General features: G+C 36.9%; 2 protein-coding genes across 2 annotated transcripts in view; one reads left to right on the top strand and one right to left on the bottom strand.

The window, feature by feature from the left end:
- Nucleotides 1–3922: 3922 nt before the first annotated feature.
- Nucleotides 3923–31857, top strand: onecut3b (one cut homeobox 3b; the record flags this gene model as incomplete). The annotated part of the gene is made up of 2 exons (XM_081374618.1): nt 3923–4958; nt 31565–31857. 2 exons carry the CDS (start codon nt 3923–3925, stop codon nt 31855–31857), a joined length of 1329 nt encoding a protein of 442 aa, XP_081230744.1.
- Nucleotides 31858–48694: 16837 nt separating this feature from the next.
- lingo3b (leucine rich repeat and Ig domain containing 3b) overlaps nt 48695–64665 on the bottom strand; it is a 59021-nt gene continuing 43050 nt past the window's right edge. Inside the window, exons 2-4 of the mRNA XM_081374102.1 lie at nt 55169–55673; nt 51769–52184; nt 48695–49779 (exon numbers count right to left, since the gene is read on the bottom strand). Of these exons, the coding sequence (XP_081230228.1) occupies nt 48852–49779; nt 51769–52184; nt 55169–55645 (1821 nt within the window). The 5' untranslated portion in view covers nt 55646–55673 and the 3' untranslated portion in view covers nt 48695–48851. The remainder of the gene's footprint in view (nt 49780–51768; nt 52185–55168; nt 55674–64665) is intronic.

Genomic DNA, 64665 nt, shown 5'->3' with positions numbered 1-64665 from the left:
CTTTTAAGATCATTGACAAACACTTTCTAAACAAAAATAAAAAAAATATTAACTATATATATATATATATAATTAGGCTTTGTGTTGCATTATAATAAATAAACAACATGTTTTACCAATTTCAGATGTTCAGATGTATATATACTGTATATAACATCTGAAATTGGGAAAACATGTTGTTTATTAATTATAATGCAACACAAAGCCTAATTTGATCAGTTTTTTTGATATAATAATAGAAAAAAAATAATTCCGTGATGTAGCCAACTTAAAAACATTTCAATCAAATTAACAAGTTATTGGTAAAATATCTGATACTTTTCTTTTAGCAGATATGACACGTCATAGGTGTAAAAAAAACATATAACGATTGCAAAAGTCGTTCTTTCTCGGACTTTCTTTGGTTGTGTGTGTCTATAATCAATATCATCAATAACCGGAATAAACTGTTTTATATCATATAAAAATAGCAAAAGTTCCCATAAAAAAAATAAAAAATAAAATCGAAAAATTGCAAAAGATTCGGGTCTAACTTGTTTAATTGAAACATTTCATTATATTTAATAAATTAGCCATGGCTTATAAAATAATAATAATAATAATAATAATAATAAAAAGACTGAATGAAATGAGAAAATATATTGTTTGTTAAATTTAGAAACACAACTATTAAAGAAAACAAAACTGGGGTATTAAAGACCATAAAAAAACACGTAAAATGTAATAGTCGAAACGTGATTTCCTTTATAAAGTTCAAATTACAAAATAAGAAAAGCAACTAAAACTGGCTCACAAACAGGTAAAAATGTCACAGTGTATGTTAATTACTAAACTATTATACTATTATGATTATAATAACTGACCACAAACAGGCCTTAATGCAGATGATTTGCACATTATGTTCATATGATATATTTGTATTAAATACATCTCCAGTATGACTGAGTAAGTAGGTTATAAGAAGTAAACAACTGATAAACTTTAAGCAGAACAAAATCACAAATGCATTTTATAACTTCCATCTCTTTCAGTGAAGTTTTACGCAAAACTTTGCTCGTGCACAACGCCAGATTCCTGTTTTGGCGAACACACACATATAAGCTTACATTTTCACTTTCCATCCTGATATAGTAAATAAACACATAAGTTGTACAGTGCATAACATAAGGCTGTTTGTGGCGCGGGAGAGTTAAAGGCTCGTGCACATCCATCACGCGCGGGCCAGGAGCCGATACTGGCGCTCAGGAGCCCGCGCTCCTACAGTAACCGATCCTCTGGCTCCACAACACTCATTTATTTCCGATAGAAGCGCTCGTCAATACAGGACATTAAAGCGAGAAGACACAGAGCTCATTTGTGTAAGGTTGAGTAAGACAGCTCTAAAGTGAGGCCATTACTTCTGCAGGCCTGGCTCTGATCTGAGCCCTGACCAGGAGGAGAACAACACATGCACAGCTATCATGCTATATTCATAACTATAATACTGCTACACATGCAGGTAAGATACAAATATGCGTCATTCGGTTACGTATAAATCAACCAGCCAAAAATATAAATCAATCATTTAATTTAATAGGAATCAAATGATGTTACACAAGTGAAAAAAAGTCAGATCAGGCACAAATAACTTTTATAACATGCTAAATTAATTTAGAGAATTATAGAGCTGTAAAATATTCAATTAGATTAGCAGCTTTACTAAATAAAATAATAAAACTAATATATAGAGTAACGCAACCAAATTAAATAAATAAAAATAACAACACTTTATGTTACAGTGTCCTTGTTATACATGTAACATGTGTAATAACTATAATTTATGCATAATTACACGCAACAAACCCTAATTCTAATATTAACCCTATAGTACGCACTGTAGTTACTTAATATTACACAGTACATAAATCTATAATTACTGTGTAACAAACACACTTTAAAACAAAGTGTTATAAAAAAAAAACTAATAAATATACGCCCATTAATTTTAATGGTTTTGTGCTGCAACCCGGCAAACTGAATTTCTGTCTGACGAGTTTAGGTTAAAAAATATGGTAACACTTTTTTTTTTTTTTTTTTTTTTTTACAATATCATTGTTACATATGTTGCATGCAGTTACTTTGGTAATAGCTATAAATTATGCATAACTACATGCAAATAACCCCAAACCAAACCCGAGTGCTAACCCTAAGTAGGCCTACATGTAATATTACTCAGCACTTGAATTTAGAATTACAGTATAACAAATACACAATTAAAATAAACACAAATATGATTATGTTATTTTAAGCTAAATATACCTGTGTTTCCCCGTGTTCGCGCTCCTCCTCGCGTCGCGTTCCTTCTTCTCTGCAGCAAAACTTTCTGACCTGTGCTCCCCCTCAGCCCGGGTCAAAACACATAATTAATCAGTGTCAGTCGATATATCGATCAGATTTATCAATGACCACCCGAAAGAAACCACAAGCTTTCCGTGCCAACGCAGGAGAGAAGACTGTTCCCGACATCAGCGACACACACGCTCATCTCACACACGCGGAACATGCGCTGGTTTGCATGGGGAATCATGGCAGACAATTAGTGCATCAAAGCAATTGCACATTTAAAAAAAACTATTTTTGTAAGAAGAGCAGGTTATACAGGCCTATATGTACAATTATAAACATGGATGGCATGCAATATATTTGATGTTGCGTAAATATGATGTTACAATATTATTAAAAAGGCGATAATAATAATCGTTTGTTTGGATATTAATGTGGTCATGGATATGCATTTTCCATATTAATTAAAAAAAAAGAACAGCATATATATTAATTATATATATATATGTATATATATATATATATATATATATATATATATATATATATATATATATATATATATATATATATAATATTAATATAAAGGGTAGTATATAGATCTATACTAAATAAAGGTAACACTTTATTTTATAGTGTCCTTGTTACATGTACTTACCATAGTAATAACAGTAAATTATGCATAATAAATCTCAACCAAACTCTAATCCTACCCTAACCCTATAGTAAGTACATGTTGTTAATTAATATTACTCAGTATTTAAATATATAATTACACTGTAACACTGACACCTTAAAATAAAGTGTAACCCATTATTTTAAGGTGACGTACTTACATGTTAATAAACAATTTACTTAATATAGTAAAATATGCATAATTACAAGTAATTAACCCTAAACCTAACCATAACTAACTACATGTAGTTAATTAATATTACTCAGTACTTACTTGTGTAACTATACGTCACCTTAAAATAAAGGGTTACACTTTATTTTAAGGTGTCTTTGTTACAGTGTAATTATACATTTAAGTACTGAGTAATATATACATGTACTTACTATAGGGTTAGGGTTTGTTTAGTTGCATGTCATTTTGCATAATTAATAGTTATTACTATAGTAACTACATGTAACATATGTAACAATGACACTGTAAAATAAAGTGTTACCAAATAAAGTGTAACCTAAATAAATAATGTGCTATATATTTGGTCAGATATGTGTATTAGGAGAGCTAATTTAGCTGAGAAAGTGAACTCATACACACCAGTGATAGTAGAACAGAGGAGACTTCAGCACCGAGGCCAGCGCACGTCATCACACACACACACACACACACACACACACACACACACACACACACAGATGCGCGCTCTCGTTCAAAGACAGACGCGCGTCCCGCCTCTCAGTAGAAGCGCTGTTGCGCAGGGAACGAGCCACACGCGCACGGAACGCTCCGCGAATAAACCCGGACAAAAGCTTCCGCGCACCATGTCGGACTGACTGACTCTTTCTAATCGATGGATTGGTTTTGAAATCGTTGCGGGGGAAAATACGGTATTTTTGTGTGCAGGTCTTCCCTTCCCTTTCCTTTTCAACGATGGAACTCACGATGGAGAACATTGGAAACATGCACGGCGTTGCATCGCACTCGCAAGCGGGGGATTTGATGAATTCCGCGCACGGAAGACCCTCGTCGGCTTCCCATAGGAACCTGGTGTCCCACGGGCGCTCGGCGATGGTGTCCAGCATGGCGTCGATCCTGGAGGGCGCGGGCGAATACCGGAGCGACCCCGCGCTCTCCGGACACCTGCACCCGGCCATGACCATGTGCGAGTCCGGCATGAGTTTATCCAACACTTACACCACTCTCACACCTCTTCAACATCTCCCTCCTATATCCACGGTCTCAGAGAAGTTCCATCACGCGCACCCGCACACGCACCCGCATCACCACGCCGCGCACCAGCGCCTCGCCACCGGGAACGTCAGCGGGAGTTTCACGCTCATGCGCGATGATCGCGGGCTCGCTTCAATGGGGAACTTATACGGGCATTATCCTAAAGATATGTCCGGGATGGGTCAACCGCTATCCCCGCTTTCCAACGGCCTCGGATCTCTCCACAACTCCCAACAAGCGCTTTCCGCCTACGGACCGGGCGCGCACCTTCCCAATGATAAGATGCTCTCGCCGGGCGGCTTCGAGACGCACGCGGCGATGCTCTCGCGAAGTGAGGAACACTTGAGGAGTTTAGGTGGGCACGGGCACGGTATGATCTCGAATCTGAACGGCATGCACCCTCACAGCCACATGCACTCGCAGGGGAACGGATCCATGCTGTCCGACAGAGAGCGGCACGGCGGCGGGGGCGCGCAGAGCGCGGGCGCGGGACAGGTGGAGGAGATCAACACTAAAGAAGTGGCGCAGAGGATCACAGCAGAGCTCAAGAGATACAGCATTCCTCAAGCTATTTTCGCACAGAGGATCTTGTGTCGTTCCCAGGGAACGCTGTCGGATCTCCTGCGTAACCCGAAGCCCTGGAGTAAACTCAAGTCCGGGCGCGAGACTTTCAGGAGGATGTGGAAATGGTTACAGGAGCCCGAGTTTCAGAGGATGTCCGCGTTGAGGCTTGCAGGTAAGACAGCTTTACATCGGCAGGATTTAGGGAATTTACTCTGGGAGATAATCATGAAAGTGCGTGTCTATACCACGAATATTATTTCTCGTGCCATTTATATGCCAACAATGAAAACCTAGGGTAAACCTAGGGTTGGATTAAGGGTGTGGAAACCTATTTTTGGCGTATAAATGGCACGATTAATAAAACTCGTGGTATACAGGCGCACTTTGATGAGATAAAATGCGTTTTACACTCTTAAAAATAAGCCGCCATATTTGCTTCCGCAAAGAATCTTTGTTTTTCTGAATGCGAAGATAATCTAAAGAAGTGAATCAATCAAAACTAACTTTATCTGGACAATAACTTTATTCTAGAGCTGCTGTACAGCCAGAACAATCTCTGTTACTGTAATCTCCTGTTATCACTGTAAAGCTGCTTTGAAACATCTATATTGTTAAAGCGCTGTATAAATGAAGATGACTTTACTTAAAGAACCCTTTTCCACTTTATTCTACATAACCGTAGATGTAGATGAACCTTTATTTTTAAGAGTGTTTGACACAACTGAGTGCTAAAGTGGTTAAAAACTCGGACTTATTGAATTATATCCTCATGAGACCCTAAATAGAACAACATCTCAAGAGTTTCTGATCAAAATATGACTTTTTGTTACAGAACAGGGCTTTGATTTCACACATGAACACTGTAGAGGCACCAGCATGTTTATCAGACACAATAAGCGAAATTATATATCAATACTCCGATGAAATAGAAATCGTTATGAAAATATTACTCCCATTACATTTACCCATTTATGGCCATTTTATACCCAAATTTTACCTTAAGTAAAATTGTAAATCAATTAATTACTTTTTATCTGTAGTTGAGAATCATCTTCAACCAATCATCTTGGTTAAAAAAAAAAACCCTGAAACTTAAAATTTGATTGATTAAAAAAATCCCTTTTTTTTGCCTATACATGTAATTTCATGCCTTTTTATTAAACATCTGAGTCCTGGTGTCCACTACAGCATAACATATTAATACAATGTCTAATATATTAGTTTCATATATGCTTTGAACAATATGACTTTTTTTTCTGGGTCTCAGGAGGATATTGCAGTTTTGTATCATAATATATTATGCAAGCAAATACTTCTCTAAAACAGCGTTACAGTTTTGTAATTGTATTAATAGTTCAATTCTGAACCTTTTGTTTTCGAAATGGAAACCAAAACCATCTGATTTAGCACAATAACTGATAACTCTATAAAGCATTCTGAGACACAATGGCGAAATGAATGTGCTTGTTGTGACATATATATAATTTTAATAATGTCTTTTCGGCAAAGGGTTCCTTGAATTATATCTATAGTTACATTTATGAGCGACCTGTCTTTGTGTTGGAGTTTAAAGCACCTGCAGTTTCCAAATGGAGCCTAAAAGGCAATTTTACTGCAAAACAGGGTTGTAATAATTGTAATAAGCCAAAAACTCGTTTATGTTTCGCGATTTCGAGCGTTGTTCTGAGGTGACGCGCGTTGTTCAGAGAGTGTGGATGCGATCTGGACTGGATGACCATCAAACATTACAGAACGATTTGCTGTCAGAGGCTGATAAGGGGATGGAGTGACGACAGATGGAGATCTGAGCTCGTAAACGCTCGCGCGTGTGTGTGCGTGTGTGTGTGTGTGTGTGTGTGTGTGTGTGTCTGTGTCTGTGTGTGTGTGTTTCTGCGCGTCCTCTCGCGCGCAGGCACATCTGATCGCAGAAATATCGCGAGCGTGACCTCCAGCGGATCGATAGCGCAGTTTCCCAGCGTGCCTTTGAAACGGATCAGCGATCAATGAGAGAGAGAGAGAGAGAGACTGACCACGCTTTGTTTTAACGCCCTGAGTGCGCGTGTCCGTGGGTGCGTCTGGTCCTGATCTATCTATCTATCTATCTATCTATCTATCTATCTATCTATCTATCTATCTATCTATCTATCTATCTATCTATCTATCTATCTATCTATCTATCTATCTATCTATCTATCTATCTATTTATCTATCTATCTATCTATCTATCTATCTATCTATCTATCTATCTATCTATCTATCTATCTATCTATCTATCTATCCCATTTGACTACTTTTACAGCATATTTTGACTAATATTTCTAAATGGTGATCTCTGCAAAATCAGAATCAAAATAGTTAAAAATGAAAACCGTTACTGACACAGAGTTCAGATATTGCAGTGAAACTCAGTCTGAACTGAACACACATTTGAGTAAAACTGAGTGAAAAAGTGCACACAAAAAAACACACACGATCTTTCCTCACTTGCAATAACACTCTGGTATTAAAGAGCCTAATAAAGGCATTACAGCTGTGGAATACTCACCGCATCTATTCATCATATTGAGATCCCAGATTTATTAGTGTCCTAATCAATAGGTATTCTCCTCTCGGGTTTTGGGGGTTGTGTGTGTGTGTGTGTGTGTTCGGGCCCATGAGACGCGTGTGGTTAGAGAGGCCAGCATTAGTGACCTGAGCCAGGACACATGTCCAATCTGTGTGCGTTTCAATGTCTAATGGATCACTTGACATCTGTGATTAATTACACCTCAGCACAACTAAGACATGCTCTCTCTCTCTCTCTCTCTCTCTCTCTCTCTCTCTCTCTCTCTCTCTCTCTCTCTCTCTCTCACACACACAATCTCTCTCTCTCTCTCTCTCACACGCTCTCACTCTCTCTCTCTCTCGCACACACACACACACACACACACACACACACACACACACACACACACACACACACACACACACACACTCTCTCTCTCCTCTCTCTCTCTCTCTCTTTCTTCTCTTTCTCTCTCTCTCTCACACACAAACACACACACACACACACACTCAATTAAATCTAAATATACTGTGTGTGTTTTACATGCACTGAAATGGAAACGGAGAGTGATTTAACTACGGCTAATACTCAGATAAATCAAATATAGCATATAATATATGAATATTAATAACTGATCCTAAAAAAGCACAGATGAGATGCACTGTAAAAAAACAAAACCACAAAACCTCTCTTTAATATCTCGATAATAGGAAAATCCCCCAGTAATCACATTTCTCTCATCAAATGATCTGAGCCGCTCGTTCATTGTATATCTCCATTATGACTATTACTCATCTGAGTCCATTTGTTGTTTAACCGAGGGTTGAATATGATTCGAGAGCGAGTTACTCACTCTGTATTATTATCAGTGTGTTGACAGACGTGAGGGATCGTCAGCCATTTTGATGCTTCATGGGTTTCCATTTGCCCATTTTATTCCAAAACAACACCGAATTTGACCCATTATCCTCTGCCTGTCATACACAGTCCAAAACAGACCAATGCTGATTAGCTATTTGCACTGAATTAACATTTAATGCACAAAGATCTCGCAGAAAGCCCTCAGACGAGGTATTCTGCTTATATCGAATGGCCTTCTCTATGAAAGCTTTTCATCCATGAATAAACAAAACCATAAACGGCTCGGATCGGTTAAGCATTTCATGTTCTGGTTCTGCAAACACTTTACAAGTGCAAAGATATTGATGCACTGACTGAAGGCTTCGGTAAATCCATCTTGCGCTGTGAAAACATCAATTTAGTATAAGCCTCTAATAAGGCTTTTTCACGAACACCGAGGGGGAGTTTTGGCCAAATAAGAGGCTGTTTAATAAGACATCTGAAGTGTGAGGACAGTTGTGTTAAGCTCTGTGCTTAAAGAGAGTGAATCAGAGAGCCGGGTGAAGGACACTCCAGCGTAATCCCCACAATCCACAGCGGAAAAACACACAGAGACATCAGAATCAAGCAGGAAAGTATTGAACAGGACCGCATTACACCAATGAAAGCTTCAGATCAGGTGTAAATGACATTATAACACCAGCATGCACTGTAAACACCAATAAGTTGGCAAAACTCAAATAATTTGAGGTAATCAGTCACATAAAAGTTTTTAAGGTAAGAAATTTAACGTTTAAGTAAGGAGAACTTGCAGATTTTTATTGCTCTTAACTTGAAATATTTGAGTAAGCTTATTCACACACAACTTAAAAATATCATGTAATCTCAACTTAAATATTTTTAGTAGTGGAAACTTGGCTGCTAATTAAAAAAATGCTACCTTGCTATAATTGGTGACCCAATGCTCTGATAGCATTAGCATATGGGATGATTATAGTCTCAAAAAGATTAACACGTGTAAGCACACTTATTAATGAACTTGATACATGTTGCAGAAATGTTTTATCCATGCCTTTCAACTTGCGTGTGCAAAATTCAAAATTGAATGAATGTGAAGCAATTTGTACAAATAGAGACATTTTTGTGAATACAAATGTTTTCCTTTGTATTAGTGTATCATAGTTTGCGCATGCAACACAGAAGATGTGCATGTGTGGATCAGGTGACACGCGTGCATTCATTGACGTCTCCTCTGAGTCGATCTCATTTGATTCATTTGGATTTTGAGACTTTCTTTTCGCGGTTTTTAAGCATTTCACAACCCACACACAAACAACTACAAATGAATAGGCCTGGTGCTAATTATTAATGTGTGCACAACTACCCATCTATTTGACAAATTCACAAATGTGCGTCACTACATTTAAACTAATACAATACAACTTGTGTGTGCAAAATCCAAAATCACATGAATGTGCAGCATTTTGTACAAATAGAGACATAGCTGTTAATACAAAACCTCGATCTTGTATTAATGTAGGCCAGAATTTGTGCATGCAACAAGTAAGATGTGCATTTGTGGATCAGGTGACACGCGTGCATTCATTGACTCGTTTCTGAGTCGATCCTATTTGATTCATTTGGATTTTGAGACTTTCGTTTCGCAGGTTTCGCCTTTCACGATCCACGATCCACACACAGCTGTCTGAGAAAACCTGCTACCACTAGATGGCAGTATTCTGCTAAAACAGACAACGGCAGCATAATAAAGCGTTCTTCCCCATTTAAGACGCTTAATGAGAGTGATATTGAAGCACCAAATTTAGTACACAATATAGTCCTACCTTATTAATAAAGCATACTTTATAGAGGCAAACAGATTACATCAGATTATGAACAACACCCATAGAAAACCACAATAAAACGCTTAACGTGCAATCGCGCGTTGCATGTTCAATAAGGTGTATAGGCTACTGAGTATAAATATCACCGTCTTACTGCATTGACGTTAAGCTTTTTCTTTATAATATGCTCTATGGGAGGAAAACTATAGAGCCTACAGACAAGCGCCTATGAACGCGACGCGCAGCGTTTCATGTTAATGGCATTTTCCTTCCTGTTAAAAAAAAATGTTTCGCAGTTGCGTTCATATTATGCTTATTTTTTATCTGACTACACATAATATACATAGTATACAAGCTTTGGAATTTGAAAATGTCTGTTTTTAAATGTTAAAGACGATTTTCACAGTAGGCCTACATGTGTTTTCCCTTGACCCTTAAGCCATTGTTATAGGCTAGTCTTACTATAGAACGATTAATTTTAACTATATGCAACCATTGTATATCGACATGAAATATTAATTGAAAATCAACTGGCCCTATGTGTGTAGCTGCATATTTGTAGGCCTACATGAGAATGCTTTGACGCGCTAACCACGGCTCGTGATGCACAAGGGAACGTCGGCCAATTCCACTGCGTTAAAACGTAGGCTATAATTTGTTTTCATTCAAATTACTTTAAATATTTAAAAACAGACATTTTCAAATTCCAAAGCTTGTAGAAGGTTCCTGTAAGACGGATTTACATGTAAAATTTGGACAAGTCTTCCCTTCATTTTTAAATTGCTATTTTTAAATCTAAATTGAAAACTTATTTTTATTCCCTAGCATTTTAATGATCTCCTGATGCTGTTTCTGCCTGTTCTGTTTGGTTGTTTCTATGCTTTATTCTATTTGTTTTTACTTTGTTCAGCACTTTGGATAGCCCTGCTATGTTTAAATGTGCTTTATAAATAAAATGTACTTAATTACTTTCTTACTTTACTTCATGTACTGTAGGCTATGTAGCCTGTATTCTGCAGGGTTTTTTCATGTTCAAAATGGCTGTAGTATGTTCCTAGTGACTAGACTGGCTTACAGGTGAAATTGTCCAAATACCGCCCTTGCCTATTTACAGTAAACAATATTTTTTTTAAACAAAAATTACTGTAATTAACCAAACAGGTTTTTGGTGACTTACTAAAGGTGAATAATGCAACATTTCACCTGACTATCACTAACGTACTACAACCTTTGGAACATGAATAGAAAAACAATTTACAGCATAGGCTAATTTAAAAAATCGTTCTGTTCAATCGGGATATTGGCTGGACATACACTAGGCTAAGTCAGTCTGCCCACTAGGCATTTACCACAACCTTGGAAGTATTAATTTGAATGAATGACTGGACGTTTATATTTTTTGACTGTGAGTGGAATTTGCAGATGGTCCCTTTAGAAAATGCGGCGAATATCAAACCTAAAATGTAGGCTACTTCACTGCGCTCTCGGACGGTTTCTCTCCCATACACATGCAAAGTTAAACGCAACTGCAGAATTTCATGTTAAGCTTCTTTTAACAGGCTCAGGAAGGGAAATGCCATTAACATGAAACGCTGCGCGTCGCGTTCATAGGCGCTTGTCTGTAGGCTCTATAGTTTTCCTCCCATAGAGCATATTATAAAGAAAAAGCTTAACGTCAATGCAGTAAGACGGTGATATTTATACTCAGTAGCCTATACACCTTATTGAACATGCATCGCGCGATTGCACGTTAAGCGTTTTATAGTGTTGGTTTTCTATGGGTGTTGTTCATAATCTGATGTAATCTGTTTGCCTCTATAAAGTATGCTTTATTAATAAGGTAGGACTATATTGTGTACTAAATTTGGTGCTTCAATATCACTCTCATTAAGCATCTTAAATGGGGAAGAACGCTTAATTATGCTGCAGTTGTCTGTTTTAGCAGAATACTGCCATCTAGTGGTAGCAGGTTTTCTCAGACAGCTGTGTGTGGATCGTGGATCGTGAAAGGCGAAACCTGCGAAACGAAAGTCTCAAAATCCAAATGAATCAAATAGGATCGACTCAGAAACGAGTCAATGAATGCACGCGTGTCACCTGATCCACAAATGCACATCTTACTTGTTGCATGCACAAATTCTGGCCTACATTAATACAAGATCGAGGTTTTGTATTAACAGCTATGTCTCTATTTGTACAAAATGCTGCACATTCATGTGATTTTGGATTTTGCACACACAAGTTGTATTGTATTAGTTTAAATGTAGTGACGCACATTTGTGAATTTGTCAAATAGATGGGTAGTTGTGCACACATTAATAATTAGCACCAGGCCTATTCATTTGTAGTTGTTTGTGTGTGGGTTGTGAAATGCTTAAAAACCGCGAAAAGAAAGTCTCAAAATCCAAATGAATCAAATGAGATCGACTCAGAGGAGACGTCAATGAATGCACGCGTGTCACCTGATCCACACATGCACATCTTCTGTGTTGCATGCGCAAACTATGATACACTAATACAAAGGAAAACATTTGTATTCACAAAAATGTCTCTATTTGTACAAATTGCTTCACATTCATTCAATTTTGAATTTTGCACACGCAAGTTGAAAGGCATGGATAAAACATTTCTGCAACATGTATCAAGTTCATTAATAAGTGTGCTTACACGTGTTAATCTTTTTGAGACTATAATCATCCCATATTAGCATAGCACTTGATGAATGAGTACAGCAATTGAAAACATTTAACATACACCGTTCTCAAACCAAGCTCATGCTCCACTCGTCACCATGATGGAAACCAAAGCATGCTGGGAAATAGAAATCCCAGCCCAGTTTCAGTTAAAGTTTGTCTAAATTAAAAGAAACAAGTTCATAGAACTCAAAACAATTTAACAGTTCAACGTACTTAAAATGTGTCAGTTTTGTGAACTCAAAAGAAAAAGAAAGTTCTAAATACTCATAAAGTTAATTTGATGAACTAATTTGTATAATTTAAGTTGGCTCTACTCAAACCAATTCATTATTTTGAGCGTTAGGGTTTACAGTGTCAAAATAATTTAATTTCCCTTCATTCTAATGAAATTATGAATGTATGTGTTCTTAAAAAAATCATATAATGACGTATTCATATAAAACTTAAAATGTGAAAGCATTTCTGAATTTATTAATTAAAGAGTGCATGCATGAACAAACACATGAAATCATGTGAACTTGCACACTTTTATATAGTGAATTCTGTATTGTAGAGATATTTAGACAACACTTTACAATAATGCTTCACTAGTTAACAATAAACAATACTTAATTAATGAAATAATCTTAATTAATGTTGTAATTTCAACATTTACTAATGCATTTTTAAGATCAAAAGTTAACATTAATGCACTGCGAAGTAACATGAACATTCAATAAATATATTTTTATTAACTTACATTAACTTATTAAGGTTAATAAAAATAATGCTCATTGTTAGTTCATGTTAACTAATGCATTAACCTCTAACAATTTACACAGTGTTTTACACATTGTACTGCATTATATATTTTCATAACCAGACCTATATCATAATACTTAATTATTCATGGCTACAACAACAATTCTTGAACAATACAGTTGTCTTAAAAATGTATTTTTGATGCATTTTACAATTATTTATGAGAACTAATTATTATGTGTCTTTAATTAAAAGACATTATGATACCATTTACAATGCATTATAGAAATACATAAATCTCACATTGTTAGTCATATGTGTGTTTAAATGGGAACAGAAAGTTCAAATACAGTCGAATCAAATTCAGCATTAGTAAACTGATCCTAAATTTGTATAAAATAATGCATATATCTTTTAGTTTAGAGATTGCAGTGCAGTGATTCCCAACGGACTGCAGTCGGACACACACACACACACACACACACACACACACACACACACACACACACTCGCTCACTCACTCACTCACTCGATCACTCACTCACTCACTCACACACACACTCACTCACACACACACACTCACTCACTCACGCACACGCACACACACACACACACACGCACACACACACACACAGTCATTATTAAACAGCCTTAAACTTTAATGCTGCAAACTTTGGCAAATCCAGTGTTATTTCATCCTCAAACAATCACTTCTCTCCCTGCTCTCTTTCATCACACGCTCAGTGAACACACTGCACTAAACTCACATTACGCCGCCTCTGACACCGATTCTCCAGTGTGTGTGTGTGTGAGAACGGGTTTGCTCTTTTCCTGAGTCATGTGGAGACACTGAGAGCGTGTTGTTTTACTAGAGTAAATCTTCTGCTGATGTCGACAGTCTGAAACGCTCAGTTTCTCTCCGAACTCTGCAGAGCTTTCACTGAAGAAGATCAAACTCAGATCACTGGATGCATGAGTTACACTGCACACACCAACAGTAATATTAGATGCCAGTAACTTCATTACACTCATTTGACTTTAACAATTTAAATTGTAATGCATTTGTAGATTTCATTAAAACATTAGACATCTTCTATGATATTTGCATTGTAAATGTATTCATAATGCACATTATTATAATTAGTTATATTCTCATTATAAGTTCCTGTTTCATGTGTAATATTGTTCATGCATTATCCTCTTTAAAGTTGTAGATATGAACAATGACGTATTATAATGTATTATAAGTCTGGTTATGAACATATGCAATGCAGTACAATGTGTAAAATCTCTTCACCAATTAAATACAATGAACTTTAAGAAATATTTGAGTTAAATTATCTAGTTTTATTCAGTAAATGTTTTTTTTTGTGTGTGTTGAGGTTTTACCGTGTACAATTCAATTTACAGTCTATTAATCAAAATGAAAAAGAATGCTTGAGCGCATTGCATTTTGGGATACAGTACTCTATTTAGTGTGCATTTTGGCAAAATTTGCATACTTTGCACCGTATTCATTCCAGAGATGCATAATATATTGGCAGCCATATCGGTATCGGCCAATAAATGTTCTTTTTTAATGTTAGCGTTATTCGTCCGATAAGAAAACTAGGTCGATATGTTAAAGCAGATAAATTATGGATTATTTGAACCTTGAACACTCTTGATGGCTTTTGATTGGTCCTCCAGCACCACATGACACGACAACATGCAGTCGATTATGCATGCTTTAGTTTGTGCAAGACATGTCAGCAGTGGGGGAGTTTTACACCTTCAGTGCATCAGAATTGCAATTTGCCATATGCAAGAATCTTTAACAGGTTCGAAGTATAGGCTACATTTAGTAAATTAAAGATCTAGATGTTTACTTGCAGTTTCCTTGTTTTCTGCAGTTAAGTTGTTGAAACAAAAGCATTTCTCCACTGTATTTGACTGCATTTGTTTTTGTAATCAGGCTCATAAAAATGATAGTATCCCAATATATCGGTTATTGGCTTTAAAATATAAAGAATTATCGTTATTGGCTTTCAAATATAAAAAAGAATTATTGGTTATTGCTTCCAAATATAAAGAATTATCGGTTATTGGCTTTTAAATATAATAAAGAATTATTGGTTATTGGCTCCCAAATATAAAGAATTATCAGCTATTGGCTTCCAAATATAAAGAATTATCGGTTATTGGCTTCCAAATATAAAGAATTATCGGTTATTGGCTTCCAAATATAAAGAATTATCGGTTATTGGCTTCCAAATATAATAAAGAATTATCGGTTACTGGCTTCCAAATATAAAGAATTATCGGTTACTGGCTTCCAAATATAAAGAATTATCGATTATTGGCTTTCAAATATAAAGAATTATCGGTTATTGGCTTCCAAATATAAAAAATTATCGGTTATTGGCTTCCAAATATAATAAAGAATTATCGGTTACTGGTTCCCAAATATAAAGAATTATCGGTTATTGGCTTCCAAAAATAATAAAGAATTATCGGTTATTGGTTCCCAAATATAAAGAATTATCGGTTATCGGCTTCCAAAGATAAAGAATAATCGGTTATTGGCTCCCAGATATAAAGATTATCGGTTATTTGCTTCCAAATATAAAGAATTATCGGGTATTGGCTTCCAAATATAAAGAATTATCGGGTATTGGCTTCCAAATATAAAGAATTATCGGGTATTGGCTTCCAAATATAAAGAATTATAGGTTATTGGCTTCCAAATATAAAGAATTATAGGTTATTGGCTTCCAAATATAAAGAATTATAGGTTACGCTTCCAAATATAATAAAGAATAATCGGTTATTGGCTTCCAAATATAATAAAGAATAATCGGTTATTGGCTTCCAAAATATAAAGAATTATCGGTTATTGGCTTCCAAATATAATAAAGAATTATCGGTTGTTGGCTCCCAAATATAAAGAATTATCGGTTATTGGCTTCCAAATATAAAGAATTATCGGGTATTGGCTTCCAAATATAAAGAATTATCGGTTATTGGCTTCCAAATATAATAAAGAATTATCGGTTACTGGCTTCCAAATATAAAGAATTATCGGTTATTGGCTTCCAAATATAAAGAATTATCGATTATTGGCTTTCAAATATAAAGAATTATCGGTTATTGGCTTCCAAATATAAAGAATAATCGGTTATTGGCTTCCAAATATAATAAAGAATTATCGGTTACTGGTTCCCAAATATAAAGAATTATCGGTTATTGGCTTCCAAATATAATAAAGAATTATCGGTTATTGGTTCCCAAATATAAAGAATTATCGGTTATCGGCTTCCAAAGATAAAGAATAATCGGTTATTGGCTCCCAGATATAAAGATTATCGGTTATTGGCTTCCAAATATAATAAAGAATTATCGGTTATTGGCTTCCAAATATAAAGAATTATCGGTTATTGGCTTCCAAATATAATAAAGAATTATCGGTTACTGGCTTCCAAATATAAAGAATTATCGGTTACTGGCTTCCAAATATAAAGAATTATCGGTTATTGGCTTCCAAATATAAAGAATTATCGATTATTGGCTTTCAAATATAAAGAATTATCGGTTATTGGCTTCCAAATATAAAGAATAATCGGTTATTGGCTTCCAAATATAATAAAGAATTATCGGTTACTGGTTCCCAAATATAAAGAATTATCGGTTATTGGCTTCCAAATATAATAAAGAATTATCGGTTATTGGTTCCCAAATATAAAGAATTATCGGTTATCGGCTTCCAAATATAAAGAATTATCGGTTATTGGCTTCCAAATATAAAGAATTATCGATTATTGGCTTTCAAATATAAAGAATTATCGGTTATTTGCTTCCAAATATAAAGAATTATCGGGTATTGGCTTCCAAATATAAAGAATTATCGGGTATTGGCTTCCAAATATAAAGAATTATAGGTTATTGGCTTCCAAATATAAAGAATTATAGGTTACGCTTCCAAATATAATAAAGAATAATCGGTTATTGGCTTCCAAATATAATAAAGAATAATCGGTTATTGGCTTCCAAAATATAAAGAATTATCGGTTATTGGCTTCCAAAATATAAAGAATTATCGGTTATTGGCTTCCAAATATAATAAAGAATTATCGGTTGTTGGCTCCAAAATATAAAGAATTATCGGTTATTGGCTTCCAAATATAATAAAGAATTATCGGTTGTTGGCTCCAAAATATAAAGAATTATCGGTTATTGGCTTCCCAATATAATAAAGAATTATCGGTTATTGGCTCCAAAATATAAAGAATTATCGGTTATTGGCTTCCAAATATAATTACTGGTATCAGCCAAAAATTCCAGATCAGTGCATCCCTAATTCATAATATATATTGTAGAAATAGTATGAGTGCGGCAAATTAATGCTCAGATCCTCTTTCATCAGTATTGCATCAGTCAACGAAATATCCATATTGTTCAACAGCCAATGCATCGATTAAATTCTGGAGCAAACTAAGGGTTGGTGAATTTTACATAGCAACACATCAACCAGCCAATAAAAACCCGAGAAATGTGTTGATTTTCCAGCCCTGACGGAGTCTGATCTGAATGAATCTCGTGATCTCTAGAGTGAATTGAGCTGAAAGGGTAAAAGTCAGCAGACGTGGAGAAGTGCTGCGAGCGACAGAATGCCATGAAGCACGTTACAGTCTCTCTCATTCACGTATGTTTGCCTGCCGCTGCACGTATCAGAGATCAATACCTCGGCCCACCATCCCCCTCTTCTCTCCTCTCTTTCTCTGCAACACATCACAAAAAAATGACCCTCCGTCCATTACGACTGCCACGGCGCCACTGAATCAGAACAGCAGAAATCCTCGGTGTCCCTGATGAGGCGTCGCATAAACGTGCGCTGAAAGCAAGATGAGGAACAAACCATGTCCAACCTCATTATGCATCCATAATATCTGAGAATAACTATAACACGTGCTGGCCTTCTGAAACAAGGAGGCAAACCCTGCATCTCTGAGTATGTTGTATTAGATGTTGACATGCATTAAATGCACAGCATTTGCCTTACACTATGCAACCGATAATTTAATATTATTAGCATGCTATTTATTAAAACCGCAAAGTTATTAGCAAATCACAGCAATGCAAAACATGACTTTTCACATTAGTGCCAATAAAATACTGATTTACTCTATGAATCAATTTTCATGAAGTTAATCATTAATTCAGCTATTTTTCTCTAGGTTTATCATTATCAAGTCTACAGGCCTGCTAATTATTAACGTTCCACATAATAATATTTCATCTCCCTTACAATACTAATATTATGGTACAGATTGATTACCATGTTCATTTATGTCAGTACAGTATTTTCCATTCAAATTTAAGGAATGCCATGACATTTCCTCAGAGCATTTGATTATTAAAACCACCCCAAATATTTCCACATATGATGCAAACGATCAAATAATACTCAAAATTGTTATTTTATCATATGATCTGCAACTTGAGTGACAGTCACATCAAACCGACTACAGCTCACACACACACACACACACACACACACACACACACACACACACACACACACACACACACACACACACACACACACACACAAAAACACACTTCTTCAAAAGAACCCAAAACAAAACAGTAGTTGTTCTTCCCACATCTCTCCGCAAGTGTGGAGATTACGGTTAGCGTGTTTTAGAGGAACACAAAGCTGGCAAACATGACATCTTCAAATATGAATCGGATGATATCTGACATGGAAGCAGATGTGGAGGTGATCCAGCATTGATTGAGGGAGGAGAGCTTTGACTTTGTGAGGATGGAGGCAAGTTGCTGAAATGATCGATCTGGGCTTTAATAATTGATAAGCGAGAGGGAGGGAGACGCGAGGCCTGCGTAACACACTCACTTCTTGGTAAGCAAAGTAAAACGTGCCATGAATACACACACATACACACACACGCAAACACATTGAATGGATTGAAGAAGGAAAGGGAAGAAGAAAACTGGAGTGAGGATCTGGAGGATGTCGGTGTGAGACACTCATTTACATACTTACACACTCCGCTGATTATCATTTGAGCCCGTCAGCAAATACAAGAGAAATCTGAAGGTTGAAGTGGCGCTTGTGTTGTGTTGTTCATATTGTGTACGATTTGGAGTTATGAACAAACATTCTTACAGTAACATTAATAGAGCGTTTATTCAAAGTTATCTGGTCTATAATAATGTCCTTCTAGCACAAAAATTCATTTATACATCGTTCAGGGAACGTTTTTCAATTCAATTCACATTTATTTGTATAGCGTTTTCACAATACTACACATTCTCATTCGAGTCCACATTACAATTTACAGTGAGCTGTTATCAGAGGAAACCGTCTAAGTTATGCATTTCAGAAATGTACATATACAAAATCACAGTTAGCGAGAAATGTATTAATTTAAACAATGTAATACTTTAAGGCAGAAACAATGAGCTCATTTGTTAACAAGTGATTATGACATTTAGAAAAATTTAGCATTGGTGTTGATTCAGAAAATAGTAATAGAAATAGAATAGAATAGAAATAGCGTTTTTGTCTTAAACGTTTTAGTTTGACAGTTTTTTAAATGTAACAACTTGCTTCGGAATGTTCAGAGAACGTTTAAAAGTAACATTCCCATAATGTTTGTAAAATGTTCCCTTAACGTTCACATAACCAAGAAGAAACATTTAAAAAACTGGACGTTCAGAGATAACGTTGGGAAAACGTTCTTAGAACATATGTTTGGGATTCAAAATCTAATTTTAAACCTTGAAATGGAGAACGTTTTGCGATTGTGAAACACAAACTGAAAGTGTCACTGATCATGTGACTCTTGTGAAGCTCATAACGATCACGCTGGAGGACATGATCATGAAGCTCCAGTGCTATTGTCATTATGTTTATGCTTATTTTATTTGAAAAGGAACTCTGCATTTGTGTCCATCATATAAATGTTCCTGATGAAGAGCTCATTTTCATCGGCAGTCTCTGGAGTGCGATAAAGCCAAAGAGAGACACACCAAATACTGAAACTTTCCCAAATGCATTATTGAATTCCAATTGTTATGAAATTAGGATCATGCGAAACAGATGCATATTAAAATATGCGTGCATGAATATAGGGTGGGCTGGTGGCATGTTTAAATGCACCTACCTGTGCGTTTGCAGGACGAATGTAGTGTGTGTACGTGTGAGATTGTGTTATAGAGTGTGTTTGCGCCACACATTGTTAAGGCTTATCTGACTTGCGCTGAATCTGTATTGATTTCCTTTCCCTGCTCACTCCTGCATCTCTAGGGCTCTCGCCAGCAGCAACCGCAGCCAGCCGTGCAACACACACACACACACGCACACACACACACACACACACACGCGCGCACACACACACACACACACACGCACACACGCTCACACACGCTCACACACACGCACACACACACACACACACACACACACACACATAATGATTCTGTGGTGAAGTAAATACCACAAAAAAACAATGTAATTTACATGAAAAATGTAGTTCAGGCAAGAATTAAAAAAACAAAGTAAATCCTATATTAGTACTCAATTCAAGCTTGTAGAAATTAAAGCGTAAATCTCAACTGTATAAAATTAAGTAAAACCTACTAAACTTTCATAATACTGGTGTTCCCATCATGCACTGGGGCATGAATAATTAATAAGGTTGATTTTTCACTGTTTTCCAGCTGTATTTACTCTGTTTTATCACTGCTTTTGTTGTTAGGTTTAGTAACCTGCCATTTTGTGACGGCTGGAGTTCATTTTCTACTCAAAAATGACGCATTCATATTCAAAAGCGATCTATCGAACACTCAGAAAAAAAGGTACAAAAGCTGTCACTGGGACAGTACCCTTCAAAAGGGTTCTAATATGTACCATTTAGGTACTAATATGTACACGTTTGGTATATGTACCTTTGAGGGAATTAAATGCACTCTTTAGGTACAAAGGTGTAGCTTTTGAAAAGGTACCGCGACAGTGACAGCTTTTGTACCTTTTTTTCTGAGAGTGAATGTTGCCCTTATTGTATATTGTGTACCAAGTATTGAGGTCTCTGTCGTGTTCTGTCTACATGGTGTCTAGACTCTACACAATATTAATTGCATTATTTATGTTTCTAAGTAAAGCAAACACTTTAAAAGCGTGGCTTAATTCATTGTTATATTGTTTGAGTAAAATTTATTGCAAAGGAAGAAATTACTCAACCTTTTACTGGCGAAGTTAAAATTACTGATTTTCTTTGCTAATTTTACTTAACTTAGTTGAGTTTACTTAATTCCGAATGTGAAATTTACTAAAAAAAATGCATGCAAAAACTTGACATATAATTTTTTTTTTGTTTTTAGTGTACAGTGTAGGTGATCTATATGCACAGTATGCAAATGTGAGCATATGAGATCAGCTAACGTTCTCAGAAGGTTCTCTCAAACATTTGCCCAGGAACATTAATAGAATGTTCTCAAAACATTTGAACAAAACATCAAAACATTACTAGTTTTACAACGTTCCGAGAACATTCAAAATGTAACATTCTAGGAACGTTTGCAAAATGATATAATGGAATGTTCCCTTAACGTTCATTAACATATTAACACTGGAATATATTTCCTTCCTTTACAAACAAACATCATCAAACACACATCTTTGAGTTTAAGTCATTTCTGTGCAATTCTTTATTATAAAACTCTCCTACAGCCCCTTCTGTCCGTCTGCCATTGGTCAGACAAACAAATCATTGTTCTGAAAGCGTCACAGTCTCAGGGTTTCACTGTGTGTGCATGTGTGTACGTACTTAACTATACTGTATTTTGGGGACAAACTTGAACCCAGCAGTGAACAAAACATGACAAAAACCTCCCTTTAGGGACATCTTCATTTGTAAATCCAGTCTATATAAATAAAGTAATTAACGTTTGTTTTTTTAAATAAGTGACCAAGCTGAATCACTTCAATCTTAAAACGCAGACACACACACACACACACACACACACACACACACACACACACACACACACACACACACGTAACATAAAGGCTTAATTTGAGATCTGTAAGTGAGGGTTTGCTCTTGCAATGACTTCTTGGCTTTCAGATCAATCAAACTGTCTATGAATGGCGTTTAATTGAGCTGGTGGGGATGGATCTGGTCTGTCAGATGTTTGTCCACTGAGACATTGATTTTGGAGATCAGTTAGGAAACGCGCAAGACAAAGAAGACCTCATGCGGACCTGGACGAGGGGAAAAGCTCAGTATATCACAGCTCTCCGAAAAGCCAAACGCTCTCGTTGACATACTGTAGTTGATATAATTATAATCTGAATGATTTTACACTTGTAAAAATAAAGGTTTTCCCAGCTATTTTTTTCTTAGTGTGAAGAACATGTAAAAAATCTAAAGAACCTTTTTTTTTTTTTTTTTTACTATAAAAACCTTTTAGTGGAATGAAAAGATTCAATGGATGTTGAAGGTTCTTTTATGGAACATTGATGCCAGTAAAGAACCTTTATTTTTAAATTCAAACTGATTATGAAGGGCCTTTAGTCTGTGCGAGAGTTTATAAAGACGTTTTATGTAATGGACATGATATATTTCAACATGAATGTGATTATATTAGTACACATGCCTAGATTATTTTGGCACATTAAGGCTAAAGTACAAGAACCTTCTCCTTTCTTTAAAGAAAGTCCCCCTGTAGTCAATCATTTTATCCCTTAAAACTCATCTTTGATCTCCAAAATGACAATATTTAAATGTATTTTCCTTGAAAAAAATTCTTCATGCCTTAAAATATCTTGAATGTAACTCGACACCCCTGCCTCATTTAGTATTCATGGTTCTATATGAATATGCAAATGAGCCCCGCCTCCACTCACTCACATTGACGATCTGATTGGTTACAAGGTAGTTTGTGACGTCAGATGTTGTTTTTGAGACTGTCTTTGGTTCACTGCAGTTTTAAGGAGGAAATTAAAGTTTAAATAGAGATTTTAAGAAAATGTGAACCTATAAGCCTAGAGTCGATTCAAATCAAAACACCTGAAATAATAAAGTCAGATTATTTAAATTATTTCTAGACTTTTTGAAATAATACATTTATTCATTTAGCAGATGGTTTCCCACAAACAGAGCAATAGAAAGTATGACTCTTCATGTTATGAAAAAAAAAAGATAAGCATTTATCTTCTATTTCTGCAGGACTTAAAGCATTAGTTGTATTACTTTATTTTTTTTTTAATAATTTCATAGCTGGCATTGAACTCTCTCTCTCTCTCTCTCTCTCTCTCTCTCTCTCTCTCTCTCTCTCTCTCTCTCTCTCTCACACACACACACACACACACACACACACTCTCTCTCTCTTTCTATCACACACACACACACACACACACACACACACACACACACACACACACACACACACACACACACACACACACTCTCTCATTCTCTCTCTCTCTCTCTCTCTCTCTCTCTCACACACACACACACACACACACACACACACACTCTCTCATTCTCTCGCTCTCTCTCTCTCTCTCTCTCTCTCTCTCTCTCTCTCACACACACACACACACACTCTCTCTCTCTCTCTCTATCACACACATACACACACACACACACACACACACACACACACACACACACACACACACACACACTCTCTTATTCTCTCTCTCTCTCTCTCTCTCTCTCTCTCTCTCTCTCTCTCTCTCACACACACACACACACACACACACACACACACACATACATACAAACATACACATGATGTCGAAATTTCTAAATTCACGCCATATGTTGTGATTATTTTTTGCAAGCCGATGCATGACATCATAATATTTAGGAAAAGTGACGCCCGGTGGATTTTATAAGCCTAAGGTTTTTTTTAATGTAGCCAGATTGATAAATCCCGACCCGTCATCAACATTGTGCAAGTCACATGAACACAAAACAGTTTTTGACAACAGTCTGCATTAAAAGCGCCATATCTGTAAATATCTACAACATGCATTCAAAATATTCTGTCTGACGTTTTTGAGACTAAATGATGCATCATGCGTTTAAAAATGTCGAGGCTCTATATGTATGTCAAACTAATAATTAAAACAAGCAGGCTATGATATTATTTTTATTATCATTACTGGTTGACATACAATTTCATAATATTCTATTTTTAAACATGACGTTAATGGGCCACAATGAATAAGTTAATTAACTCGCATTACTTCACAGAAAAGCGCGTGTGATTTATTAGTACTTTCATTTGTTTAGGCTATTTGCATCGTGCATGCTGATATAATGGATATTTAATAGACAAGTTTTTTTTCTGGCAACGAATAATCGAAAACTTTTATTTTCACGTGAGCTGCTGGCATAAAAACAAAAAGAACAGATTTCAAATTTACACACACGCTCAAATAGCTAAAAATCCAATGAAAAGCTCCCGCTTTAACCTTTGTTGTGGTCAAACGTTCAGTGTATCGATGACGAACATTGACATCGACTCAAAACCAACACAGTTTCATTTACAACAAACGACTAAACTCTATCTCTAAAATAAAGAATGATATTCAAGATTTAGGCTATTTGTCAAAATATGCAACCATTGAATTAAATAAGATCCTGGATAAAATGCTCTCTAAAAATGCTGAGTTGTTTCAACCCATGTTTGGGTCAAATATGGACAAACCCAACGGTTGGGTTCAAAAAATGTATTAAAAAAATGTAAACCAACGGTTGGGTTGGTCTATATTTGACCCAGACATGGGTTGAAACAACCCAGCATTTTGTTTTTAGAATGTGGTTAAATTTACTATTATTATTATTATTATTAATAATAATAATAATAATATTAATATAAATAACTATTTATTTGTTTTAAGCAGAGGACAACTCATTGGACTCTTTATGATTAAAAAACTCCGTTGCACTCTAAAAAATTCTGTGTTGTTTCAACCTAAATTTGGGTCAAATATAGACAAACTCAGCCGTTGGGTTGAATTTATAAATTACATTTTTTTAACCCAACTTTTCCATATTTGGCCCAAATTTGAGTTAAAACAACCCTGCATTTTTTTTTTTTTTTTTTTTTTGAGTTTAGCATTTCTTTACGATTTTTTGACCAAAAAAAAAAAAAAAAAAAAGAAACTGTTGCAGTAATATTTATGAACAGCATTGATTAAATCTATAAACTCGCACGTGCAGCATCATGTATTGTGTAAGTGGTTTGTGTTGAATAGGCTTTGATTGACATGACTGTTTCTCGCCAGCAGTAGCCCGGCCCGCGCGGGAGAGGGTTCGTTTCACCGCACCCAAAAACAGAACCGCCCCGCTCAAGCCATCGATCCCGAGCCGAGCTGTTAGCGGCCTCGTGCGGTTAGTTATCGACCCCGCCCCCCGCCCTCTCCGCCACGCCCACACCACACTCAGACCACACCCACCTCAGCAGACAGCATGCTCATATCTGTGCCATAACTGTGATGCTTTAACAACCTGTAGCCTACAAAAAAAAAACACAAATCACCATTGGTTTGGCCAACCCGATCTCATGAAAGTGCGTATCTATAGCAGGAATTGTATTTATCGTGCAATTTATACACAAAAAAATTGGTTTCGCGTGCATATGATACGCAGGTTTCGCGTGCATATGATACGCACTTTATGGCATGTAATACGCTCGCACTCCACACCACAAATCCTACCAAATGGGTTTACAGTGCGTATCATATGCACGTAAAACATTTTTTTATTTTTTATATAAATGGCATAATAAATAAAACTCGTGCTATACGCATTTTCATGAGATCGTGTTGGTTTGGCAGCAGATGTATAAACACTGTGAATTAGGCTCAGCAATGATTTGCTGATTTTCTGATCCCTTATGATCCAACTCCCAGCCTCAAACCTTTTGAAGTTAATATTACACATTACTTTTAAAAATAAAGGTTCCAAAAGAGTTTTTTTTCCCTTAGTGTAAAGAACATTTTAATAATCTAAAGAACCTTTTGCCACTAAAGAACCACTGTTGTCATAAGCTACTTTGAAACAATCTGTATTGTATAAAAGGTGCCATCGATACAAATAAAGAACCTTTATTTTTAAGAATAAAATCCATCCTAACGAGGTCAATAATTATATTTCACTAAATGTCTAAATGGCAAAAAAGCAACACAAAAGATAAATCAGATAGTGTTTTGCAGTAAGAGTCAAAGGGTTAAATTTAGAAACAGATATATTTGATTGTGATGAATAGACTCGAATATCTCCTTGATGAATATTGATTTGTGATTTGCAACTCTTACACTGCCATATGAATTCAGCGCAGAGAAAATATAAATAAAAGCACCTAAACTGCAGCAGTTTATAATTCATGCATGTGAGTGATAAGATATCAATATCAGCGCTTACCATCGGATTACAAAACTAACACACGCTGCCCATTAAAATGTCATCTGCAAACATCACCTATTGAATGTCTTTTCTGTGATTTTGCGGCTTCTTCCACAAGAAAGAACAAGTTCTCTTAATTTATCAGTGCGAGTTTATAAAGTCTGCGGTTGTGCACGTGTTTTTTTTTTTTCTAACATCTTTCAGTCTATGAAATTATTTCAAAATGATTAATTATTCTGCTGGAATCGAGTAGAAAAAAACGGATTTATTGTAAGTGGCAATAAAAATAAAAGAACACGAGAACTGTAAAAAAACAAAAAAAACAATTTGCAAGCTGTATAATAACACACTGCTATATCTCACTGAGCACGAGCAGTGCGGCCTATATATTAAACACATGCTTTATGAAAAAGGGTTTAAAGCAAAGGTCAATCGATTCCACTTTTAATTTGTAAGGAAAAAAAAAATAAAGCAAGTGAACGCGGTGAATTCCGCGAGGAGCTTTCATTTGCTTTATAATTTATTAGCTATTATTTGTGCCAATCAGATTCGGTTTTAAAGCGATTCTATTATGTAGGCCTCTCCGCAAATAAACGCGGCTATTTGTTGGACAGAGAGATGAAATGCATCATTCTCCAATAAATGTATATCAAATAAACAATTAGGTCTCGATCAGATACACCTTACTTCAGCTTTAAGTACAGACACGCATTAGTTACTCATCTCACATTTCATTGCATATATAGATCAGCATTCTGTGGTCTGAACGTGTTGTTTTTGGTAATTATGATTTTCCAACATTCATGCATTGCATTGGCGATTCACCCTTGAGATCATCTGAATAAACTGTGCGTGAAATTAGAGTGTTTTCCCAGTGCTCTAGATAGGCTATATGCATTGTGCTTAATGTCATTCCTACTCGCCGCTTCTGTTTTCCATTCTGAGTAACACAACGCAATCATACAATCAATCAACGGTTCACGCGCAATATCCATAGTCTTCTTAAACCAGATTTGACGAGAACGCGCTTCACATTTTCCGCCTGAAATCCCACTATTACCATTAAAAATGGCGCCTTTAGACACGCCACTGACAGCCAACATTACTGGTTCGGGTCTTTCCTCATGTATGGACGCATTTGCACTTACACACTTGCTATGTTTACTCTTGTGGAGAAATGCTGCTTGTGTGTTTTATTCTTATGCATGCATAGGATATATTTAGTCTATGTGCTAATAAATGACATACCTGCAATTAAGTAGGCCTAAATGTGTGGATATGATAGGCTAATTGTGTCGAGCAAATGCTGATTAAAAGCAAAGCAGGTGCGAAATGATAGAAATTAAACATGCTGAGTGCAAGCAGTTAAGATAATAAAATGAAAGGCTATTATCATGTACATAAATATATAAAGCACAGCATGGTGAATGCACTCGAGGTTTTGAACATGCATTATATCTGCTGGATGATTTTTGTACATCTCTCTCTCTCTCTCTCTCTCTCTCTTAAAGTGTGTTTAATACAGCAGGCAGAATGCGCGTCTTTCTCCTCTCTGTCTGCGCTCTGCTGTTGCCCTAAAAGCTGCAATGATCGATTTTCCTGTGTTTTCTCTCGCGCACGTGGTCCAGTAATCAGGGCCCCTTCCCGGGCGATCGATCCGTATCGATCCCTCGAGCCCAGTGCGCGCCCACGCGAGAGCGCGTGACACCGGGAAAGAGCAGAAATGATGCTCGATATACAGACACACGAGACGATCGGACAAAAGAGCCGTAGATATGAGTTAGAGAGGAGGGAGTCCTCCTCATTAAAACCGCACTTCTGTCGTGTGAGAGTTAGTCTCCTCGGCTCTCCACATGTGATTTGTTGAAGTAAATGATTCGGTTTTGTCCAGGAAAGACAGTCATGATGTAAAATACAGATGCTGCAATTTGAACAAACCCTGACCAGAGACTGAATGTACTGAATGTTTTTAAAGGGTTCTCAGTAATATTTTAATTATGCTAGATGGATAGATATACATACATGGAAAGACATGAGATGGATGGATGGATGGATGGATGGATGGATGGATAGATAGATAGATAGATAGATAGACATCAGATAGATAGATAGATACAAACTCAACGGTTGGGTTGGTCCATATTTGACCCAGACATTTTGTTTTTTAGAATGTGGTTAAATTTACTATTATTATTATTAATATAAAAAAACATTTATTTGTTTTAAGCAGAGGACAACTCATTGGATTTTTTATGATTAAAAAAAACCTCAGTTGCACTCTAAAAAATGCAGGGTTGTTTCAACCTAAATTTGGGTCAAATAGACAAACTCAGCCGTTGGGTTGAATTTATAAATTAAATCTTTTTAACCCAACTTTTCCATATTTGACCCAAATTTGGGTTAAAACAACCCTGCATTTTTTTTTTTTTTAGTTTAGCATTTCTTTATGATTTTTGACCAATAAAAAAAAGAAACTGTTGCAGTAATATTTATGAACAGCATTGATTAAATCTATAAACTCGTGCAGCATCATGTATTGTGTAAGTGGTTTGTGTTGAATAGGCTTTGATTGACATGACTGTTTTGACATAGACGATAGATAGATACTATGGATGGATGGATGGATGGAGGGATGGATAGACATCAGATAGATAGATAGATAGATAGATAGATAGATAGATAGATAGATAGATAGATAGATAGATAGATATCAGATAAATATAGATAGATAGATGTGTGAATGTGTGTGTGTGTGTGCGGTGGCACATGAATATGATGGATGAGAGAGCCTCAGCTTTAGACAGCAGCAGTAAACAGATTTGACTGTGTAGGGGAGATCGATCGGCTCATGGCTCTCTGTAATTAGACATACAGTGTTCAGCCTGGCATCAGCACAATCTCACTGGGGGAACCCTGTGTGTGTGTGTGTGTGTGTGTGTGTGTGTGTGTGTGTGAGAGAGAGAGAGAGAGAGAGAGAGAGAGAGAGAGAGAGAGAGAGAGAGAGAGAGAGAGAGAGAAACACAGACGTGAGCAAGAGAAGGAGTCGTAGAATTATACAGCACGAACCCGAAGGAGATGTTGTGTGCATTAGCAGACGCTGGTGTGTGTGTGTTAGTGAATGATAACAGCGAGACTGCTGTTAAACAGTGACGTGGAGTTAATGATTGTGTTGCTCAGATCTCTAAAAGCGGAAGCAGAAACGCATCGTCTCGTGTTTTATAGAGTCAGCTGTGACCACTAACACATGAATGTAAATCCTCCGCTTGACTCCAAACTGAGTGGATTCTGCCTGAGGGTTTTCAAACATGAGTCCCACAGGACACACACACACACACACACACACACACACACACACACACACACACACACACACATACACACACACACACACACACACAACATGCTTTCATGTTTTATGGGGACATTTCATAGACATGATGGTGTTTATACTGTACAGAATGTATATTCTGTCCCTTTACTAACCCTACCCCTAAACCTGCCCAACACACACACACACACACACACACACACACACACACACACACACACACGATCCCTAAACCTACCCATTACCAAAAATGTCCCCATAAAGACGAAATTTTTTTTATCATAAGGACATTCCAAGAACACTGTTTCCTCTCAACGTTACAAGAACACATATCAAATATTTATAATGTTATAAGAACATTTGCTAAACATTATTTTAAGAACATTTACATAACCTTTAGGAAACGTTTGAGAAAGTTATGTTCCCTGTTATAGCTGGGAATCCCGACTATAATAGTGTAATATACATAAAAGACTCAAATGATGTCACTTTTTCTTCGTTATGTCATTTTAAGTGGCAGTTCTTTTGTCTTGAGGTAAATTACTGATATGAAGAGCTCACAGAAAGCTGACTCCAATAAATGAAAATAATTTTCCATAAATTGATATAGTGTGAACAGGAAAACCGGTGTGATCACTCTATTATGCTATATTTTAAAACAGAACTACATGCATATAATTCTTTATATATAAGTCCCCCTGTGGTTGAAAATCCAGCTTTTAATGTTGTTTATATGTGTTTTTAATCTGCTTTAAGACAAAGCATGTGTAAGTTTATAAGTCGACAGCATTGCTGAGTATTTCCTCTTAAAACTGCAGTGAACCAAAGACAGTCTCAAAAACACGCTTTGAAATCGCTGGTGTTTCTGACATCACAAACTACCTTGTAACCAATCAGATCAGCGTGTGATCGTCAACCAGTGGATCTCTGAGCTGAGTGAGTGAGTGGAGGCGGGGCTCATTTGCATATTCATAGAACTCTGCATTCTAAATGAGGCGAGGGTGTCGAGTTACATTCAAGATATTTTAAGGCATGAAGAATTAAAAACGTTTAAATATGTAATTTTTGGTGATCAAAAATGAGTTTTAAGGGATGAGATGATTGACTACAGGGAGACTTTCTGTCATTGAATGACTCCCCTCATATAAACAACATTAAAAACTTGATGTTCACCACAGGCGGACTTCAATATTTGTTTTATTAAATAGGTTTGTATACAGTATTATATCTGAGCTCGCAAAACACAAGCTTCTTCCACTGAATGAGCTTTGGTTGCATGAATTTCTCTCAACAAATGTCCGCTTCCTTGTGTTCTTCTTGTATTTTCACTTGTCTCTCTCTCTCCGTCTCCTCATGGCAGCGTGCAAGAGAAAGGAACAGGAGCAGCACAAAGACAGAAACATGGTCCCGAAGAAGCAGCGTCTGGTGTTCACCGATCTCCAGCGCCGAACGCTCATCGCCATCTTCAAGGAGAACAAGAGACCCAGCAAAGAGATGCAGATCACCATCTCTCAGCAGCTGGGCCTGGAGTTGTCCACCGTCAGCAACTTCTTCATGAACGCCCGGCGTCGATGCGTGGACCGCTGGCAGGACGAGCACGCGGCCAGTCCCGGGCAACCCGGCACGTCGGCAACCACTTTCTCCAAAGCCTGAGCCGATGCCAGGCGGACGGACCAGCGCCGGACGCACCGGACCAACAGATGATGATGATCTACGGTGCCCATCAAACCTCACAAGCCTCGTCCGGGAACGGCGGGTGCGGATGAGCTCCGTCAACACCCGACGCATTGCACGCTTTTCATTCGGTTTAGTTCTTTCTCATCACGGATGCTCTCAGAAAAAAAAAAAGGTACAAAAGCTGTCACCGGGGCGGGACCCTTTCAGAAGGTGCATGTTTGTACCTAAAGAGTGCATGTAGATTAGTACCTCATTTGGGTACCATATGTGACCCTGGACCACAAAACCACGCAGTCACATGGGTCATTCTTTGAAAGTGAGATTTATACATCATCTGGAGGCTGAATAAATAAGATGTATGGTTTGTTAGGATGTAATATTTACGAGATACGACTATTTGAAAATATGAGGGTGCAAAAAAAAAATCTAAACATTGAGAAAAATCGCCATGATGTCCATTTATGTTGGCGATTGTGCTGCATCAACTCACAAAAACACAATTTTAATATATTTACGGTAGGAAATTTACAAAATATCTTCATGGAACATGATCGTTACTTAATATCCTAATGATTTTTGGCATAAAAGAAAAATCTATAATTTTGACCCATATAATGTGTTCTTGGCTATTGCCACAAATATACCCGTGCGACTCGTGACTGGTTTTGTGGTCCAGGGTCACATATTAGTACCTAATCGGCACATATTAGAACCTTTTGTAAGGATACCATCCCAGTGACAGCTTTTGTACCTTTTTTCCCGAGAGTGTTGGACGTTCCCCTCACCTGTGCTTGATATTTGAGCTAAAACATCTCTCATCTCAAAGTCTCTGGATTAGCCAAGCTATACGGAAATTTCTCTCTCTCATAGAGCAGTGGAAAGAAGGAACAGAAGGCAATGCGTATTTTAGCACACACACACACACAACCCCACTCATTTGACCCTTGACGCAAACAATTCATACGAGTATAGTTTCAGGAGTGTTTTCACTGCCAGTGTGGCGCCTTGTTCTTGCTTCAGCACAATGATAAAGGGATGCAAAGAATCAATCAGGCCTCTGTATTTTCCCCTAAAGAATCATTTTACCGTAGGGGTTTTACAGAGCGCTTCACCTGCACAGAGCAACAGCGCCACCTCCTGGAGATCCACAGAAACGCACCTTTCGTTCGCTGCGGGACGGAGACTTCAGACGTCATGCTGCCTTCAAGACAGTGTTATTTTGGTACTTTAAGTTAAACTAAACAAAAGTGAGAAATGCTGCATTCACTGAACATAATAACTTGATAAAATCCTCCTAACAATTTGCACTAAGACATTTTAAGTAAATTTTACTACAACTGCTCTGTACAACTAACCCGTTATTATCAAGAAAAATCTACTTACTATTGAACTTAAAATTCATTTGAAGTAAATATTACTTAATTATATTTAATTTCACATATAGAATTAAGTAACATCTACTTAACTAAGTTTAACAAAATTAACCTTTTTACTCAAATATACCATCAAATTAAACCACACTTTTAAAGTGTATGATTTACTTAGAACCATCTAAGTAAATAATACAATATATTGTATAAATTCCACATTGTATCTATAATTAATAGAAGTAACATGGCACCTGAACCTCAATACTTGGTACATAACATTCGCTTTTGAATATGAATGCGTCATTTTGAGTAGAAAATGAATCCAAATGTCACAAAATGGCAAGTTACTAAACCTAACAACAAAAGCAATGATAAAACAGAGTAAATACAGCTGGAAAACAGTGAAAAATCAACCTTATTAATTATTCATGCCCCAGTGCATGATGGGAACACCAGTATTAGAAAAGTTGAGTAGGTTTTACTTAATTTTATATCGTTGAGATTTACGCTTTGATTTCTACAAGCTTGAATTGAGTACTAATATAGGATTTACTTTGTTTTTTTGAATTCTTGCCTGAACTACATTTTTTTACATGTAGAAACTACTTTATTTTTAATTTTTTTATAACCTTGCATCAAATCAAATAAGGGTTCTAGCGTTTCCCCATCAATCTCAAACACCGCTAATAAAACATCTTGAAGGCAGCATGAGTGAATCCCTGTCCTGCGCAGGTTGTCAGATGTCAGGATTTTTATCATCCATAAATCATCATCGATGAGTTTTTGTGGCTGTTTTTTCATGCATTTATTTCCTGCATCCAAAGATATTTTCCGTTACCAAAGACGAAACAATCAGTAATCAAGCGGAGAGTAAAAAGCTATTTTTCTCCTGTTTGTGGAGACATGCAGCTTCTAATGGCCAAAACCTAAAGGTAAAATGTCACTGTATGATAATTGAGTGCCAACGACAGATGCCTTAACGATAATCATAGAGGATGTGTGCGGCTCCGACTCCCTTCCTTTCCCATGAGTCTGTGCGGGCCGGTACCGGAGAATCCGGCAAATCACGTGATTCCCAACAGGGACCGGAAAAAAACCCACTCGTTCCCGAGTCCCGAGATCCAATGTTTGTTTTGGAAACCAAAATCGAAGCATTTACCAAAACGTACTGAACATGAACCTGTAAATATTCCTCTAATCCTTGTTTTTCTTCCCTCTCTCTCTCTCTCTCGCTCTCTCTCTCTGTTTCTCTATAATAACGATGCGGGTAAAAAGTTACATAGACACAAAGTTTGTATTAAACGTCTGGACTCTTGTTGTGCATAAACTATGTGTAAAGAAGCACCTTGTGAACGAAACGACAAGAAACAAGGGATTGTTGTGTATATTGGCGGAGAAATGGACTCCTGAACTCCGGGAGCTGGAAAAGACAGAGCGGCTCTTTGTTGTTTCTTTGTCTATCAATCCCAAAAAACAAATGTTCCTGCTGGTGAAAAAGGCCCTTCTTGATGAACTTCATCCTTTGCTTGATTCCTGTCTCTCTGTCGGACGGGGAAGACAGCAGATGTCTGTAGCGTTTTAGAAGAAAGCATTGACCATTTCAGAGTCGTGAGAAGGCGAAGAGCAAGCTTTTTTTCTTAACAAACTGATGTGAAGCAAAAATGTGAAAAAAGCGAACACACACACACACACACACACACCTCGTTTGTAGTGAGAATCAATGTGGCTACCTCACAGAAACACAGTGGTGTGTGTGATACAGCCACTGATACCAAAGATTCTTCTTCAGCCTGCCAGTTTAATCTTCATCATCTTCATCATCTTCATCATCATCACCCGCTCACAAAAACACACACACACACACACACACACACACACACACACACACACACACACACACACACACACACACACACACGTACACCAATGTGATTCAGTGTAGCAAAACATTTACTTAAACACACACACACACACACACACACACACACACACACACACACGTGAGTAGCACATCTAAAAGGGGATGTTATAATTGCAAACCGTAATTAAAATCTCACAATTTCCTAGCTAACAAAAAATATGAACTAAAGGGTTAGTTCACCCAAAAATGAAAATTCTGTCAGTAATTACTCACCCTCATGTTGTTCCAACCGCGTAAGATCATCGTTCATCTTCGGAACACAAATTAAGATATTTTTGATTAAATCTGAGAGCTGTTTCACTCCTCCATTGGCTTTCAGAGGGACCGAAACTTGCTGGCCCAGAAAAGTTATTAAAGAGATCGTTAATATAGTCCAAGTGACTCCAGTGGCTCAATCTTAAGTTTATAAAGTGACGAGAAAACTTTTTGTGCGCAAAAAAAAAAAAAAAAAATAACGACTTTATTCCACTATTCATTTCCTTCTCTCTGAGCCTCTAGTTGGTTCACGTAGTGTTTTTGCGCAGCGCGTCTGTGTTACACGTCACCATGTAGGCTCACTATTGGCCGACGCCGGTCATGTGTGTGATGCGTGATGACGTGCAACACAGACGCACAGCGCAAAAACACTACGAGGCCCAGAGAGAAGGAAATGAATAGTGGAATAAAGTCGTTATTTTTGTTTGTTTTTGCGCACCAAAAGTATTATCGTCGCTTGATATACTTAAGATTGAGCCACTGTAGTCACTTGGACTATATTAACGATCTCTTTAATAACTTTTCTGGGCCAGCAAGTTTCGGACACAATAGCAGCCTATGGAGGAGTGAGACAACTCTCAGATTTAATCAAAAATATCTTAATTTGTGTTCCGAAGATGAACGAAGGTCTTACGCGGTTGGAACAACATGAGGGAGAGTAATTACTGACAGAATTTTCATTTTTGGGTGAACTAACCCTTAAGAAGGTTTTGCTGCTGTTCCCGTTAAGTTGTGAAAATGTTTTTTCGGAATGTTCAAAACGCCCAGTTTTTTAAATGTGTTAAAAAAAAATAAAAAAACTTGGTTATAAGAAAGTTCCATTTAGCAAACATGTTACATTTGAATGTTGTCTGAGCATTCCGAAATGAGTAACATTTATAAAGCGTTAAACGGACGTCCAACTAAAACGTTTCAGATTTTTTTTTTTTTTTTTTACGAAATGAAGTATAAATAACATTGAGGACATTTTTAAAGGTCAGATAACTTTGAAAGAACATTATATTAATGTTACTGGAAGAACGAGAACCAGAGGTTGCCGGAGAACCTTGCCAGAACGTTCCCTGTTAGCTGGGGTTGTCCCTAAACTAGGCTGAGTACACACACACACACACACACACACACACACACACACAGAGTAGTCAGACTGCATTATGTCACGGTGAAGGAAGTGGCAACTATGCAGGACAAGTTGAGTGCCTTTTTCCTTCAACCACGGGTGGATTTGCTCTGAACACACACACACACACACACACACACACACACACACACACATTTTTTTTTAAACATACCTGCATATTTTTTTGCATAGCTGCAGATTTTGCATAAAAAAGGAGTTTCCATTCTGATAAAGAAGCACTTTGTTTTTTTATGAAAGTAGTTGTTTTTCTATTTTCTGCATTATTTATGTGTATTTATTTCTCTATGACGTGTTGCAGAAAGTGTGACGTTTCCGTGTGGATATGCCTCTGGATTCACACACACACTTCCGACAGAGCTATTTTTGTGTAATTTACAGTATTCCGGAAGTGTGTGTTTGTGATAAGTGTGTAAAACTGAGGTATACCTGCACTGTCAGTGGTCATCCAATCATAAGCCTCCATCGGTCATACTCGCAGACATTCGACCAATCGAATCGCTTCGCCCGACCAATCATGTCATTTCACGCTGGCAGGCATGTGTTGACAATGATAATTCTGATATACCTCAAATACTTGTAATGTAAAGGTAATCTGATGAAACAATAACGATGATAGTAGAAGATATTACTGCTAAATAATAGTTTTGGAAATATTGTGACTTGAAGCTTTTTACTGTTCTGTACTTGTCTTGTTGAGTTGAGTACTTTACTCTTTATTTTGGCATGCTCACTCAGAATCAACCTTTGTTTTAAGTCGAGATCAGCGATTACTGAACACTGAAGTGGCATCAGAGCAACTAGAAAACATTTTGGTGTCCCGGTATGAAACTGTAGACCACGGGAGTCAAGATTGCCTGAAATTATCCAAAGCTTGAGTAGTTGTTAGTTCTTTGAATTATGAGAAACACCAAAATGAGCTTTAGAGACCGGAGTAATATCATCAATCAAATTGCTGTATACTTTTTTTTTTTTTCATTTTAAAGTTACATTTCTTTTTCTCTCTCTTAATTTCATTTATTGACCCATGTTTCTGTCCATAGGTAAATGCATTTCAGTTGAATTATTAGTGTTTGTTGTGCGTGTTCAAGTGATCCTGATATTTAAAAAAGAAAAAAGGAGAAAAAAAAAGATAATGAAAACCAGCTCTTCTGTCGTTAGGGAAACGCTGGTGAATCTTTTATGCATGGATATTAATCTAACTGTTCAGAGACAGGACGACTCGTACGTCACGGTCAGGGCGAGGCGGGAGGAACCGGGGTTTGTCCAGTCGGGTCTGATGAAATGATCAACTATTTATTCATTTATTTATTTATCACTTTGTCTGTTTGCTTTGATTGACAATATTGTGCTCTCCTTCTGTCCCACCTCTATAAATGAAATTTCAATGAAGTTAAATCAAGGCTTTGAGGGTCTAAATGTTTCTTTAGGTACAGAATTATTGGGTGAATCTCACTGAGAAATGTCTGGGTCATATTTCACCCAAAATTACAAGGAAAAATATTTTGCACTAAGAAAATAGTGGCTTTTTATGACCACTAAGTTTTTTTTTTTACGCTTTTCTTAATAATTGTAAATGTTAAATTATTATTCAATAAATACATTAAAATTATTTAAATAAATTACTTAAAAAATGCTAAGTAATTTATAGTTTTCACAAAAACTTAATGGCTTCCAGAATATTTAGTTGCATGAATATCTGAACATGCACTATATCAAAAGAAAAAAACCGAGCCACATTTAACTCTTTCCCTGCCAGCATTTTTTTTTTTAAAGTTGCCACCCACCATTTGAAAATTTTTTTTAAATCATTTTCACAAAAATGTAATGGCGTCCCGTTTTATTTTTAATGAAATAAAATCATTAATTTTTTTTTTTTTTTTTACATTTTGAACAAAAAGCTGATAATTTGTTTTTGTTTTTTTTGGTTGAAATACGAGTTGGACATATCTTTATGTGAGATTCACTCTTTTATCTATGATTTAACACATGTGGTTGATCAACACGCTCTCTCGGATAAACATCTCCCAGTGTGTTCAGATCCCAGACCCTGCGGGCGAATCCTCCTCCTTCCTCTGGTACCAGAGAATCAATCAGAACCATGTGTCTTTGTGATGGTAGAAGACAATCAATTTCCAATAAGGAGAAGAACAAAAGACGAGAAAGAACGCTTGAGAGATAGTCGCTGTAAAGACTCGAGACTGGGAAAGAAACGCTGTGAGCGATGAGTGCAGCTGAGCATTTAAACCCTCCACAAAGCAGAATATAGATTTTTTTTTTAGCCGACTGCCATGGTAACTGTAATTCAGAACAGCTCTGATTTTAGTCATTTTACTGAGAGGCTTTTAGACCAGTTTTGACCAGTTTGACCTTAAGTAATCCTTTTCCATGTACTTTAAAAGGGTTAATTCACCTTCAAATTGTTCCAAATACATATGAATTGTATTATTGATTATTATTAATTAGTGAATTAACCCTATTAGACTGCATTCATTGTATGTTGCCAGGTCTACTTAACAAAACTTGCCCAATGGCCAATTAACAATGGCCCAAATATGCCACCCACTAGTTTGCAGTCACACTTATGCAGCTTGAAAATCACTAATAATCATAAACATTCTGTTTTCATAAAGGTGCTTACAGGAGCTCGAAGTCTCATTACCATTCACAGAAATTAACATCTAGCACAGTTTTATCATTGGTAGAATATAAACCCACCTTAACAGTTTAAAAGTAGGAAAATTCTTCAGGAAAACCGCAGACTTGGTAACCCTTGTTGTATGAAAACTCATTCAGCTAAACATTTCCATTTGTGTTTGTTGTTTCATGGAAGAAGGAAGGTCAAACCGGTTTGGACGAGTAACTTTAGGCCTAAATGTGTATACATGAGTGAACTGTTCCTATAATAGATAGTTCATGATTAAGATACAAGGTACACAAATGTACGTGTGAAACAGTGAGTCGTTTTATAACCTACCTGTAGTTTGTGGACGAATATGATCCATCAGGACAGACGTTTACACTGAGAGCTGTGCAAAGACCTTCCCAAAACCAGTTTCCTTCTCATTTTCCGACAACTTCCCTCGATTTACACCATCCTCATGTGACTTCGGGTATTATGATTGAAGGCCTGATGAGGAGACACAACACGCGGTTCCCATATCAAATATAATATCACCTCGACTCTCCAAACAAGTGCCTATACGCTCAACTCACAAGTACAACCGTGTGTTCTTCTGCCCTGATCGTTGTTCCTGTAAATATAGCGTCCGGAGAAACTTAAGTGCAAAGAAACAAACAAACAAGGACAGTGGTTTGACTGAGAGAGTAATGGCGCAGTCGCATTTACCGTTGCTCGGCGAAATTTCGCGGGCGAAATTCAAATAGCAAATGCGCGGGAGTTTCGCGTGACATGAGTGCAATAAAATACCCACAAGCATTTGCTCGGTGTTACGAAAGGCCATTTCCGCCACATAATAATAATAATAATAATAATAATAATAATAAATCATGCTTTGGTAAATGACAAAAAGTCAAAATGATGCCATACTAAGTCATATTTATGAGATGAAAAGTTGTGGTCAGGAAGGCCATTTACGGAAAAAAAATGCTTCGGTAAATCATAATTATGACAAAAAAGTCGAAATTATGCCATACTAAGTCATTTGAGATAAGTCAAAATTATGACATTATGAATTTTCATCTAATAAATATATAGTATGGCATAATTTCGCTTTTTCCCACTTGCAGTTGGACTTCCAACTTGGAAACTGAATGTGAATAAAGTGCTGCATCAGTTTTACGTTAGAGAAAAATAGTCAAAAATAATTTCAAATTGCACAAAGCTGGATATCTTATACATCGCTTATCACAGTCGTTTCGTTTCCCAGTCTTGATCTCAGTGGTTATGAAGGCCTGTATAGTGACTGACAGTTCATGTGTTGAGTCCTTTAAAGTTGGCTAAACCTGAGTGATAACTGTTACAGAACATCAATGAACTAAAAAGACCAGTATGGGTAAATACAATTGTGTGTTTTGAATAATTAAGTCAATAAAAAATTGGGGGAAAATCACTTTGTTTCATCTTTTGAGTGAATCAACAGAAACACTGTGGCGCGACACTGACACCTGGTGGTGGAAGCAAAGCAACGCACAACTCTGCCCTCTGCTGGACTGGAGAAGAAACAGCAGGGAATGTTTTTATACAAAATAACAAAAATATTTTTATTTTTTTAAGGGAGAAGGGACATGGGAAGTACCACAATGGAAAATTAAGCCAGTGCTTCTTAAAATAATTCACCTTTAATTAAATTAATGTTTATTTTATGATGCAAACACACGCAAACAGACAAGAAACAGTCAAGACAGTGAACAAGGTACAACATGCTTTTATGAATAAAAGACTCTTTTTTTTTTTTTTTTTTTTACAAGACAAACAGTATAAAACAAACATATGCATAGAAAATAACAGATAAACACTTGAAACAACATTCATACACATTATAGTAGACAAGACCAGGCTGCTGTGAGATTGGATGAGAAAAATAATAGAGTTGAAAACTGTATTTTCTGATGACTCTCATTCATTATGTGTGCTGAAAACCTCCTGCATGATTTAGCAAAGGTTAAACGCATAAAAGTGACATGCATGAAACATAGGACTGAGCTCAGTAACTTTATTAATGCCACTGAATGTCCACAGAAATCGTCTCACTGCAAAAGTAAGCAAAAGACAAGAATATATTGCTTTACATTAAGAAACTTTGCAAGATTACAACAGAAAAATAAAATAAAAATCACGTCATACATGTCATACCTGAAATACTTTCAAACTCAAAGTCTGAATGCTAGGAAACATCTCTCTAGAATATGGCTCATATTCAGACAATTGAGTCAAACAATGTTTTCATCCAATCTTACAGCGAGCAATAAAGACATCAGATGAATTTGACACAAGTACAGGGGTGCGTTTGGCAAGTTTAGGGCTCAAAATGTCATAAAATGTAAAGAAAAGAAATCCAAGGCATGCAGAGATCCCAACTGGAAACTCTCCGAAGAATAGCATTCCTGAACCTAATTAATACAAGTAGAAATATCAACCATTGTTGAGTTTCACACAAATTTTACTACAGTCAATTCAATGGAATCTTATTTAACTCTTAAAAAAAAAGAAAAAAAAAGAAGATGCATCCCACAGCACTAAGACTAGTTTTACTTCTGTACTATCTTAGGTAAACCTGAACTGCCACAGGAATAAAGGTCGAGAGTTTCATGACCATAGAAAAACCATTCGACAATGACACTTTCTGCCATGACTAACAGTCATATTTATATGTGCATAAAATGATTCGAGAGCATATGGCAGAAGAAGAGCTTCAGAACCTGAGAATCGTGGATGGAGATTCTCGGCGGTTTGGCTGTTCGCCACTAGATGGCAGTGAAGTCGCACGGCAAATTCTCCTCAGAGCACAAATCCAATGTTTTCCCTGTTTTCCAGCAGGGTTATTCCCGTTCAGAGCAAATAAAACACGACTGTACAGTAGATCACCAAAAATACATCTGTCTTAAGCACGTTTTAAAGACGTTTTTAATTTCAAGAGTGGAAAATTAAAGTCCCCCTGTAGTCAAAATGACATATTTAAACATTTTTGCCTTAAAATATCTCGACTGTAACTCGACACCCTTGCCTCATTTAGTATGCGCGGTTCTATGAATATGCAAATGAGCCCCGCCTCCACTCAGCTCAGAGATCCACTCGTTGACGATCACACATTGATCTGATTGGTTACAAGGTATTTTGTGACGTCAGAAACACCAGCGATTTCAAAGCGTGTTTTTGAGACTGTCTTTGGTTCACTGCAGTTTTAAGGAGGAAATACTCAGCAATGCTGTCGACTTATGAATTTACACATGCTTTGTCTTAAAGCAGATTAAAAACACCACATAGACACATAAACAACATTAAAAGCTGGATTTTCAACTACAGGGGGACTTTAACTAACCTCCATTCAGGCGTATCTCAATAATTAGCATAATATCAATAATATAATCATCAGTAGCACTCAAGCTAAATTAATAGGAGTGTAATATGAATTCTTAAGAGGTTAATGCTGAAATAAAATAACACATATAGGCTACATCATATGTTTTAGCTGTTAAAAGGAGTGTTTTTCACTGTAAATTGGTGTCAGTTTATTGTAAATGAGGATTATCTGCAGGAAAGCACGAGCGATAAGCGTTTGTGTGCATCAGGATCGATAGGAGACAATGGAGGAGAGACTGACGAGGGGCCCGGGGACCCGAAGACCTACTTTCTGCTTCAACACCCCGACATCAAATCACAAAGCAGATCGAGCTTATGAGACAGCAGTTTTTATTGAACACGCCATCTCTGATATGAAGAAAACATGAGCGTGATGTGCTTCAGGAGTCATATGCATGAGAGCGACTGTGTTCAGAATAACATACATGCTATTTCTGCGCTATATAACACGTGTGCCGTTTGTTTTCCACATATGCAAATCACCTGACGACCTAATGCATTTACTTAAAATGTACATCCCACAATGCAATGCACTGACAATGTAGCACCATTTAAAACATTGCACACATTTTCACATAAAAATAAAAATAGTAAGCATTATGCAGGGCAGTATTTTAGTATTTCATTCTGAACACAGTCAGTGCAACCGGATTAGTGGAAATTCAACCTCTTAAAACCATTAAACAGTATCTCCATGAATATTGTGCATGAATGTTGGCAGATGCTGATGCTTGTAATGTTGCTCTGAGCGGAGAGAGAGAGAGAGAGAGAGAGAGAGAGAGAGAGAGAGAGAGAGAGAGAGAGAGAGAGAGAGAGAGAGAGAGAGAGAGAGAGAGAGAGACACTCACTCAATAGAGGGCGCTATGCTCAGTCTAAAGAGGTGAACTCCTGATGCTGAAGAAGAGCAAATAACATCTCATACATGATCACACAATCAGAGATTCAGTGTAAATGCACAATGCTTATTGTATCGGAGGGCTGAGCATCATTCGGAGACGAATTGACATGCCTTTCAAAACCAAATTCAATTCCTGAACAGTATAGGATGCAAAATTGCAATGCAGAATTTGAATGAAGAGCAAAACAATAATAAACATCCCATATACACACAGTATATTTTCTTAAACATTAGATGATCAATCAATTTACACACATTACATTTAATAAATGAACTTTCATTTTATTGCAGGGTTATTATTTCTAACAAAAAATAAAACCATAAAAAATATTTTTCATTTCTTGAAATAATATAAACGTTAAATGAAAAAAAAAAAAAAACGTATAAAAAAAACGTAAAATAATTTTATTTCAGCTAGTTGCCAAAGGCAAACATTTATCTTTTTTTTTTTTTTTTGGTTTAAGTTGAAGTAGCTACTAAAATAATACATTAAATAAAGTAGGCTTTAGTAAAAATTATATAAACACACAAAAATACACTAATAATAAAAAAAGTATAATAGTATATCACTGATACTAAAATAACACTTAATTGGCAAATGCAAAACACGACATTTCCCAGAATGCTCTGGTTTACGAATTAAATAAATTTCAGAAAATTAAACTTTTAGTTAGGAATATATTTAAAGAAATATAATTAGTCTTTAATTTAAAAGCGATTAAAGTTTCAACTCTGTCATTCCAATTAAACATTGTGTGGTCAATGTCAATTCTTAGATTCTGAATTTTGCTCAACCCTTTAGTATCATCAGACATTTTTGCAAACAAAGTGGATTAAAAGTTCGCAAAACGGAGCAAATATGTTGAGTACGCTTTACAGATCCGTACAAATAATCCGGACCAGTTTTGCACAGTGTCTTTTCAGCACAGAATCCAGTTCATGAACGATTGATAAGATTAGATGAAGAAAGGAAGGGTTGGGAACGAGGGAGCCGGGCGTTGGAGGATTAATCCCGGCTGAGCCTCCGATCTTTCGCTCGATCATCCTCATCATCACACCACCTAAACACTGTGACTGACTGCACGGCTAGAGGCTAACGCTAACGCTAACAGAAAGAGCTAACTAAACAAACAGTTCAACCGATCAACAACATCGAATCACAGGCCACATGGACAACATCTACTGTATCACAGGACCACGACTCGCACCTACTGACTGTGGATGATGTCGGTGAGGTCTGAGAACAATGAAACGATCAAACCGAACAGATAAGGGTCACAAAACCTGATATGTTTACTTCTAATAATCATCATCAGACTCTCATTTGTCCCAGTTTTGAAACATGAAATACAGGCAAACCAGCTGGAAGTCACAAGGCTCAACCGATGCCAGCATCACTAATTAGATAATATCATATTGTTTAATCCTCACCAGATGAAATTAAACACTTAATGTCATCAAAGATTACACTAATTATCGCTCGGTTTCTGTTGTCTTATTAGGGAACTACAGAAATACGAGATGATTTTAAATGCTCTAGTGTTAGTGGTAACACATTCACACACGCAAACTCACACACACACTCACACTTAAAGTAAATTTACCGGCCATTAATTTTTTTTACCAGCCACGAAACAGATTAGTCCTTATTAAAGTTGCAAAAGTGATTCAGTCAAGAGTAATGAGTGATTGTTGTTTGTCTTTTGTAGTTTTATTAACATATAATAGTAGGAATGAGGCTACTGTCACTTTAAGAGCGTATGCACGGATCCAATACACTGATACACGTGTGTTTTATTTCTCTAACTTTTTATGTTCAGTTAAGACATTACTGACTAGGTTATGTTCACAAGGATACTCGCCAAGACGGCCATTTTGACAATTTAGATTGAACACGCTTCAGATGTTTGCACACAGAAAACTTAACGGGTAACAATTTGAGTTACCTTACGATATTTATATTGAATATTAAAATCGGCAAGGCTTAAACTTTCATGTTGCCACAATTTTGCATTGTTAGAATTACTAAAAATGTTACCGGCCAAATGATGAGTGACAGCGTTTCATACACTCGCCAACAACGATTTATACTCGCATTCGAGGCGAGTGTTCATGTTATATACGCATGAAAACTGCTTTCGAATTACACCAAAACGAGGCATCATTAAAGCAGGATCATCTTCTCATTAGGCGCCTACCAAGTGCACTCGATTGTTGACCAGAGCGTAGTGTGCGCCTACAGTTAGCAAAGCACGACTAGCTTTGCAACAGGACTCTCAGTCTATTATGTAAGTCAAACTCAATGGAGCATCATAATTCATCTCTCTCCCCCAGAGCCTTTGAGCATCATTACTGACGGCGTTTCAGGAGGAGACGACAGTGCAATATAATCCCTGATTGATAATAAGAACTGGAACATTTACTAATCTTTGTAGGATGACAACATCATGTGAAAATTAATTGATTGGAATTAATTTATTAATTATTGAAATTAATTTGAAATTAAATGATTGGAGTACGTTTGATTCAACACATTTCACTAGCAATTTCTGAGTTGTTTGAAAGTAGATCCAGCCGGTTTGACTGTATTTGTCATGTCGCGCACACACACACACACACACACACACACACACACACTCTCCGGGTGAGTTTAAGTTACAACATTCTTGGTTTATGGCTCTTGTAGCTTATTGGTTAACTTTATCTGTTTTCAACACCAGCTGAACCAGCTAAAACGATCTCAGTAAACCTCTCGGTGCGTTTTCTGCAGTGCTGACGACAGATTCTGTTGACGCTTTTTCTTTCTTTTTTCTCAAAAAACACTAAAGAAAAGAAACAATTCAAAGTACATTTGAAACAAAAGATTGAAAGATAATACCCTCTACAGTCAAAGACACATGGACTAGATGGGCGACATGTACATCCGTGGTCACCAGCCAGGGACCCTCCCTCATTGAGACCCAGTCGGGGGGGGGGGGGGGGGGATGACATCATGGGGTAGGTGTGTGTGTGTGGGGGGGGGGGTCGGACTGGGCAGGAGAAGCAGAGACTTTCACACACCGGCCGAAACAAAGACCGTCAGGATGAGAGAAAACCACGCATGTGTGCTGAATCATCATTGTGCATTATGGCAAATGTTCAGTGCAAGCGAATCTATATCCTGAAGAGAAGCATCTAACATTACATACTATATGCCATATTATTATTATTATTATTATTATGTGCAATTTCAAAAGCAATCAGTGGCGAATGCAATGAAAATGAATTCACAGTGATGATGCATAAACGATAAATGTGCATTAATGAATCACTTATTAGTTTTGGTAACACTTTATTTTACGGTGTCCTTGTTACATATGTTACATTAACAGTAAATTCTGCATAATTACATGCAACTAACCCTCAACCAAGCCCTAATCCTACTCTAACCCTATAGTAAGCACATGTAGTTGCTTAATATTACTCAGTGCTTAAATATATAATTGCACTGTAACAATGACACCTTAAAATAAAGTGTAACCATAGTTTATTACTTAAGAATTAAGTCGAAAAATAAAAAGGTTGCACTTTACAATGAGGTCCCATTAGTTAAAGCATTTGTTACAGTATTTATTCATCTTCATCTTCAAATGCTTTAGAAGCACTGTGTGTTTGAACCTTAATGCAAAGGGAATATATTATGCAATACTTGAATATGAATCAAAGTGCGGTCGATCTATTGCTGTAAACCTCTTATAAACATATGGCTTTAGTGTGCGTGTGCATGTTTTTCTCTGTGCATGACGTCTCGTGGACTCGACACCCAGGCGCCTGCCCCCATGAAGGCCGGTGGGTCGTCGGCGCGTGCGTGAACCGAGGCTGAGAGAGGGGGATTGTGGGTAACCAGCACCCCTGACCTCATCTGACCCGGTTCAGGCACGTTAACCTGCAGTCAGAAGCGAGGGCTTCATAAACCCTGCAGTGCTTCTGGCTGACAGGGATCGGGCCGGTGTGTTTGACCCAACTCACACACTTGCTCATCGCAGAACACACAGCCGATCGGATGATTCCTTCACGGTGTTTGTTTGCGGTTCGGTGCAAATCAAACACACCATTACAACTCGCGAAATCAATCGATTCACGTCTAATTTAGAGCCGGTTGTTTTCTCCTCTCAGCTGTGGCTTTGTGAAAGTGGGCGTTGTATTAGAGGAGCGCATTATGGAAATTGCCTCCGCTGCATTTGTCTCTAAATTACTATGCTAATTAGCAACTCTAAAGAGCAAATTTACTTGCCATTCGTTTTTATAAAACTCATTGGAAGCTCAGAGACAGATCTGAGCAGGGAAGCAGGTGAAAGGAAACTTATTAAAGTCTTAAATGCAAATAAAGTTATAAATGCAAATCTGAGTTTTCCCAATTGCAATTTGCTCCTAAAAAATGCAAAAAGTCTATATTTGTTATCGTATTTTTAACCATCAGCTGCAATAGAAATAGCGACGTGCTTCCAAAGGCAGCGAGAACAAGATCATTTCATGACCTGGCTTGTGTATATAGCGTTATTATTGTTAACTAAAGCTATTTTAAAAATGGTACATTAATACAAATAAAATAAAACATTTCAGATTTTCGTTTAAAGTCCAAGTAGCCTACTATAATTAATAAAACTTAAAATAAGTAAACTAAAATTTAAATAAAAATAATAAAAATTAAGACATAAACTGATATATATAACAGAAAAAAATGTAAATTGTGTACAAAGTGTAATTGTCATTAAATGATATATATTATTAAATATTTTGAATATACTAATATATACTAAATACACTGAAAAAATATATATAAAAATTTTGAAAAAAAAAAAAAACAATAAAGCCAAACCTAATAAATCTAAATTAAAATGAAAACACAAAATATAAAAATAAAAAACTATTATATATATATACATATATATAATATCAGTTATAAACTGATTTTTTATTATATATTTAAAAAAATAAATTGAATTTACTGATATATACTAAATACACTGAAAAAAATGCAATTAAAAAAATAAAACCAAACAAACAAAAACACACAACAAACTAATGAAAACTTAAACTAAAATTAAAATGATATATATATTATTAATTTCTATTTAGTTTTCAGTTATTTTTTATTTAGTTTTTAGATGCTTCAACTTTAAACGAAATTCCAAATGTTTTTTTTTTTTTTCAACTAAACAACATTTTTTAAATAGTTTTAGTTAATATAATATAGTCCAATAGTAATAGTCCATAGCCGGCATGTGTGTGTGTTTCTGCGTATCAGCAGTGTGTGTGTGAGTGTTGGGCGTCTAAGCTTCCCCCATTGGGCCCCTGGCTGCGTGGTTTCATATCATCTTCATGTTGAACTTGCGCGTGGCTCCGGCTCCCGTGGCGGCGGCCGGTCCTTCGGTCTTCCTGAACGAATACTCCACGGTGAAGTTATTTTTGCGCTGTCCGCGTCCGCGACTCCACACGAACAGCAGGAGAAAGCAGAAGAGCACGACGCCCAGGAACGTGATGCAACCCATGGCCGTGGACACGAGGATGGTGGTCAAATCCAGCGTGAACTTCAGGAACACGCGTGTGCTGTTGAGCCCGGTGTCGTTGAAATCCGACGCGTACAGCGAACGATTGGAGACGAACGCCGAATCCGCCGGTTGGCTTTTTACGGTTAGCGTTGCGAAGTATGTGTCGTTTCCGCCGGCGTTGCTAGCAATGCAGATATACGTACCACTGTCCGCTACTTGTGCGTAACGAATCTCAAGCGTCCCGCCCGGGAGAACCGTAATCCTCCCGTTTGATTTAGGAGTGATTCGTCTTCGCTGAGGCGAGATCCATATAATCACCGGAGCCGGTTCGCCTTCGGCACGGCACTGAAACGAAACCGCTTGGCCTTCGTTTGCCGTAACCTGTTGCAACTTACGGTTTCGAATCTTCGGCTTCTGACAAGTGAAGTAATCGAACAACGCCGAATCCGTGAAGGTGCTCAGCATAAATCCCTGGACTTCTGGCGGTCCGGCGCACACCGGCATCTTCCCGTCGAAGTTTAAGGTACGCCGGCGCTGAAGGATCCACAGCAGACGGCAGTCGCAGGACAGCGGGTTCCCGTCCACTCGCAGCGTCTCGAGACTGTTCACCGAGTGGAAGGAACTCTCCTCCAGAGTCACCAGCTCGTTGTTGGACAGATTCAGGACTCGGATTTGCCGTAAGCCTCCTAACGCGTGCGGCTCGACGGTCAGCAGGTTTGTGCTGATCATGTGGAGTTCCTTCAGCCTGGAAAACAAGGACAGAGCTGTTATTACGACTGCAGCTGAAGTGGTTTTATTGAGTATAATGTGGAATGATGCTCTCGGACGGAGACGGAGCATGTTTGAGAAATGTACAGTAGTGTGACTAAAGGAATAGAAGTCTTTTCAGGTAGAAGAACCTTCTAGATAGAGCCACTGCTTGTGTTTTTCAAAATATATGGACTAGCCTAAAAAAAAAATAATAATAATAATTGAAGATTAAAAATTATATAAAAAAAAAGTAAGATTTTTATAGATGTTATATGTATTTAATATTTTTTATTATGTATATCTATAAATAAAACAATTAAAATTTATAGTATATCACATTATATTATATTCAAAAATTATATATATATATATATATATATATATATATATATATATATATATATATATATATATATATATATACACTCACCTAAAGGATTATTAGGAACACCTGTTCAATTTCTCATTAATGCAATTATCTAATCAACCAATCACATGGCAGTTGCTTCAATGCATTTAGGGGTGTGGTCCTGGTCAAGACAATCTCCTGAACTCCAAACTGAATGTCAGAATGGGAAAGAAAGGTGATTTAAGCAATTTTGAGCGTGGCATGGTTGTTGGTGCCAGACGGGCCGGTCTGAGTATTTCACAATCTGCTCAGTTACTGGGATTTTCACGCACAACCATTTCTAGGGTTTACAAAGAATGGTGTGGAAAGGGAAAAACATCCAGTATGCGGCAGTCCTGTGGGCGAAAATGCCTTGTTGATGCTAGAGGTCAGAGGAGAATGGGCTGACTGATTCAAGCTGATAGAAGAGCAACTTTGACTGAAATAACCACTCGTTACAACCGAGGTATGCAGCAAAGCATTTGTGAAGCCACAACACGCACAACCTTGAGGCGGATGGGCTACAACAGCAGAAGACCCCACCGGGTACCACTCATCTCCATTACAAATAGGAAAAAGAGGCTACAATTTGCACGAGCTCACCAAAATTAGACAGTTGAAGACTGGAAAAATGTTGCCTGGTCTGATGAGTCTCGATTTCTGTTGAGACATTCAGATGGTAGAGTCAGAATTTGGCGTTAACTGAATGAGAACATGGATCCATCATGCCTTGTTACCACTGTGCAGGCTGGTGGTGGTGGTGTAATGGTGTGGGGGATGTTTTCTTGGCACACTTTAGGGCCCTTAGTGCCAATTGGGCATCGTTTAAATGCCACGGCCTACCTGAGCATTGTTTCTGACCATGTCCATCCCTTTATGACCACCATGTACCCATCCTCTGATGGCTACTTCCAGCAGGATAATGCACCATGTCACAAAGCTCGAATCATTTCAAAATGGTTTCTTGAACATGACAATGAGTTCACTGTACTAAAATGGCCCCCACAGTCACCAGATCTCAACCCAACAGAGCATCTTTGGTATGTGGTGGAATGGGAGCTTCGTGCCCTGGATGTGCATCCCACAAATCTCCATCAACTGCAAGATGCTATTCTATCCTAAAGAATGCTTTCAGCACCTTGTTGAATCAATGCCACGTAGAATTAAGGCAGTTCTGAAGGCGAAAGGGGGTCAAACACAGTATTAGTATGGTGTTCCTAATAATCCTTTAGGTGAGTGTATATAAATATATATATATATATATATATATATATATATATATATATATATATATATATATATATATAATTTTTTTTTTTATTGTCATATAAACCTGGCATTGTATATTACAAATATTATCGGCACAAATATTGTTAACAAATTGCTTTTGATCCTCTTTTTGTAAATCACTTTGAATAAAAGCGTCTTCTAAATGTATAAATATACAGCAAATACAGTTTGTCATCATTATTTATATGAAGCTGTTCTAGCATGTTTAGGGAACCGATTATTTCGACGTAAATTTCACGGTTTCCCTGATGTAAGCTAATGGTCACATGACATGCAGGAAAACAAGCAGAAAATATTTCCACAAGCCTGATGAGGTCTCGAAAGGCCCAGGACTCGAGCACGGAGATGGGATTGTAGGACAGGTTCAGAGACGTCAGGTACGCCAGGTTTCGGAAGGACGCCGACGGGACAGATGTGATGTTGGTGTTGGTGATGAAGAGCCAGGAGAGATTGAGACCCTGGAAGCTCAGCGGAGAGATGTACTCCAGGTAGGGCCAGTTGTCGATCTCGAGACCCCTCAGAGCAGAAAGCTTGCGGAAGTTCTGGTCCTCGAGAGCGGAGATGCTGAGGTGGCGTAGTCGGAGGGTCACGAGGTTTCGCAGATACGAAAGAGTCTGGCCGGATATGGACGTCAGGTTGCACCTCTCGATGGTCAGATCTTCCAGACCTATCAGTCCTGAGAAAGCCTTGTGAGAGATGTAGACCAGGTCATTGTCACCCACCTGGAAAACAAAGACAGAATCGTTATTACCACTGCAATTAAAGTGGGTTTATTAGGAAAAAGGACATGAAGCCTAGCCTTTCGGGTAGAAAAAACAATTATATTTGATAGAGCCAATGCTTGTGTTTTTCTCCAGAACACACGCACAATATTTGCATTAGCTTGGAAATAAATAAATAAAAATTTTGTAATTTTGTTGTGAACACATGCACAACATCTGGAATAGCTTGGAAATAAACAAACAGACAAATTTATTTTTTTATTTTATTTATTTTTTATTTTCTGTAAATACATGCACAACATTTGGATTAGTTTAGAAATAAATAAAATTATTTTTAGTAATTTTGTTGTGAATGCATGCACAACATCTGGATTTGCTTGGAAATTAACAAACAAACAGACAAACTGATTTTTTTTTTCTGTAAATACATGCACAACATTTGGATTAGTTTAGAAATAAATAAATACATTTTTAGTAATTTTGTTGTGAATGCATGCACAACATCTGGATTTGCTTGGAAATTAACAAACAAACAGACAAACTGATTTTTTTTCTGTAAATACATGAACAACATCTGGATTAGTTCGTAAATAAATAAATAAATAAATGCTTTCAATTTCATTTTAGTAAAATTTTTTTTTTGTAAATACATGCACAACATCTGGATTAGCTTGGAAATAAATAAATGTTTAGTCATTTTGTTATGAATGCATGCACAACATCTGGATTAGCTTGGAAACAAACAAACAAACAAACAAGCAAAATGCTTTCAATTTAATTTTTATTTTAGTTAATTTTTTAGCAATTTTATGTAAATACATGCACAACATCTGGATTAGTTTGGAAATAAATAAATTAAAAAATAAATAGATTTTTAGTAATTTTGTTGTGAATGCATGCAGAACATCTGGATTAGCTTGGAAATAAATAAATATGCTTTTAATTTCATTTTCATTTTAGTTAAATATTTTGTAATTTTGTTGTGAACGCATGCACAATATCTGTATTAGCCTGGAAAGATGAATAGATAAATAAATAAATAAATATATTATTTCTCATATATATATATACAGCGGGGGAAATAAGTATTGAACACGTCATCATTTTTCTCAGTAAATATATCTCCAAAGGTGCTATTGACATGAAATTTTCACCAGATGTTGGTAACAACCCAAGTAAGCCATACATACAAAGAAACAAACAAAAATAAGTTCAGAAATTAAGTTATGTGTAATAATGTGAAATGACACAGGGAAAAAGTATTGAACACATGAAGAAAGGGAGGCGCAAAAAGGCATTGAAAGCAAAGACAACTGCTGAAAACTTACAGTAATTAAAAAGCAATCCAGCACCCTGTCAGTGGAAATTAATAACAGCTGGTTCAGTCCCAAATGATGGCCTACAAAAAGGTCTCATTGCCAAGATGTCACACAAGACACATCTCATGATGGGTAAAAGCAAAGAGCTGTCTCAAGACCTTCGCAACCTAATTGTTGCAAAACATAATGATGGCATTGGTTATAGGCGCCATTCTAAGCTTCTGAATGGTCCAGTGAGCACTTTTGGGGCCATAATACGAAAGTGGAAAGACGATAATTTCACCATAAATTTGCCTCGACCAGTGCTCCTCGCAAGATTTCTGATAGAGGAGTGAAAAGAATAATCAGAAAACATATATATCATTATATATATAATTATTTTATTTTTTTGCACTTATTTAGTATATTGTGTCATATAAATAAATTAAAATTGCACTGTAAAATAAAAATGTATATGCGATCAATATAATAAAAATATTCAACAAAATATTAACAAAGAATAATAAAATAATAAATAACTTTACACTACAAGTTACAATATTAATATTTATGTCTTCAATCATTCACGTAAATTCTTGTTCAAAGCACTGAACAGAGACACTGAAAACACCAGATCAGGAGCTGCTTGTGTGTAAAGGACTATATTAATTCTTGTTTAATTAAATTGCAGCCTTTGATTTGATAATCGCAATTGTGCAGCTCCATTTATTTATCCTTTTAATTATAATTTAATCAGTTCCCTGTTTTGGTAAATCCTTTCCTAGAAATAAAAACAGCTGTCCACAAAGTGAACAGACTTTCCTTTAAAGGACTTATAAGTCAACTCGTCACCTTTATTTATACAGCGCTTTGTACAACACAGTCTTTCAAAGCAGCTTTACAGAGATAACAGGAAAATAATGCAACAAAGTTTGTTTCTAGAAGAAAATAGTGTCATAGTCCAGCTTCAGTTTAGTGTTCATGTTTAGTGATGGTTCATTTTTGTTGTAAAAAAAGTTATTAATTTAGTTCATTTATATATATAGCCGCTCTGGAGAAAACAGTGATGTGATCATCCAGCTCAGTTCTCATATAATGGTGTCAGTGCAGGCAGATCAATAATATTGTTGAACATTAAAGGTGCAGTGTGTAAGTTTTAGCGCAGCTAGTGGTGAGTTTGTGAACTGCACCCAACAGAAGTTACGGTGGTCGACAGGAAGTGATGTCGCCGTCTGAGTCAGCAGAGAGTAGCCAGTTAAACAGTGAGGTTTCTTTACAAAGATAAATGAAGAAATTAGGTTTACTTGATTATTCAGTAAAACGATGTTATTGTGAATATTATTGTTACTTGTTCATCATTGTGTCAGTGATTTATTCGCTGACTTTAGTTCGCTTCTTTACACGAAGAACAACATAGTGACGAAACGCATGTGTCCGTTCAGGGCCACCGTAGAAACATGACGATGTAAGCGGACCCGCGGTGTGTGTAGAGAGAAATGCTCATTCTAAGCTAATAAACACATAACGGTTCATTATGTGAGGTCTTTATACACCACTCAAAACATAGATATGAATATGATAATGCATTTCTGTCAACAGATCCTCCTAAATATTACACACTGCACCTTTAAATGTTAAACTCACCTATCTAATCAAGCCAAAAGCGACAGTATTTTACACACTAACCTCTAAATGTTTGAGACTCCGCAGATCCTGGAAGGTGTAGTCCAGCAGGATGACGATCTTGTTCTCACTCAGGTCCAGTGCGGTGAGGTTCGCGAGTCGTGCGAACGCTCCCATGGGCACGAGCTTCAGCTGGTTTCCTCTGAGTCTCAGCGTGCGCAGGGCCTGAAGGCTAGCGAAGGCGTTGGGCTCCAGTGTGGTGATGAGATTCTCACTGAGATCCACATCTTCCAGACGCGGATACGGAGCCAGATCTCCCGGTGCGACCCAGCGCAAACGGTTCCGGCTTAAATCCAGGAGCCTGGTCTCTGTCGGGATGCCCTCGGGAACGCCGGATAAGCGTTTGCGCTGGCAGGACACGGAGCGCAGCTGAGGCGCACAGTCACAGCGAGGTGGGCACCCCGAGCAGGGGTTCGGGGACGCGAGGGCCAGAATCAGACCCAGACACCACAGCCGGCCCCGGCCCCATGAGGAAGCCATGAGCCTCCCTCCACGTCACTCTACACACCTGTGGAGGACAACAGAGAGAGGTGATTAGGTTAGTGATTTTTACTATGCATCATTAGCCACGTTTCCATTACCCTTCAAATTGCGCAAATTGAAATTGCGAATTGAAATTTCGGCAATTTCGCAAAAACTCGCATTTATCGCAAAAAAGTTTTTCCGCTCGCATGAGGAGGTTTTTTCAGGCAATTCGAAAAAGGAATATTTCACAAAACTGCAATGGAAACTTTTTTTGTGCATTTACAGTCACCTGACGTAGACGACGCGGTGTGTTTGGACATAATACGAGACAGAGCTCTTTATTAAATTCATAAAAGACAAAAGAATTACAGGAATAATGGATTCTAAACCTCAAATAAATGCCACGATCAAGACCTTGGAGCAGAGATGAGGGAGAAACACCCAGAAACACCTCATATGTGCCGCTCATAAGGGTCTTTCCTTGCCGTTAATGCTTGGATAACATGCCTACGTTTCCTTCCATTAATAGTAATAATGGCTAGTGCGGTACATGGCTGTGATATATATAAACCTACCAACGTCCATTGCCATGATTTTTGGAATGACTTATCGCGAGAGGAGTTTTAGTCGCATAACATCGGTTAATGGAAACGCTGTCACTTCGCAATAGTTTTTTATCGATATTTAGAGGAAAAAAAAAAAATCGCAAAAGTTTTGCGCAGATCTGTAATGAAAATGCACCTAGAGACGCTTGCTTACAGATCTATCACAGGCTCAGCTCCCTCCTACTTTCTCTCACTCCTACGGGTCTACATCCCTACCAGAAGCCTACGATCGGTCAAAGAGCGACGGCTCGTGGTTCCATCACAGAGAGCCACACAATCACTTTCCAGAACATTCTCATTCACAGTTCCATGCTGGTGGAACGCTCTCCCCACCCTCATCTGGATGCAGAATCCCTGACAACATTCAAAAGACAGCTGAAAACCCATCTCTTCCGTGAACACTTAACCTTATAATTAAATTTTTTTTTATTATTCTTTTCCTTTAATCCTCCCTTGTCTGGCTTATGCTACTCTGAGCAATGCCTGCACTTTGTATTTTGAGCACTTCTTGCATTGTTTTTGTCTCTTCACGATGACTCGCTTAATTTTAGTACTAATTTGTCCTTCGCTTTGGACAAAGGCGTCTACTAAATGACTAAATGTAAATGTAAATTACACAAATGCAATTTTTAATATACAGTGAAACAAAAAAATTTGATAATTATAGTGATATCATTTTCAATATATTTTTTTTTTTACTATTGGGTGCATTACACTATAGTTCATTTATGTAAGTGAGGAGAGCAAAATAAAGTAAACTGTGACGTATTATACCCCAAAACGTTTTCATACAGTGACTACCAGTAAAAATGTATACAAATTTGGGACCAAAAATTAATAATACACTTCACTCTGCACACCTGAGGAGGACAGAGAGGTGATTAGGTCGGCTATGTTTACTATGCATTATTACACAAATGCAGTTTTTAATATAGATGCTATCGCTCTCAAAGTCAGGAGCTCTCGTATCTGCTAAAGAAACAGAGACATTACAGAACTTTGGAATCATTTTTTGAAAGTCTCTTCTGCTACAGTAAAAATGTGTTTGTGGTTAGTGGATGTACACAAGAAATGTGATTTTTTTTTTGTTGCATTTATTTGATCAAAAATACAGTAAAAATGTAGAAATTTTATTACAATGTAAAAATGCAATGCTCACATGATCCTTCAGAAATCATTCTAATATGATGATTTGATGCTCAAGAAATATTTATGATTTATTTGAAATAGAATCTTTTGTAACTTTATAAATGTATTCAACAGAGGTGATTAGGTCAGCTATTTTTACTATGCATCATTACACAAATGCAATTTTTAATATAGATGATTATCGATCTCAAAGCAAAGTCAGGAGCTCTCGTATCTGCTTAAGAAAGAGAGACATTACAGAACTTTGGAATCATTTTTAATGTTTTTTTAGATGTTTCTTGAGCATCAAATCATGATGATTTGATGCTCATGAAACATCTAAAAAAACATTAAAAATGATTCCATGAAGGATCATGTGACACTGAAGACTGGAGTAATGATGCTGAAAATTCAGCTTTGATCACAGGAATAAATTACACTTTACTATATATTCACATAGAAAACAGATGATTTACATTGCAATAATATTTCACAATTTTTACTGTATTTTTGATCAAATAAATGCAATCATAAAGATTCCAAACCTTTGACTGGTAGAGAATGAAAGCAAGCAACAACGGCAAACAAATTCACATTTATTCTCATGTTTGAATCAGCTGTTTTTCTCCTCAAGGCAGAATCTCATTAACATCATCCACTAACCACAAACAAACCCAATACTGTCTTCATCTTCAACACTAGATCTGTTATTTTAGCATTTCACACTGTACAAACCTCAGCGTTTTGCATGTAAAATGTGTTTAAGTTTGTGCATCTTTCTACACAATGAATAACACATGCATTAGACAATAAAATATGAAAGCAAATGACATTCAGACATTTTTAAGTGCATAAATTCTTTCACCTGCATATGACATGCTAATTTCTCAGCTCACTGCACTCGTTCATTAATCAGATCACGTAAATCGCAGCAGACTGGAGGAGAATGTGCCTAAAATCGTCCCCGAAATGCCCATGAAAAAGTCTGAAAGTCTAAATGAATGAGAGGGATGATTATGCACAACCTCGATTACATAAAAGGGGTTAATATTCGGCGTTCCAGCAGTTTCTCGTCTCCACGTAAGAGACGACCGATGCGATTGACTGGAAAAGCCAACAGCGCATACTAATACAGTGTTTGTCATCCTCACATGTTCAGCTCAAGTGCTGATAATAGGACAGGCTGTTGATGAATCGCTCTCGGATAGTTATATAACGCTAATGCCAGGCTGAAAAACGCCACTGAAAACGTCAAACTGATCATTATCATAACATGAAAATACTATTCTTCAGTTCTTCTTCTTCTACACCCTAGCAACCATCTAGAAACGCTCTAATAACCACCTGAAATACCCTAGCAACCACCCAAAACACCTTAGCAACTGCCTAGCAACCACCCACAACAACCTAGCAACCACCCAGAATACCTTAGCAACTGCCTAGCAACACCATAGCAACCACCCAGAACACCCTAGCAACCACCTAACAACCCAGAATACCTTAGCAACTGCCTAGCAACACCATAGCAACCACCCAGAACACCCTAGCAACCAGCCAGAACACCTTAGCAACCCACTAGAAAAACCCTAGCAACCGTGCCGAATTTTGCAAGCACTCACATTTTCTTCAGGAAATGTACATTCTACTTCTCTTGTATCGGTTTGAGAAATGCACTAGCAATTTGAGCGTAGGAGGCAAATGAACTGCAATGAGTATTAATTGAGTCATTCAGAATCTAAGACAACAGATAAACAACATGTTTCTTGTGCAGTTATTAGTGTGCAAACTGAGAAGTCCCATCCCTCCATGTCTCATCTCCTCCTCTTGACTTCTTTTTTGACTCTTTTCTTGATTGATTTTGTTGCTAAGTGAGACAAATTCCAGATTGGTTGGGTAAATATATCACCTGGCTGTAACGGAGCAGATTTAATCAGGTTATTTGGCATCAGCGGGAGTGGGCGCTCATACATTACACGGCTGCTGTTTGTTTTTCTGTTTTTTCTTGCTCTGGCACGCAGTTAAAGGTCGAGTCTCTGGGCGAGGAGCCACAGCGCTTGGATATAGAAGAGAAGATTTCAGCCAAGTCTGTCTAATCTCCACGCTGGCCGAGTCAAACACTGTGTGGGTCTGGAAGGACCAGAGAACCACTTTAAACCTCCATCTGATGCACTTACAGACCTTATGCACAAGAAAAACAAGCGCCACCATCTTTAGAATATTGTCTTTGAATTTGTGTTTTTGCGGTCGCTCTGTATATTTCTATGGCATCGCTGTCGAGGAGTGATTAGCTGGTGAAGTGGATTTACTTATTATAGAGTTAACGAAGGTTATCATGAGCATTGTAATGTTTAAAGCAGATGTCTAAACAAATGTCAGTCGACCGAGGAGATTTTAAAACGGACAGTACATTTATAAATATGTAAGATCGCTGTGGAAATACAAACCGGAAGACAAAAGACAACGAGCGCAGTGCTGAAAAGGGGCGGAGCTACATAAGGTATTTTGTAGCTCCGCCCCTTTTCAGTGCCGCGTCTTACGGTTTGTATTTCCACAGCATGAAGATAAAATACTATTTATACACACTGTATGTAATATATTTAGGGCCCTATTTTAACGATCTAAGCGCATGGTCTAAAGCTGCACTTAGGTCGTGTCCGAATCCACTTGGTCCACTTGACAAATGGTCAGCGCTCCCGGCGCATGGTCTAAAAGGGTCGTCCCTATTCTCTTAATGAGTAATGGGTGTGTTTTAGGCATAATGTGCAATAAACCAATCAGAGTCTCATCTTCCATTCCCTTTAAAAGCCAGTTGCGCTCACGCCAAAACGGATTCGCTATTTACATGATGGAATTAGCAAGCGGAAACTGAACGCTTCTCTAGCGCGGAAACGGATCTGCTCGAGCAAGCAGACCATCTAGGGGAAAAAGTACACGCATTGTGGACCCGCCTATTGAATAAATATTTCAATAGTGGACGAATTGAGTGGGCGAAGCTAAAGAGGTCTTTTAGCTTGTTTTGCTTGTTTTGACTCTGATTGGTGGTATTTCTGAACAGCATCATGGGTAATGTAGTTTTTGACCACAAATTCAACTGTTAAACAATTATATTAAAACCAAATTGAAATATCGCAGGCAAATGGCTTCAATAGAAGCAAATACTATCGATTAATAGCCTCGTAGCTCACAGTAGGGCTGATTTTAGCGGTTTATAAAATCATTAAAAATCAATTTCCCTATGGAGAAAATGGAGTTTTTACTTCTGGAGTCGGCAGTTCCTGTGATGTCATAATAGATAATATGTGAATTAAATTCAAATAATGAAAGAAAAAACAACAACATTATCATCAACATAATTAAAGAGCTCAACAGTGCTTTCAGCAAATATTATAACTCATGTATTTTACTACTGTATTTGTGCTTCTGTCTTGTTTTCCAATACAAACATCCAAACATTTTTAAATCAAGACGCATTTACTAGTGCAAAATGCCTGAAGATATTAATTCTTGCTTTCTGAAAAAACGTATCACACATGAAGTGAGTTTATGGTTAAAACAAGAAATTAATTCAGATTATTTTTCTGCATGCATAATTCCATCCATTTATTTGATTCAGTTTTTGTTCAAGCAAATAAATTCAACATCGCTGATATTATGACTCATGATTCATTTGTCAAGCTGGAATAGAAATGTCAAATCTATTGCATTGTGGGACACAATGCTGCTTTATTTTACGCTTTCTACAATTATAGTCGAAATCAATGCAGTCTAATAAAGAAAGACCTGTCAGGCTAACGCTAACATGCCCTCGCACAGCATTTGATGGTGCTTTTATCAATGACACAAATGCATGTTAGTCAGCGGCCATTAGACGCTCGTGTGGGAGGATGTGAAGCGCCGGCAGCAAAACACAGGCCTCGATTTATTGTGTATCAGCGCTTTGATTTATAGGAGGAGCATCAAACTGTGTGTGTAATGCTAATGCCATCATGCACTAACATTCTGATATTAAAAGAGAAAATGCGAGTTCACTGACATCCAGCACGGGGGCGTTTGCGTTTCTATCTGTCCGTCTGTTAATTTACGACCTTTCTTCTGAAAGCCTGGACTCAGCGGGCCTGTTAAAGATTTCACTTTAGTAATGAACATGAAACATGCCGACAAACTGGGCTTTTAAAGCAGATCACTTGATGTCACAGTGCTAAACTAGCAATCGATTGGAGGATTTTCAGTTGGCGGACAATGATAGGGGTGAAAAATAGCCAGTCAAATCACACAGAACATCTTTATCAATGCCCACAAGCACCTAGCAACACCCGTGTGGCAACCCAGAACTCCCTAGCAACTCCTTAGCAACGTGCCAACAGCATCTTAGCAACCACACAGCAAGTTCTAGAATTAATATACATGCGTGCTAATTGAAAATAACACATCTATTATTTTCATGACTTTATATAAACTTTTAGATTAACTTTAGAATATTTGTACATTTAAATGTGACGTGTCACATGAATATTTTAAATATGAAAAAAAAAAACCTATTCATAAGTCACACCACAGGACTATTTAAAAAACAAAATGGTGCAAACCTTAAAAGAAATCTTAATAAAAGTATTTCTGCAGACAAAAAAAAAAAAAAGTCAAATAGTTTTTTGAAAAAAAGAAAGTGGGGTCAAAAGGTTAAAAAAAATCTAATTAAAAACATAAAAAAAAAAATAACTTAAAATAATAATAAAATAAAATGAATTTTTAAAAAGAATAAAATAAAAAAGAAATATACAAATAAAATAAAATGAACCATAAATGCTTATTCAATAATATAATAAATTAAAAGTACTATTAGTATAAGGAAACACATTTCAGTGTGTTATTTTATTACCTGACAGATAATATGGTGCAAACTAGGCGTGCACAGATTTGAAAGTTATGGCTGCTATTAAATTTTTATATTTGAGAGCCGATAACTGATATATTGGCCGATAAAGTTTTTTTTTGATTTTGAGAGCCTGATTACAAAAAAAAAGTCTCACCATTAAAAGCCATGTCCCAAACACACAATTATGATGTTCTCATTATAATTTTATGTAGACTTTATGACGGACTTGCACTGCACATGTTGCACTTTACTGTATTTTCCTTTTTTTTATTATTCCAATCATATTTCAAGCAGTTCAAACCCATCATGTTGAACAGTGCGCATCTGAAGCGTCTCAGCTGAAGGAAATAATACATTATTTATCAGCTTTAATATATCGGCCAAATTTTCTTATCGGCCTGATAACGATAACATTAAAAATGAACATATATCGGCCGATACCGATATGATGACCGATATATCGTGCAAATAAAATATAAAAAAATATAGACTAAATAGACTAAAAAAATATTATTTATGTTATTTGTTATTTGACGCCTTTACTATAGAAGCTTGTTTCCGCCACAGAATAAAACATTTTAAAAGATAAATGCTACATTTTTATCTCAGAATTGCAAGATATAAAGTCAGAATTGTGATATAAAGTCAGAATTGTGTGTTATTAAGTCAAAATTGCGAGATATAAACACAATTACGAGAAATAAATGTGCAATTCTGACTTTTTTCTCGCAATTCTGACTTTTTTAATCGCAATTGCGAGTTTATATCCGACATCTTTTCTCAGAATTGCAAGTTTATATCTCACAGTTCTGACTAAACATGCAATTCTGAGAAAAATCTCTTCATCTCGCTCAATCTGTCATCATCATCATCATCATCATCATCATCAGTGTAAAACATCTCTGACGTGCTGGAAGTTTCTGAGTATCGCGGTGGCAGAGAGCATGTTTTCTGAAGGTCCTAATAATAGCGCGACTGGCACTCGTGGTCCTTCTCATGGAGCCGCTGGTGTGTTGGCTGTGTTTCGGAGTCTAACAGCCCCGGCGAAACGTGTTTACGAGAGGCAGAAAACACACACGGTTCAGGATACTAATTAGGAGACTCATTCATAATAAATCCAAACACACTCTCAGAGCATCAGAACTAATGAAATTCACTACGGCCAGCGGGGACGCGCTTTCGTGGACTGGCCTAATTTAATTTATGTTAGTAGAAGAGATAAGAAGAAACCTGATTTTCTATTCAAATATCGGTCAAAACCTTCATTAAAGTTTGAAACACTGATTGGACTAGAATGGAACTGAACGTTTGAGTTTTCTGGACGTTTGAAGGACTTTTGGTGTCATGCGATGATCAGGATGGGATATTTGAGGGAGTGGGGTCAAAGGTCAAAGGAGTGGCATCTAGTGTGTGATATTTCAAAATGAAAATAAATAAAAAATAAAATAATACAAAAAATACAAATTATAAATAAAAATAAAATAATACAAAATCAGTTATTTAAAATAAAAGTAATAAAAAATAAATGCAAGGTAAATTAAATTAATTATAATATTTTAAAATTAAAATTAAATAAATTAATAATACAAATTAAATAAATACTGTGATGTGATGTCATGACCATGGGATGTTTGAGGGAGTGGGGTCAAAGGTCAAAGGAGTGACATCTAGTGTCACTCTCAAAGATATTTCAAAATAAAAAAAATAGAAAATAAAAAATAAATAAAAATAATACAAAATACAAATAAAATACAATTATTTCAAAATATAATTTAAAAGTAATACAAAATAAATACATAAATACTATAAATAAACACTAAATGCCACTATAATCTGATACAAGCATGAAAACAATTTTAGAGCTGTGTTTAAAAGGGAAGATTTTCTTCGAATTTTTTTTTTTTTTTTTTTTTTACACAATCATATGATTTCAGAAGAATATGAACAACTGTTATGATCCACAATAAGCACATAAATATGAGTTTAAACTGCATTAGAGTGAGTAAATGACTGAATCTCTGTCTCTCAGTGCATGTTCCTCAGGCTTGTGAAGCGTGTTGTCCAGCGGCGCTTCAGCGGAGGAGAGCGTGTTTCGCCGCGAGTCTGTTTCATGCTCTGTGATTTATGAGGAGGGTCAGCACACCGTCACCCGTGGCCCCGGGGCCCGTAACCCACCGCAACCACAAGAGAGAGAGAGAGAGAGAGAGAGAGAATGTGCGATCACTCCCGCTATAAATGGAGCGAGAAATACGAGATGCCAAAGGAACCAGAAAAAGATTGAGCTGTGAGAACGGCAGCGAAAGGTGTTTGAAATCCTGCTTCAGCGCAACAACATACAAAACTGGGCTCAAAAATCTGATTTTGAAATAGCGGATATATTTCATATTAATTCATTACATTTTTCTTTGGTAAACTTCCTTTTATATATT

The sequence above is a fragment of the Scardinius erythrophthalmus genome, assembly GCF_964197995.2.
Source record: "Scardinius erythrophthalmus genome assembly, chromosome: 9".
Taxonomy (NCBI): Eukaryota; Metazoa; Chordata; class Actinopteri; order Cypriniformes; family Leuciscidae; genus Scardinius; species Scardinius erythrophthalmus.
This window is presented reverse-complemented; position numbering and strand designations above follow the sequence as displayed.